General features: G+C 43.9%; 2 protein-coding genes across 4 annotated transcripts in view; both read left to right on the top strand.

Moving 5' to 3' along the window:
• The first annotated feature begins 13,137 nt into the window (after positions 1-13,137).
• On the top strand, positions 13,138-56,406 carry SLC41A1 (solute carrier family 41 member 1). 2 transcript variants are annotated; one of them, XM_033152851.1, is made up of 11 exons: positions 13,138-13,284; positions 15,520-16,855; positions 30,722-30,829; positions 40,893-40,964; positions 41,450-41,594; positions 41,691-41,837; positions 43,170-43,317; positions 45,160-45,239; positions 45,598-45,732; positions 47,281-47,429; positions 52,523-56,406. In XM_033152851.1, the coding sequence occupies exons 2-11, from the start codon at positions 16,469-16,471 to the stop codon at positions 52,706-52,708; spliced, it is 1,557 nt and encodes a 518-aa protein (XP_033008742.1). In that variant the 5' UTR covers positions 13,138-13,284; positions 15,520-16,468; the 3' UTR covers positions 52,709-56,406. The 2 variants fall into 2 exon arrangements, with proteins under 2 accessions (XP_033008742.1, XP_033008743.1); XM_033152852.1 differs by lacking the exon at positions 13,138-13,284 and adding an exon at positions 13,478-13,519.
• Positions 56,407-60,664: 4,258 nt separating this feature from the next.
• RAB29 (RAB29, member RAS oncogene family) overlaps positions 60,665-60,948 on the top strand; it is a 19,895-nt gene continuing 19,611 nt past the window's right edge. For both annotated transcript variants that reach the window (XM_033152849.1, XM_033152850.1), the window contains exon 1: positions 60,665-60,948. This exon is cut by the window's right edge. The gene's annotated coding sequence lies outside the window, so the exon portion shown is untranslated.

Raw genomic sequence — 60,948 nt, 5'->3', positions numbered from 1 at the left:
GAGCATGCTAAGTAGACACTGGTTGCTGGTTGTCTCTAGGGAGAGACAAAAACGGGAGGTAGGTGGAAATGTAATGGAGTGTCCTGGAAGAAGGCATGCCTAACTGGAACACTCCACACTTTAACATTTTGTTGCGGCTCCTACTTGGCTCAATGTATAAACAAGAAAATTATTGTTTTTCTTAGGGTCCTGTATTAGTTGCATACACACTATGAATTGGAGTGGAGTGGGCTAATTCACATTTCCTGCCATCTAGTTTAATTTCAGCCATTAGGTCATTGATCCTGCAGTGATACAGCAGCTATTTCAGCCGATTTTCTGAGAGGCAGAAAGTTTGGTTGGTGTAAAACAAGCTTCTAACTCCTGTAATAGAGCCAAAGTAATGACAAACCAAAGGGATAAATAATGCTTCTATATGCTTGAAAGCGGGGCATGGGTGGCAGGTTCTTCTGATAAATGCCGCAATGTTTGCTGTGCTCTGTAGCCTTTGGCTGCTCACACCCTGGGCATTTAGTGGGAAATCACCATGCTACATTCCCGCACATGGAGGAGGATGGGGGTTCCCATCCACTTGTAATCCTGTACTCTTGGCTCCTTTGACTCGCCCTAAAAATATATTTCTGGCAGGTTTTCTTAATCAGGTTGTGCTCTTTGAAAAATGAGTAGTACACTCTGAACTGAAAAGAGGATTTAGGCCCCTTTTTACGCAGGGGTGAGGAGAATTCCAGGAAATGGGGCAAACGCTCTCCTCTCTCTCCCCCCCCCCTTATCTGCTTTGCCTGACAGTGTTTGTCAAATGAATTTCACAGAGAAAGGGAAGAATGAAGGTCAGCAGAGCTTGATTTTTGGCAAGCATGCTCCTGCAGCTTTTAACTGTTAGGCCCCATCCCACTGCTTTTCTAACCAGAGCCAAGGGTGTGATCTTAGCACAGTAGCCCAATAAAGACTAGAGTTATAATGGAATACCAGTAGATTTAAGGGCATCATGCTCTGGTTAAGCAGGGGTGATTTACCCAGACCCAGGGGACTGGATTCCCCCCCCCTCATTTTTTCTTTACCCTACTCTCAGTCAAAACCCCACTGATTGTGGTAACAACAAAAATAGTGGGGAATTAAAGTAGACACAGGGCTGTAGTGGGTGGGAAAAGTTTGATCCTAGTGACCTGAAGTCTTGACCTTATTGTCACAGTGCACTACAGGGCGGCTTATGCCCATGTACTTATGTCACGGCAAATGATAGGGAACATGGGAAGGCTGCCTGGGCCACCTGCCTAATTGCTCTGCTGCCTTGCTCACTCATGCTGCTGGCCTGCCTATTTCACTCATTTGTTCTGCCTACCCACTGCTATCATGCTGCTCACATGGCCACCCACTGGCAGCCATACAAACTTCAGTGTGATGACTTTCTTACAAAAATATTAGGTAGATAGGTAGATGAGGATTTGTGAGTGGGTGTGGTTGTAGCCATCCATATTCTACTCAGAATAAACCCATGGGAAGTGGCAGATGCAAACTGGTCATGCTCATTAATTTCAGTGGGTCTACTCTGATTATAACTAACTGCCTACACAGGGGTCAGCAGACTTTTTCTGCAGGGGGCTGTTCCACTGTCCCTCAGACCTTGTGGGGGCTGGGGTATATTTTGGGGGGGGGGGGATGAATGAATTTCTATGCCCCACAAATAACCCAGAGATGTATTTTAAATACAGTCATACCTCAGGTTGCGCTCGCTGCGGGTTGCGCGTTTTTGGGTTACGGACGCACCGAACCTGGAAGTACCGGAACGGGTTACTTCTGGGTTTCGGCTCTTGTGCATGCACAGAGGTACTAAATCACACTTTGCACATGAGCAGAAGCGCCAAATCACAACCCGCGTGTGCGCAGACACGGCACTGTGTGTTGCGAACGTGCCTCCCACACGGATCACATTCGCAACCCAAGCGTCCACTGTAAAAGCACACATTCTACTCATGTAAAAACACGCTGATTCCCGTACCGTCCGAGTGCCGGATTTAGAAGGTGATTGGGCCAGATCCAGCCCCCAGGCCTTAGTTTGCCTACCCATGGCCTACAACCTGGAATTGCTTCGCTGTCTCACCTTTGTTTTTGTTTTTCTAAAAAGAAAACAAGCTCTGTATTTTTTAGCCCTGTGTTGTGTGAAAGGGTTAAATTGTGAGTTTTGTAATTAGACTGACGCAGGCACTCTGGGGCTGTATGTTATTTTCTTCCTGGTTCCTTGCTGCAGTTGCTGCATCTTCTACAGTGTTGTGGTATAAGAATAACAAGAAAGTTGTCTAATCTCCTGGCTGTATGCCAGGCACATACCACCCCACTGAGCAAGCACACTACAGAAGCATACAGAAAGCACTGCAACACATCTAAGGCAAGGTCAAATCCCACACCTGCCTTTTCAAAAGCAAACAGTCTTGCCAACTTCTATTTTTAAGGCCTAGATTTATTCCGAGCGTGTGACCACAGAGAGCTCGTGTCTGTCATGCCACAAGATGTCAGGAACTGTGTATTTAACGGAGGCACCTGGCGCCTTCAGAAAGTGGGGGGGTGGGAGAGGTGTGTTATAAGTCCCATCCACTTTTCAAAACACTTCAGCTTCACCCATTCAAGCCCCTTCTATCAATCATGATGGTCAAATGGAACCTCCATAGAAGCAGCATAACACTGATTATCAGGTGCTGGAGGCTAACAGTAGGGGATGCTGTTGCACCAACAGCGTGACTGAAAGCTTCCTGGAAGCTTTTGGTAGACCATTTTTGTTAGCAGGGTACTAGAAGGGCCATCTCAGTGGCAGAACATGTGCTTTGCCTGCACGAGGTTCCAGGTTGAATCCCTGGCCTCTGCAGGCAAGGATGGGACACTGAAGCCATATAAGGCCATCACTTTTCTGCAGCCAAGCAAGCCTGGGTCTGGTAAGTGCCCACATGAGAGACTTCCTGGAATGGGAAACTGCCTGGAAACTCCATTTGTTTCCATGAAGGAATAAAAGGTGGGGGGTATAAATGTAAGATAATAAATAAAATGTTGAGTATTAAATGGACCAATAGTATCATCTAGATAGCTAAATGGAGACAAATTATTTGGCCAAAGCCAGCTGTGAAGGAACAGGATTTTCAGCCAGTTTCTGTTTGCTTTCTTGGTTGTAAAGCTTGGATAATAAAATAGTTTTCGGTTTCAAGAGCACCCTCTTGCCCAGAAAGGTCAAAATGACTGTTTAAATTGATGGGACAAGTTTGGCTCAGACGGTTCTGTACAGGAGGGTCAAAAATTCAACCTAGGAACCTGACAATTAAGGGGAATAAGAAACTTAGCTAGGGATCTGTTCTTTTTCTGATACAGTGGTACCTCTAGTTAAGTCCTTAATTCGTTCCGGAGGTCCATTCTTAACCTGAAACTGTTTTTAACCTGAAGCACCACATTAGCTAATGGGGCCTCCCGCTGCCACTGCGCCACCAGAGCACAATTTCTGTTCTTAACCTGAAGCAAAGTTCTTAACCTGAAGCGTTATTTCTGGGTTAGCGGAGTATGTAACCTGAAGCGTATGTAACCTGAAGTGTATGTAACCCGAGGTACCACTGTACTTGAAAAGCTGAAGCATGGCAGCAGAAAGGAGCCAGGAGAAAACCAGAAAGGAGCCCAGAAGCTGAGCTGAGGGGTGTAAATGGATAAGTATTGGTTTGGCTACAAAAAATAGAAGAGTTATATAACTGGATGTATCTCTTCTTGTTTTAATTTGTTCTAATAGGTAATTACTGAACTGTAAAACTAGCTGTTGTTTTTCCTAAAATGATTTTCTCTATTTAACTTGTTGCCTTACTAAAACCTTACAGAAAAACAAAATTTATTTTTTTTTGGGGGGGGGGGAGAGACATGATCTGCAGGTTTGTTCTTTGCCTCATATTTTACCATACCCTCCAACATTTCTGTGATGAAAATAGGGACATCCCATTCCATAATGATAATTTTATTATTTATACCCCACACATGTTACTGGGTTACCCCAGCCACTCTTGAGTGGCTTCCAACATATAAAAACATAATAAAACATAAAATGGGGACACTTGGAGGGTTTGTTATACCACTCTAGCCTATGCTAAGTGTAGCTTGGGCCAGTTAGAGTCCAGGGCTTCTTTCGTAGAGGAAGTCAAATAAAAATAATTTGTTTGCAGCTGCCAAGTTAACAAGGAGGTCTGGCTGGTTTGCTGCCATTTCTGTAGGATATAGCCCATGTCATGTCACATGAGGCCAGCCTTCCTACTCACATGTATTACACTAACGTCAGTGTGGGGGTGCTATTTTACACTGCGAGAAGGGCTGCGCAGCTCTTCAAAGCTGTCACGTGGGGTAGTGACTTAGCAAAACAAAACCCCAAAGGAGATCCTAATCGCTGCAAATTCAGATAGTTCTATCAACATCGGTTACCCACGATTGCTCAATGGGCCTCCATGTTCTGTTTACCACTGAATATCGGGCGCTAGGGACAAATAACATGAAAAGACCATCACCAGTTTTGTGCCTTGTTTGTGAGCTTCTAGAAGCATTTGGATGGCCCAGAGCTCCCCTTCCATCCATACAAGTCGCCCACCAGAAAAGTAAGTCCTCGCTTCCCCCCACTCATTGCCAGCTGCCTCTCTTTTCTCCTGATCCCCTGAGCCTTCTTTAATCCATGCAGCCAGATCCTTATTTCCTCACTTCAGAATCAGCTGCCATGACAGGTTTTCCCTTCAGTCTTCTAAAATACAGGCATCCCAGGCCTAGGGTATCTTGTTATCCCATATCTCTATGTGAGAACAAAGAACAAAAATGAGCAGCAGTTGCCCAGTTAGGAGGCACCCACGAAAGTGTTTGCATGCTAATTGATGGGGACAGGCAGGGGGTGGGGGAATCCTGTGAACAATGTTTGTGCTTCTGTGCTGCTGGTGTGTGTGTGTGTGTGTGTGTGTGTGTGTGTGTGTGTGTGTGTGTAACCCTTTTCAAAAACCCCACTACACATTCTACACATTGATCTTTAAGGATTTGTTTCCATTTTCTTTCTTTGCCCTTTTTCAAAATGGCGGTGGGTTCGTGTACTGCACAGGTGGTGTTGACAGTCATTTCTTCCAGGCTCTGATAACTTGCTTTCTGAGCTTCACCTGGCTGTTTACCCTTGGTAAACTTCAGACTGCACAGGAGAGTTTTTGCTTGCAGCTGCTGAGAGACCTTTTTCAATCCCTTCTCAGTGCTGTTCTTTCTGCTTCTCAACCCTGTGGTACCTGTTGACTTTTCAGGCCTTTTCAGCTGCCCTTCGCTATTCAACCCCAGCACTGATAGGCAGCAGCCACTGCTACTGCATCCTTGCTGTGCAGCTACATCCGAGACGTCCAACGTGAGAAGTGCTCACAGAGTGAGATTGCTGTTCTTTTAGCTGCAGAGTGCTCAAGAGCAGGCATCATGGGAGATGCAGTTTTGCTAGTTGGTGCCTCTCAGAAACACTGCCGCGGGAACCTTTTCCCGACTGCACAGCACGATGTATCTTCAGAGCTGCCGTGCAAAGGAACTCGTGCTCAGTTTCCGGTCCCACTGGTTTCCCGGGACAGCAGGCGCTGCAGATAGAATGAGCTCAGTGTGATGGGGATGGGAGTGCCATGCATCAGCCACCCCAATTCCCCTCTTTGTGACTGATTTAGGAACAGCAGCTACCGGCACAAAAGGAAATGGTATGAAGCAGGAAGGAAAATGACCGAATCGAGGGGAGGGGAAATGATGGATTTAATGACCGCTCAGATGGTCAAGCCTGAGACAAAGCAATAGGATGGGCGACAAAGCCGGGGCATTAAGATATGGAGTCCTTTGTGTAATGCTCCATTATTGTGTACAATTCAGTTTGGCTTCATTACAACCAAGGAGGCCTAACTGCTGACATTGCTCCGCTTTGAAATTTCCTGAAATATAAGGCAATATACAAGTTAATTAATTAAGGGTAATGGATTGCACCATGTAGTGCAGAATCAGAACAGATGGCTCAAAATCATAAGCATCTTCCTATCACACAGAAGTTTCTCTTTGCTCTCTCTTTAAGGTTACTAATATTTTTTTTTTTACCTAAATATTCTCCTTCCTTTCTGCCTACTGTGTAGCAGCACATGCGAGATCATTTTCTTCCCTCCCAGAATCCAAGGGGCTCATGTGCTCCATTTCTCCAGGTCAGGAAAGCTGGATCTTGCAGCTGTAAGAGAGCTTCTCCTTCTCTCTGAGAAGACCTCAGATTCCAGGTCTGGGCAGAGCTGAATCCCGACATCATGCTGCTTCTCTACCATACGTAAAGTCACCTGGTAATCTAAAAAGGAGGGATGCACCAATTGGTGGGCAAGTGGCAACCAGAGTGATGTGAACTGCTCTTTTTAATGATATTATCAATGATGTAGTGAAGGTGGAACGTGGGATAGCTCAGCCTCTGCACTTTTTTTCAGAGCAGAACAATGATGCCATCTGCCAGAGCACTAGAGTTATTGATGGACCCTCCGTATTCTGGCTAGTGAATGCAATAAGAAGGCATTCACATGTTACTGCTGTTTCTGACAAATTAACATAGAAGATGTCAAATCATGAATAATCTGACCAATTCTGGATACATATTTCCTTTCCTTCAATGGAACTCCTGCTTCACACAATAGCCTTTTAAATTATAACACTTATTTGTGCAAGAATGTTTGTGTTTCTCATTTAAAAGGTTGCATTTCAATAGACTGAAGACCCTTTATTAAAGCTCAATGTGTTTTAAAAGCCGAATCTATGCACTCAGAAACAAACATTGTTCAGTTCAAGGAAGCAAAGCATAAGATTTGAGTTAGACAATCCTAGTCAACTATGCGTGAAATTACTTAATTGGATATCACAATATGTACTGCTGCTATTTGTGGGGTACATATGAGTCAACATTTTCAGACTCTCCTTTGGGATTATGCCTGGGAGGGAGGGGGTATCATGATGAGCTCCTGCACTTAAAAGTGTGTGCACTGTGGAGATGTTCAAGGAGGGAAATTATTCCATTAAATGGGATCAAAACAAAATGGATGAGATAATGATCTCTTTTCCAGGCTTATGTAACCTGTGGATCAGACAGGTGAATTTGTTTGTTATAAAGCCTTCTGCTGTCTCCCACCATCATGTTTTATGAAATCAAAATGTTCTCAATGAATAAATATGGATGGTAGTGGGGGGGATGGTGTGAGATGACCTAGATTTTTATTTGGCAGGTGGCTGCTTTGACACCAGATCAACAGCTGCTTGCAGAGGAATCTGGCTTAATGACACAGGATATGAGGATACTTTTATCTAAGCTATGTATAAAATCCAAGTAGAGGGGAAAAACTGAGTTCATAATGGTGCATTTTACATTATCTCTTGCATCTCGTGTAGCAGGTGACTAGCATGTGAGATCACCATGGCTGGGCAGCTGTGCGTTTGTAGATTACAATGTCGGAGGGAACTGTTGTTATTGCCATACTCTGACCTTTCAGATAAGGAAACCACATTCATTCACCCAGTAGTTCCTATATGAAGCTCACAGCATTTGACTGTGTCAGGGGGGTGGGTCAAAGTCCAAGAAGTATTTGTTCTCCTTGCCAAAAATGCATGCTAGAGAAATTATGGGTGTGTTTTGGTAGCAAGAGAAAGCATAAAGCAGGGGCTGCCAATGTGATACCCAACCACATGACTATAGTTTCCATCAGCCCTGGCCACTACGGCCAGTGGTCAGGGATGTTAAGAGTTGTGGCCCTCTAGATATTACTAGACTACAGATTCTTCACCCTGGCTGATACCTGCCAAGCAAAGTCAATAAAGGTTCGTTCAAAGTCATGTCCCAGTTGGCTATAGATCTTAGACCACATGTCATTAGTCATTCGAGCTATTTGGCTATCCAAAATGACAGTCGCCAAGGTGAATAGTGGCAGGAAAAATAGACTGGTAGATAGCTGATGACAAATAGACTTTAAATATACTGTAAATATATGATTGTCGCAAGATCCGTATAGGCATAGACCTCAGAGTGCAAAATTGGGCCATGGCATAACTGTCCACATCATAGCCTTAGCTTGAAATTGTCAGAGATGCTGGCCCTTTTTAGTAAGCATAAGGGATTTATTCCTTCCACTACAAGCAGGGAATAGAAGCCAGAAATCCTGTGTATTCACACAGAAGTGATATAGAACAGGCAGTGAAAATACTATCAGCTTAGACTTGGAAGCGGTATCTAATAGCCTGTGACAGTAGTTTTCTTGACCCAGAGCATTTGGGTCCTAATGACCCAGGTAAAAATCTAACAAAGATTCTTCAGAAATCCCTGGCACTCTGTTGTCTTATTGGATTGATCCCTGTGTATTTGTCCAACAAAGCTGGACAAATCAATATCCTTCTTGGGGAAGGAAGAAATTCCCCTTCCTTCACAAATTGTGACTGTTTGAGATCTTTCAAATCCAATACTACTTTTCCAGTTTGCTTTTTGAAAAATAAATAAATAAAAGCTATGGAATTTTTATTTTTATTTTTGCATTATTGAGCTTTTGAATCTTTTCCACCTGGAATAATTAGGAATGTTTCTTCCCCGGAATAAAAGTGTTGATGCAGTTCTGACTTTCCTTTCAAACCCAAAGATTTGAATATGTCAACATTTACCGTATCTTCATTGCTTCCTCACAAACCTGAGTCCTTGGCCTCTGTTAAGCTTGTCAATCAGCATCAACCATGGTGTTTCCCTCCCTCTGCTGAACCATGACACAAGATCAGTAACTTAATTGGTGGTTAGCTTTCTAATGTTCTAATATTTCAATTGCATATAGGGTGGTATTCAGCTCCTAGGGGGGATTCATCAACAGAAGCCCCGAGTAATGACTTTCACTTGCACAGTAGAGCTTTCCCTTCTCTCCTACCCCCATGTCACCTCCCTGCCAAGAGGGGGAAATCCTTCCATCTGACAAACTGAAATCCTTGCCCTGATAGAAAGATCAACTTAGAACGACATTGAATTTCCCCCATTGTGTTTTTGTTTCTTTGCAAAACCTGGACTGCTGGGAGTAAATGAGTTAATAGTTCAGCTGTGGCAATTTATTGAGTAAAGCAGTCATGGGGGACTGTGTGGCTCCCCAGATGTTGCAGGACTACAATTCCCAACATCCCAGAGCACTGGCTATGTTGACTGGAGCTGATGGGAACTGGGGTCCAACAGTCTCTGAAGGGCTATAGGTTTACCAACCCAAGCCTAAGCACTTCAGAAAACAGGCCACCAGTTCCCTTTCCATCTCAGGCAAGCTCATAGAATATGGTGCCTGGCTCCGGATCACTATGAGACTCTTGGTGCCTTGTGGGACCAGATCTAGGAAGATGCTAAAAGACTCATGGGAATACAGGCACAAATGGAGACACAGCTGATAAAATGTCAAGATAAACAGCTAAGCAGATATGCAAAGCAAGAAGGCCTACGTGTGAGGAGAAGGTAAGGTCTTTGTGAATGTGGCCTTTGGGGAACACTCACAGCATGACAGCTCCTCTGGTATGGGGAAAGAGGGTCTTGGAAGGAGGGCATAATTCAGAGGAAGAGAGAAACAATACCCTATTCCTTGGGGGACAAACAGGATATGCCTGTGAGGGTGTGGGCTCAATTTGATAATGAGAAATACAGGTGTGGGTTTGTTACGGGTGTATAGACTGCCTAGTGGTTTGTCCGCCTAGTGTGAAAGCAGCAGATGTCACACTTATCTAGATCTGGATAGACTGACAGATAATGCTGGAAAGGAACTGGTGGCTACCAATGACATGGGGAACTGCAGAAAGCTGAAACCCAGGATCTCCAAGACAACTGTCACTGAAATGCTACCTGTTTCGTATGTAGGGCTAATTAGATAGGCAGAGCTGATTCATGGATGAAATGGTGATGTCAGAAGGAAGGGTTTCAATATGGAAGTCACTGGGGATGCTTTGGGACACGCTAGTCCTGTACAAAAAGGACTGAACTAAATGGAGTGATGGAGCTTAACATCAAAAAGCTGGCAAAGCAGCATTAAACTTAACCCTCGGAGAAAGCGGGCACATTTCTAATGATCCAAATGGATAAAGCTAGCCCATAGGCATATAAGCTGGTCACGAAACCTAAGCAAAGAGGCCAAAGGGCTATAGACAGATAGATGTTTATATGCTTAGTAGCCTCCAAGCCAAGATGGGGATAGAGTGCTTGGTTTGAAGGATGCTATAGGCACAATGGAAAAGTGATGTGGAATGGCAAGAACCAGTGGGATAGTAGTGCCAGTGTTGCGCTGTGCATCAAATAGGGCAAAGGTGAATTTAAGTTTCTAAAACAGTGTCAAGAAGGGGTGGGGGAAAATTAAGAGGATGTGGCGCTGTGGGTTAAACCACTGAGCCTAGGGCTTGCTGATCAGAAGGTCGGCGGTTCAAATCCCTGCAACAGGGTGAGCTCCAGTTACTCGGTCCCAGCTCCTGCCCACCTAGCAGTTTGAAACCACGTCAAAGTGCAAGCAGATAAATAGGTACCATTGTGGCGGGAAGGTAAACAACGTTTGCGTGTGCTGCTCTGGTTCGCCAGAAGCGGCTTTGTCATGTTGGCCACATGACCCGGAAGCTGTACGCCGGCTCCCTCGGCCAGTAACGCGAGATGAGCGCCGCAACCCCAGAGTTGGACACAACTGGACCTAATGATCAGGGGTCCCTTTAACTTTACCTTACCATTTGTAACCTGATTTGAAGCATGCTCACTTTGACATAAATTCCAACACTCAATAGGACTTCATAGAAAATGCAAGTTTTATATAATCAACAAAATTTATACATTGCTTAATTGTAAAAAGCTTTTAATCCACTTACAACAATATAAAATAAAACATTAAAATTATATTAAAAAGCTAGATTGTAGATTAAAATCAACACTTACTAAAAATAAAACACATTTAATTTCTATGTTTGAATAGGCTTGTCTAAAAATGTTTCAAGCAGAGAAGATGTCAATCAGTAGGGAATTCCAAAGTGTAGGTGCTGCTAAACTAAAAGATCATTTTCTTACAAATTCAGCTGTAACAAAACCAGTTCCACAGATCAAAGTGGCTGAGTGAGCATATTTGGGGTGAATCAATCCTACAACTAGTCCCAGGGGTTTTATATACAGTACTAATAGTAACATCTTGAACTTGGCTTGGTAGCAAATAGGCAACCGTTATCAAGTGCAAGGAAAGCCCAACATAGACTATATTGCAGTGAGCAAATTTCTCAAACTTGAAAATGTGGTTGGTTGTAAAGGGGGTGGGGAATCAGGTAGCATTTTTTCCCTACTTAGCATGACTATCATGCCTATTAGGCAACTTCCTGCTTATATCTCTCTGCCTATTTCCCACTCACCACATATTTGTGCATTAGTCCCAAACTTTGAAAAGTCAAGTCCAAGCTCTAAATTCAACACAAAAACCTTTGGGGGGGATTGGGGTACTCTGCAGTGATGCATACTATAAGATAAATGCAAATTTAAATAATTTAATCAGGTGATTTTGCAATTGCATCTAGTTTTGCTTACATATTCAGTGCCAGATATTCTGAGTAAATATGCTTCCCTCTCTAAGCACACTGATTTCGGAGTAACCCTCATTGTACTGAATGGGCCTTTCTTCTAAGTACCGGTATGCATATGTAGAGGAAGGCTACATACCTCCTTGTTGTTGAGATATATGAGTCGGAGAAATTGGCTTTGCCAGAATCATAATATAAGGCCTTGAGCCTTCACATTCATTTCCACTGATAAGGAAACGTAATCAAAAATCTAGCTCCATGTTGCAACATTGCTTTGTTGGTGTCTCAGAAGACCTTGAATGAAAGTAGCTGTGCAGAGAGGCAGTTTCAATTGAGATGGAAAGGCATCACTTGCCTTCTAAATTTCAATTTCCCTATTCTTGACAGCTTCAGAACGATCTCAGTTCTACTAAATAAAGATGGTGCTAATTTATTTATCTACTAATTTTTGCAAACTAGGGATGACTTAGCTCATTAGGTTCAGTCCCAGAACTATTTCTAAAGCCTAGAATGAAGCCTTTGAATGGTATTCCTTTGTCCTCTGTCTTGCCACTGAGAGGCTCCTCATACACCTGGGACTGGAATAAGTACTTCAAGACTAGAGGAAATGCCTATGTCTCTGCACCCCTTATTTACAGAGCAATGCTATGCATGTTTTCTCAGAAGTGTGTCCCACAGTGTGCAGTGGGTCTTACTTCATATTAAGTGTAGTGTGATTAGGGCTGCAACCTCAGAAATCGAGCTGTGGTTTTCAACTGAGAACTAAATTACATATGGAGCTGGATAACCACCATAAGGTTATCCCGTATCTTTAAAAATATATTAAGCCGACTGAAAAATAAAATAGCAATCCATCGCATGACCCAGCCTAACCCCTGCTGCAGAATGAGATAGTAGAGCCCTGAAGTGGTAGAACAGACTGCACCACTTCCAAGTGCAGACAGGTCGTGCTATTTTTGGTGGCTCCCTTATGTAAACAAGAGCCTCCCTGCAGCAGAAAACAACCATGTGGAGGGTGCTGATATCTCTTTCCTAGGCTAGATTTCTGCTTGCAGGGAGCTAGCTCGTTGCGCTTAGGACAGCAACGGAAAATGTTGCCGCCCACCAACAGCCTGAGATGGTACAGCCCATTCTACCACTTTCACTCTGCTGCCTTGGGGCGGGGGGGACTCCAATATTGCTTAGGCGCCAGATAACATCCTGACTCGCTCGCAGCACGCAGTTTGGAAAGAAGAACCTCCGCCCACCTCTGAGCAGCTGCCGCAACTAACTGGCCAGGAATGCCACGGCTTTTGCAGCGAGCACGTGATTGGCTCCCACCCTGCCAAGCCTGCAGCCTGTCTTGCCCACACAGCAAAGACTTCCCCCCTCCCGCCGAGTCCGCCTCCTTCCCTGCTGCGGTTGGCCGGCGCTGCTACCAATCCGCCGGGGCCGCTCGCACCTGTCATTCGCGTCGACGGCGGCGAGCCAATCGGCGTGAAGCGAGCGGGCGGACGCCGCGCTCCCATTGGACGTCGCGGCTGTCAACTCCTCGAGCGAGGGGAGGGGGCTTATATGCAAGCTCCGCCTCTTGCCGTGCTCTTCTGGCAAAGCAGCGCTTTCTCCATCCCCAGTCCAATTGCAATGTAAGCAGTGGCAGCGAGAGGTCGCCGTCGGGGGGCGCAGGGAGCAAGAGAAGGGGCTGGATCCCAGAAGAGGCAAGAAGCCGGGTTCAGGAGGCGGCAGGTAGGCTCCCCTAGCCCCTCTCGTGGGAGTGGATTCCTTGGGCTCAAGATCCCTTGGGCTCCTAAGGGAGGCTTTAAAGGGACAGGGCTTGGTTTATGACGGAGCCTCCTAATCAGTCGTCTTCCTTGCAACGAGGACTTGTGCTTTGGTGGGAGGACCAGCAAGGAGGAAGAATAGCTTGTTTAGGATAATTGCTGTAGGATGGAGATAGCTAAGAAGCAGAGTCCCCATTAGGGTAGGTGGCTGCTCCCTTGTACCATTTTCTGGGCATCTGGTTTCTCTTTGGGGTGGGGAGTGTGTGTAAAGATAGTGGGGTTTTAATGTGGCTTTATGGTTCAATTCTGGTGTTCTGGCAAATAGCTTTGTTTCCGTTCATGGTAAGATGCTGGGGCGATGGAATAGATTGGTAGTATGGATCGGTGGGAAGAGCAAAAAAACCAACAACATAAAATGTGTCTTATTAAATTATGGCTGGCTTGGACTTGACTTTCTGACTGAGCAGGCAGTGTAGAGTATTGGAGGATTGATCTAAGGATGTGGTGTATTAATAGAATGGATGAGGCTACAGCGTGTGAAGAGATACTCCAATTGTAACTTGCTGTCAGAAAGGGCTCGTGTCTATGTGTGGATTATGAAACTAGATGGGTTACTCAGAACCCTGAATTGCATTGTAGGTGATGTGTGTCATGCAATTTCATGGTAAATGAGCTGCTGCTGACTAACTCATATCTTAAACATCACTTCCTTTCCAAATTTATTCTAATATACAAAGTTGGTTTGCTTATCTAAGAATGAGTGTCTTGTATTATGCTTCCTTCACACGTGAGAGTCTTCAAACTGTAACAGGGAGCTCCATGATGCTCTCCTCTAATAAACATTAGATGAAATTATAGATTTTAGGCAATGTGGCTGTCTGATGTCTCCTGAGTAAAATTGTTTGGAACATACTTCAAAGGTTTAAACCTCTGTATTCAAAATTGCATTGGCTTCTAAGTCTATGCAGTTACCCATGCAACACTGTCTCTCACTAATGTGACTGACCTATGTGTTGCTAGCAACAACTAGTGCATGGCCCTTAATAATACTTTCTTTTGGTAACTGCTGTAGTGTGTTGAGATGGCTTGCTATACATGTGGCTCTACGTGTAAATACAATACATAGGTTGCTAATGCACCTTCCACTCTCCCAGGACATATGTTAGCAATTGTTTGGGAAGAAAAGGAACTAGATCAGGGGTCAGCAACCTTTTTTCAGCCATGGGCCTGTCCACCGTCCTTCAGACCATGTGGTGGGCCAGACTATTTTTTTGGGGGGGGGGAATGAATGAATTCCTATGCCCCACAAATAACGCAGAGATGCATTTTAAATAAAAGCACACATTCTACTCATGTAAAAACACGCTGTTTCCTGGACTGTCCACGAGCCGGATTGAGAAGGCAATTGGGCTGCATCTGGCCCATGGGCCTTAGGTTGCCTACTCCTGAACTAGATGGTGGGATGTGTCTGGCTTTCTTTACCCTAAAGACAGTGAAATTATATCTTTAAAGACTGACAAACTGGTAGGTTTGAGACTGCTTTGTAATGCAAGGAGAATGGAACTTGGAACCTTGCTGCTCCACTCTGCTGCTTGCGTTCTTGTGAGCTAGCTGGTGAATTAAAGCATCCTGCACACAGCAGAGGGCAGTAGTGCACATACATACACATTCATGCCGCTGCCGTGGATTTTATGGGTTTCCTACTTGTTGCAGGCAGAAGCTGTCAGGTTTCTGGCTTTGGGACTCAGAAATGCCATGCGTGTCCATCCTGATTGAGGAATGGCCCTGATGGTACGGCATGCTTGCCTGACTCTGTCTCAAGGGTGTTCATTGGTTGCAGTTGCATTGGCTCACCAGCAATGAACAATGGTGTTTGTCCTCTGCATAGAACACATCTGTGTGTTATGTCCTGTGACTGTCGGGTGTGAAAATGTCAGATGGAGTTTAATGTCGGAAGGGGAAATTGGATAGACATGGTGGTAACAGAGGAAACATACGGGCCTCTTCCTTTGCAGCTGTTTTTATATTGATGTGTGTTTAGGGTTTTTTTAAAATAATAAGCCAGCGTATAGAAGAACAGAAAAGCTATTGATGTATGCATTAATAGATGGGAGGGAGGGAGGGACTTTATGAATGAAAGAGTTATTCTTTAGTTGCCTAAAAATTGTATCATGCATTTTCCACTCTTCTGTGTTTTAAGGTGAGAGCAGTGTGTTCCCTGAAGAGTCTGTAGAAGAATTTTCCGTTGCTAGCATTGGACAAGCTCACAGCATAAGCCTGTCTGGGATCTTCATGTTGCTTTAAATAAAAGCCTTCATTGCCGCATGTTGTAAGGTGAGACATTTCCTTTCTGAGAAAAAGGGTAGTCCCTTCTCACAGCTCACTGATAGCCAGGCTGTCTTTGGAAGAGTGTGAAGAGACAGTTGGAGAGGGTGAGAAGGCCAGCCTGGAGACCTGAACCAAGCCCTTCATAATTGGCTGGAATCTCATGAAATCAAGGCAACCCTGGTCTTCATTCCGGAAAAGAGGAGGAAGAATTTTTCAAGCCTTCCAACTTTCTGGGTAGCAGGAACTGCCTAGGAAACTAAACTCGGCACTTACTTTATTTTTTTTTGTTTTGTTTTAAAGCTAGAATCCAAATTTATCTCAGACTGTTTTTAAAGACTCTAATCTACAAAGTGGTTTTGCTGAAAAATCTCTTTTCCCCATCCACTTTAAAGAGCAGCTGAATTAGTTGAGCTTGATATCAGGATTTGAGAAGCTGATGCTCTGGAAACTTACAAACCAAAGAAACTAACAATTGCAGGCACTTTACATTTTGCACTGAGTGTGCCCCAAAGACTCTTGCCTTGAGAGAGAACTCCAGGGAAGGTTGAAGCAGAGCGGATTTGATCTCACCAAAATCTACTGCAGTGTCTCTGCTGGCTCTGTGGCTGGCGTCTCCCATTCTGGATTGTGCTTGATGGGGGTTTTTGCTAGGGGAGCAGACCTTGCGGCTAAGGACAGAATTGTTGAACTGGAGGACTTGGAATATATATGTCGAAAGGCATATTGGCTTAACCCCCAAGGAAAAGACTTTTTCTCTGCTGGGTCCCTTCTGTAGTATATTGAGGGTTGAAGGCTGGAGACAGCCTGCATAATCTTGCAACATGACTTCCAAGCTGGAACAAAAGGAAGCTCATCACACCAATGGCGTGGTGCTACCCATTGTTGCTGGCCCTATAGACTGTCTCTCCAGTCCTGACCGAGAACATCTCGTCGAATCTTCCGAGTTATTAGGGCCTGAAGAAGGAGGAGGTGTCGAGGTGGTAGTGATAGAATCCCGAGCCAATGCCAAAGGGGTGCGTGAGGAAGATGCCCTGCTAGAGAATGGCAGTCAAACGACGGAGAGTGATGATACCAGCACAGACCGCGGCCCAGAACCAACCTCTCCTCTAAAAGAGACCTCCTTTTCCATTGGGCTGCAAGTCCTCTTTCCTTTCCTGCTGGCAGGGTTTGGGACAGTAGCAGCTGGGATGGTCCTGGACATTGTGCAGGTAAGACTAAAAGCATGGAATGGGCTCAAAATTCTGTATCTGGACTTGTAACTTACTTTATTGTTAGTGGCTTTTAAATCCCATGAGAGTGATTTGCTGCTCAGTACTTTAGAAGCGATTATATATTTATTCCTCTCTTTTTTCAGGCACATCCTCCTTAGATTCCACATGCAAGAGGTAGAATAAGCCTCCCTCTTCTGGAAGCAATTAAAGTCTAGGTGGTCAATAGCAGTGTGACCCACTCTTTCTGTTCCTGAAACTGAATGCTTTTTAATAACACAAGACCCATCTTTTTCTTAAATCTCAGCTTTAAAGGAACATAAACTCTAAAACCCAGCCTCTGAATTGAAAATAAACTTCTACTTCTTAGAGATGGAGTGTCAGGAATGTAAAGACATCTAGAGTTCTCCCCAAAGTTCAGGTCCTAGAAAGTAAATACAGTAGTGCCAAACCCAACACACACACCCAAAAATGTGAAGTGAACTTTAAAAAACTGCACTTTTGGTGGTGTTTACAGAACTGATGATCATATGTGTGCCTGAAGAGTTGCCAGTCTGGGGAAAACTCAAAGAGCTGCAGTAAATGTTTTTAACGGGGGGCCGAGACCTGTGATATCAATTGCTGGCAAATCAGATCGGCTGTTATCCAGTTAAAAGACTTGTTTAGCTGAGGGATGAAGATGTCAGCTTTTGCATGTGGTCTGGCTTTGCCCAAATGCAGAATCTCCTTAATACATTTCTAAATAAATATTAGAAATGTAAGGCACAGTGGAGATATCCAATAGTCCTGGAACACCAGCTGTCATGTGGAGCTTGCCTCCTCGCTCTCAAATGACATTGCTGAGTTACTGGGATTACGGTGTCACTGGCCTCTGTGCCTGCAGTGCAGCTATCTGGCAAGTCATGTTAATGTTAAAGGCCGAGGCTCTGTCTCAATAGTCTTATCTGCCTCATTTATGCAAGCCAGGTAGCACTTTGGACAGAATCCGACCCTACAGTTTCAAATTGCGGCTGCCTCCTGAAGTGACTGGGTTACCTACTATGTTGTTGTTCAGTTGTTCAGTCGTGTCTGACTCTTCGTGACCCCATGGACCAGAGCACGCCAGGCACGCCTATCCTTCACTGCCTCTCGCAGTTTGGCCAAACTCATGTTAGTAGCTTCGAGAACACTGTCCAACCATCTCATCCTCTGTCGTCCCCTTCTCCTTGTGCCCTCCATCTTTCCCAACATCAGGGTCTTTTCTAGGGAGTCTTCTCTTCTCATGAGGTGGCCAAAGTACTGGAGCCTCAACTTCAGGATCTGTCCTTCAAGTGAGCACTCAGGGCTGATTTCTTTGAGAATGGATAGGTTTGATCTTCTTGCTTAACATTAAACATTCAGCTAAAGAGCTTCTACTGAAGCGCCTTGGTTTTAAACACTTCGTGAAATTTCAGTTTCATACCATTTCTATGCTTTCAGGAGCTTAGAGGAAGTTGTCATTGCTAGATATTGAAATAAGAAAGCCAATGTGGTATAGTTGGACCTGGAAGAGCAGGGTTCAATTCCCCACTCAGCCAGGAAACTCACTGGTAAACTTGGCCCAGTCACCTACCTCGCTGGGTTGTTGTGAGGGGGGAAAATGAGGAGGGTTAGTGTTCTGTATGCCTCCTTGATGGAAAGATGGGATATTTTAAAAATTAACAGAGCATGGTGTAGCTTTGTAGCCAAATGTTCTTGCTCATCTTTTTGTGTGACAAATTAGAACTGCACCGGTAATTAAACCTAATGAGTGTCATGGGTGTGTGTTAATGTTTTGTTTTATGTTGATAACTTAAAAGTCCTGCTGGAGCAGGCCAGAGGCCCCTCTAGTTTAACATCCTTTCCTCACAGCGGCCACAAGCAGACCAGAATGCAACAGCAGTTAACCCGCATGATTTTCAGCAGCTGATACTCATGAGCTTACTGCCTCTGACATTAGAAGGAGAGCAGTAGCCATCGTGGCTAGTTGCTGTTCTTTCTTAGAATCATAGAATTGTAGCATTGGAAGAGACCCTGAGGACCATCTCGTCCAACCCCCTGCAATACAGGAATAAGCAGCTGTCCCATACAGGGATCGAACCTGCAATCTTGGTTATCAGCACCACACTCTTTGTTGATAGCCGTTTATGTACTGCCTAAGTGTAGCTGGGGTGTACTTCTCAAGATGGGGCTGTGTAAATCTAAAATTCAGACCTGATCATTATTATACAATACCCTGGGTGTTTGGTTTCATTAGCAGCAGATGCAGTTTGGGTTGGGGAGGGGCTCAGTCATGGTATAAATGCACAAACTAATTGGGATTTCATTTTTTTTTCTCATGCAGCAGCAATATACACCTTCTAGTTTTTCAGTGTGTAGGGTGTTAGGCCTGTCTTTTGCCATCTATATGATAACAACTTCACATGATATATTTTTACGCAAGTTTTCATGCTGCTTGGATCATCATGAAATTATAATTCATAAGTGAGTGTATACATGAAATTAATACCCTACCAGCCTGAGCTTGGAGGACTTCCAGATCCAGTTGATGGAATCTTTGGAAGAGTCCCAATACTGAGCCCAGATTGAGAAATCATATCCCTACCAAAGTGAATGTTAAAATTAATCTTAGGTCAATTTTGTTGGAATACCGTAGGTGCTAACTGATAATATACAAGCTAGTGGGCATCTTACCTGTTAGCAAGTCAGCATTGTACTAGTTACCTTTTCTTCCAGAGTGATTTCTTGGGAAAACTTTCTATATTGGACATGATTCAGTCTTTTTCGGTGCTATCTAAGCTTCTCATTAGGAGTGGAGTAGTATATAGTGTGAAGTTGTCTTGCTCAGAAATAAGTATCTCTAAATGACTCATGCTTTAGAAAGTTGCATGCATCTGTGTTACATGGGAACTAGTACAACACCAATATTCCAGCCTTCCTGCTCACAATGGAATTATACAAAAGCAAAATCTAAAACCATCAGACAATGTCCTAAGAAATTTTTTAAAAAGAGACTAATCTGCTTGTATTGGCCACCTTTCTTTGAAAGTCAAAGCTGTTGTTAATACCTTCATGCTTGGTTCATTCCCGCTGGTATTTGGAAAGCACTCCCAGATTGTTCATAGCTCAGTGGGAAATCTGAACAACCACCAACTTTTTTTTTTTTTTTTTGCAGAAATAAGTAGGTCTTGAAAGTTAACAGCAGGAGCCTGTTGGCATCTCCCTAAATGCCAGTGTTGTCAAGTTATGGAACCAGTCAATGCAATTTGTTTTTCCTTTGGGTGGTTCTTTTTGCTTGTGGTCTTTTTGAGCCTCTTGGTTCCCCAGCAGTTTGACACCCACACTTTTATTTCTCACCCCCACCTGCAGAAACACAACTTCTTCTCTGGAGCACTGAGATGCAGCTCCGTGGGGCTGGCTTGCCACCTCTTCCTTTGCTTTCATGAATGTTGAGCCATGAAGACTTTTTTTCTGGACAAAATAAAAAATAAAAAAAAATTCCTTCCAGTAGCACCTTAGAGACCAACTAAGTTTGTTCTTGGTATGAGCTTTCTTGTTCATACCAAGAACAAACTTAGTTGGTCTCTAAGGTGCTACTGGAAGGATTTTTTTTATTTTTTATTTTGTTTTGACTATGGCAGACCAACACGGCTACCTACCTGTAACTGAACCCTTTTCTGGGTTAGGGATGAAATAGTTTGCTGTCTGTTGCCTTGCTCCCAGAATCGTTCCCTGCTGTGAGCAAATATCTAGCCCAGGAGTAGCCCCAGTTAGCATGGCCAACGGTGTGGGGTGATGGGAGTTGCCGTTGAACATCATTTGGAGGTTGGCCACCCTGTTCTTGGAGCAAGCTGTTCATTCTTTCTCTTTGAGGCTTTCAAGGAACAATTAGATAAGTCTATATCCTGGTGCAGCACTGTGTGCACTTGTTTCTTGAAACCACAGTTCCCGGAGTTATGTCATGAAACTATTGTACACACAGTTTGCCTAGGGGTGGATTGTCACTGGTAGAACATAGCAGTTCGGACTCTTTGGAGCCAGTGAGCAACTGTCTTTCTGCAAGTGATCAATTTCCCCCTTGACCTTTTTAAAGGCCTCCAGGCATGCCTTGATACTGAACAAAGGACTGGGCTGCTGATGAGGTGAGGGGAAAGTGAGAGTTAAGATAAATGTGTGTTTATACCCCATGCTTGATCTTCAGTCTTAACAAGGGAGGACAAGAATAGTCACTATTCTACAGTAAAATGGTACACAGTGAGACGTGAAGGTGCAGAGGGCCAGGACTGAAAAATGGGGGTGGGTGTTTTGTCCCCATTTTCCATTTGCTTTTGTTTTGCTTTTTTCATCCCCCCCCCCCCCCGCCCCAGCTTTCACATTTCCTTGTCTGCTAGCAAATGGCACAATAGCCAAACAACTTTCCAAGGTAACAAGTGGCAGTTGTAAAGTGCCGAGCTGTCTGTCAAATATACTCACTTCCCCCCCACTTCCCCCCCCATTCCAGTTTAACATACCTTTTATACAGAGGCCATGTGCTGAGACATGTATGTGGTATTTGCGGCATGGGGTTTGAGTTAGCTGCTTTGATCCCTAAACAGGACCAACTTTTTACCAGCTGGGATAGCTCAGTTGGCAGAGCATGAGACTTTTCATCTCAGGGTTGCAGGTTCTAGCCCCACATTGGGCAAAAGATTCCTCCATTGCAGGGGGTTGAACTAGATGATCCTTGGGGTCCCTTCCAACTCTACAATTCCAGTTTAGTTGATACCTATCATGCATGTGCAAAATGACCTTTTTCAAAAAAAAAAGATTGGACAGGGGAAAGGGTCACTGAAAAGCTTTTTAGGTTCGTATGGGAGAAGATGGTATTCTACATACTCAGGTCATTTAAACATCACTTTGATTTGGACATAGAAGGCAGTGAAGATGTTTTAATGCTGGGGAATATGGCCATGGTGTTGTCTTGGTGAACAATCTGTCAAATTCTGCACCACTTTCTGATATTTTCCAAAGGCACTCTTCACATACAGTGTCTTAGAGCAGTTTAACCTAAATATAGTAGCCATCAATAGTTGTCGCCCATCCATCTGTCTCAGAAGAGATTCAGCTGGCATGCTATTCATAACTGGTGAAAGGTATTGTGATCTCCAGGTGCCCTTGATAAAATACTTCAGCAATGTTGGATCTGAAAGCAACCCTCTAGTGAACCTGATCTTTGTGAGGGGAATGCAGGCTTATCCAGAACATGTCAGATACCAATTCCATAGTCTGATAAAACGTCTAGAGCTGTGTGCGATGACGGAAGGTGTTGAGGGTGCTGTCATCTGCTTATTCTACCATTTGGCAGCATGTTGGCGCTTGGAGGCATCCACCCTTCCATGTCTGGAATAAATGAACACTGTCATTTGTTTATCAGATGTGTGATGCTAATGAAAGACTAAACATGTGAAGGCTTCAGGCACAGCTGCTGTTCTTTTGAACCTGACCCTGTCCTCTTAAACTGCAAATGTGCCCTCTAATAATCTGAGTCAGGCGGCTCATTGCTTGCATTTAACATGGTTTCTCCTGGACATGAGTTTGACACCTCTAGTAGAAATCATGTAGGGTTCCCCCCTTCCCCCTGCCATTCATGGTACCTTGATAAAGATGAGATAAGCATCTAATCTGTGCTTTGTTACATCCTTCTTCCCAACCTTATCATCCATGTGTGGTCAGGCATTTAAAAAGCAAACAAACACCTGACCACCTCCCCCCAAAAAAGCTCAGGAAGATTACACTTCAAAATTAAAGCTTAAATAGCTTTCTTATCCCTTGCCCAAATATAAAGGTCTTGCATTGTTTCCAGAAAACACTCTGGCTAAATCCTCTGGAAGAGGAATGGCATTCCAGAATGTGTGAGTTTCCACCAAGGATGCTTGTTTATATTAATTATCCACTCTCCACTCGTTCAGCCTGATCCTATGAATGGTTACTGACTCCTACTGAACTCCTCACTTGTTTGTGCATAGGATTTCAGTGTTAGGGTGTTATTTGGAAGCTGATCTTGCCTAACTAACAGGGATGTTCTTCTGAGAAGCTTTCATAGCGCACTCCCATACCGAGCCTGTGTTTGACACATAGCCCATGCTTCTTTTATTTGCATCCCAACCTTCTTTCAAGGAACTCAGAATGGTGCGCTTGGTGGACCCGCATGGTGTTTCCAAGCATATCCTCTCTCCCCCCCCCCTCCGGTCAAAACTCACCAGACTCTGACCTGCTTTGCAGATCTCCTTTCTCTGTGGCCTGATCCCAGCTGTTTACATCAAGATTCTACTTATCTAATTGGCAAGGGCTACAAAGTTGAACTGCCATCCAATGACTGTAATTTTCTTCCTGCACTGCTTATAAATGATCACTCGTGGGAACTCGGCTGTAATAATGTGTTGCCTGAAGCAGAATAAATGCCACTCGATTTTCCTCCCCCCCCCCCTTTCATCCAGATATCAGTGCTTAAGGACAGGAGTGAAACCTTCCATTCTTGGACTTCAAAAGGTGGCGTTAGTAGTATGCCAGAAGACAATCTGGAAGACAGCGTAGAACTTCATTTGATCTTTAGATACTGAAGTTGCCGGGTGTTGTTGCATCTTAGGGGGTGGAACTTGAACTTCTGTGAATGGAAAGTGTTGAGAGCCAACCTGTGACTATACTCTGGGTGGTAACAGGGTAGTGAGAAGGTATTTGGCAAGTATGTATTGGAGAGCAGCAGTAGACCCATTCCCATTCACAGCTTAATATGACTCTGATGCGACACTACGGCCTTTTGAATTTCAGTTTGCTTTAACTTCCCAAGCAGATAGTTTCAGGACAGGCAGCTGCAACCTCTTAAGCCCTACTGCTCTATTAGAACCCCCACACCCAGTCTGTAACAAACCCTGGCTACAACTTGTGGTGAAGGAGGAGAGACCTTAACCACAGTTCTGGGTTCAAATGACTTGAGAAGCCAAACCTTGGTTTAGTAGCTGTGCTGTGCATAGGAACTAAAAGGGTAATCTCTAAATTTAGCTCTCTCTCTCTCTCTATATATATATTCGGATCTGTGGAATGTGTTCCAGAGTTCTAACGGAAAAAGATAAAGGCAGAGTTGTTCAGAAAGTGGATCTTTTGAAGCCTGCAGCTTTTAAATGCTGCGTAGAAACCCATCTGGCGCAGGATATGCTTGGATGGGTAAGAGATTCTAGGCTAGCAGGGGGGATGCTTTCACAGTAATGGATGTGGGATAATTGCAAACTTTTTCATCTGGCTAGCAACAAGAAAGTACCAGCAAAGCAAACTCTTTTTTTTCTTTTGGCTATGCAGGGATTTATACAGGATGTCTTGGACTTCCATTGCAATGCAAGGGAAACATCTTGCATGTAATTTTTGTTTGAGGGGGGACATTAATTGTGTTATCTATCATATGCCTGCTGGCTGAGATGTCTTCACATTGGAAATTTTAGGAGATCTCTTCCCCTTACATAAGAAGCTTAATGTTGTAGGCTCCCTTTTTAGCGCTTTGATATCTTTTACCGAAGGACACTCTCTACTTGCAGCAATATTTACCCTCTGCAGGAGCCGGTAATATCCTGATCATGGTTCTAAATAAGCCAGTAGGTTTGGCCTTGCATGTATTTGGGAGTTGGCGTAAGTGAAGGCTCTTGTTTCCCTTCCTTGGAAAGAGCTTTTTCTCCCTTAGGGAACATCCCTACTTGGATTGTATTCCCGCTGGATCCAGTTACAACTCATAGCGGATCCTCTGCCTGCTCCAGCTTGAAGTGCAGGCACCAAGGAACTAGTCAGGAATATTAGAGAAAAATAAGTGGATATTGTGAGCCCAAAAAGTCTCTGCTCCGATGCCTAATTCATCATTTTACTTAGTTTGACATGTTTTGAAAATGCTTCCTGCCTAAATTGCTTGTTCTTAAGCTTCGCTTCATGGTTGAACTGTAGCCTACGAGCTGTGGAAAAATCGAGAGAATGAAAATGAGTTACATTCACTCTCATATTAAGTTTCATACAGCTAACTTTTTCTGCCTGGAAAGAAACTCTCTGCATTATTATTTTTATCTCTGAACTCTTAGCTCGTTGTTTTCTAATCAGTGTCTGCCAGTGTCTATCATGGAATCACGGAACTATAAAGTTGGAAAGGGGCCAGAGGGTCATCTAGTCCAACCCCCTGCAATGCAGGACCCTAACACAATTTGATATTAGTTCACTTACTTTATTCCAATCTCCAAAAAAGTAAAGCAAGACCTTTAAAGGGTTTATGAGTAAGGAATTTGGTTAGACTTGCATTGTTAGTGCCACTTAACGTGATGCAATGAACATACAGTGAAACTATCTTTGGTGCATCAAAGCAGTTACCTTGGGGGTTATGGGTAGAGAACTCAAACATAACCTAAAGTCATAGGATTGTAGAGTCTGAAGGGATCCCAAGGGTCATCTAGTCCAACCCCCTGCACTGCAGGAATCTTGCCCAGCTTTTGAAAAGCACTTGTACTTAAACACATGGAATAGTGGTATTGGTATATGCTCTCTTACCATACGTTGCTGTTTGTTTAACAATGTATTCTTAGAATGACTTTAATTCTTATAAAGATCTTTCTCCCAAATAACTTGAGTAATATTTTAATATCCATATAATAGTGGGCAGGACCCACAGTTGTGTGTTCCTTTATGGATAATTCTCAATTCCAACTCATTTTATTTCGGCTTTAAGCCCATAAACATAACAACCAAAAACAGAAACAGAACATCACAGACTGGTTTACAATTACTAACAATAAAATAGCTTTAAAAATACTCAGCTGAGTAGAATATGATAAAAGTTAAATTAAAATTTCAAACTGTATATAGCAAACCATTGCACTTAAGTGTCAGGACTGAGGTCAGAAATTTTGCCATATGTAAAGTTACAATCGGGTCTGTATCTTGCAACAGAAGAGCGAGATAAGTCTCTTCCCAATACCCCGGTAATTTTTGAATTAATGGAAGTAGTAAAGTCTTTCAGGCATCAGAATACAAGGGGCAGACAACCACTCTATGGTGGCAAGGATTCAATCGAGTGGTTATCACAGGCACATAAGACTGAAACTTGGCCCCCAGAAAATCTGTGATGGATAATTCTCACATTTAGCTGAATGGTTAAGATGCTGCTTATTTGCAATGTCTTTTATATTAGACTGGTTCTCTATCTACCGTGTCAAATGTGTATATGAAACCCCGTTGGCACCACTGGTGAGTTCTCCCAGTGCGAATAGCACCTGTATAGGAAAGAGTTCCCTAAAGACTGTAGAAGGGGAAGAAAGCATTGCATTCTCTGTGCCTCCTGTGAATCTCAATCATTAGCAGCCCATCACAGCAGCTGATGCGGGTTTTGAAAACCTGTACATCAAATTAATTTAATGCTTCACCTACTTTGACCCTGAGAGCAAAGAAGCTGTTAAGAAATGGGTCTAGGATGTTTTGCAAAGGAGAGGCACTTTCTTTTAAAGGCTGCCAAATACTGCCTTTTCTTCCTCTTTCCGAACACTTGTGGACATCCAACGTTGGAAGATTCCTAACAGGTAAAAGAAAGTACTTTTCACACAGCACATAGTTAAAACTGTGAAACTGCTCCCACAGGAGACCATCTTGGATGACTTAAAAAGTCTACTAGACAATTTCAGAGGGCTCAGAGAGGTCTACCAATGGCTACTAGCCATGATGGCAATGCTCAGGCTCTGCTTCCGCAGTCAGGGGCCCCCAGTAATGCTTCTGAATACCAGCTACTAGAAACCACAGGAGGGAAGTGGACTCTCGTGCTCAGTTCCTGTGTGTGATTTCCCACAGACATATATGAGAACAGGATGCTGAGCTAGATGGGCCATTGGCCTGATCTGACACGGTTCTTCTCATGTTCTTAAGTTTTCCTCAGCCTCAAATCCACCCTCACTCCTAAAAGTGAATATTGATAATTAGTGACTGGTTTCATGTACACAGAGTTTGGGGAACATCCAGTGAAGGAGCAGGCGCTCGCTATAGCCGTCTTGCACAGCTGCCTGCCAGTCACTCCTAAAAATAATCATTGAGGAAAATGGAGCTGCTTGGCTTCTGCCCACGACCTTAAAGGCGAAAAGCACCCTGAAGCACTATTGTGGTTAAAGGAACATTTTTAGAGGCCATTACTTTAGGCTGCAATCCTAGTCACACTTATTCGGGAGTAAGCCCCTTTGAATTCAATAGGGTTTACTTCTGCAGTTAACCACTACTTTCTGTAAGTACCCCAGTTTTTCCTCCCCATATTCATGTAGGATTTATGCTTAATATGTTACATTCTGAGAGCACAGCCAAGGCAGTTCCCACGTCTTACTGTATTTTCAGTTGTCCCTTCAGGCTAGGATTTATGTGCACCACATAACCATTACTGTGCAGCTTTTGTGAGACAAACCAATTGTAATGTTAGGTGTCTCTACCTTTTCAGGGGTATTTTGGGCAGGCTGTGTCATGTTTATAGGGAGGGACTGTAGCTCAGTGGTTCAAGTCCTTAGCATCACCAGTTCAAAAGGCACTGCCTGACACCTCGATTTGGACAGTTGCTGCCAGTCAGAGTAGACAAGGCTGAGCTAAATAAAACCAAAGGTTTGTACAAGGTGTAAGGCAGCTGCCTATGCCTAAGCAGGCAGTAGGGTGCGCCCACTCTTGAAGGTGCCTACCCTAGATCGTATGAGCTATAACAACTACTGCTCATTTGCAAATGTCCCAATCTTGGGTATGGTGGTGTCCAAGCAGTTGCAGGAATTCCTAGATTATTAAGCTGTCTTAATACAAAGAAATTTCAGAAATAGACTGGAAAGAGAAGTGGCTGAATTGCAACTAATCACCAAACTTAAGTTACAGGTGGGTAGCCGTGTTGGTCTGCCATAGTCAAAACAAAATAAAAAATTCTTTCCAGTAGCACCTTAGAGACCAACTAAGTTTGTTCTTGGTATGAGCTTTAGTGTGCATGCAAACTTAAAACCATGGAGAAACCTGGTCTGAACAAAGACATTGGATTCTTATCTCATTATACATAACAAAGCTATCTTTAGCCATCTCACCCCTTGCCTTTCCCTGCAAGACTAAGAGTCGTCAACAGGTTTTCCACACCTATCAGCTGATCACCCATTCCCACCACCCTTCTGAGTAATACCCCTCCCCACTCCCTCGTTATATTTAAGGATCTGGTGACTTCTGTTTCAGTGTATCTGAAGAAGTGTGCATGCACACGAAAGCTCATACCAAGAAGAAGAAGAAGAAGAAGAAGAAGAAGAGTTTGGATTTGATATCCCGCTTTTTACTACCCGAAGGAGTCTCAAAGCGGCTAACATTCTCCTTTCCCTTCCTCCCCCACAACAAACACTCTGTGAGGTGAGTGGGGCTGAGAGACTTCAGAGAAGTGTGACTAGCCCAAGGTCACCCAGCAGCTGCATGTGGAGGAGTGCAGACACGAACCCGGTTCCCCAGATTACGAGTCTGCCGCTCCTAACCACTACACCAAACTGGCTCTCCTTGGGCTCAGTTGGTCTCTAAGGTGCTACTGGAAAGAATTTTCTATTTTGTTTGGATTATATAAATTCTTGGATCTGTTTCAATCTGGATTCAGGTGTGGTTATGGACTGAATCAGCCTTGGTTGCCCTGATGGATGATCTGTATCAAGAGTGGAGCAGGTAGAGAGCAACTTGGCTTCTTGATAATCAGCAACTTTGGATACCATTGTCCCTAATGCTAATAAACATCTATATCTACCAGGATCTGTGCATTTAGTGGTAGGGGTCCAATTCTATGGAACTCCCTTCCAGTTAAGAACAGATAAGCCCCTTCCCTGTTGAATTTTCAGCATCTACTGAAGACCAGCAGGCATTTTAACTGAAGTCTGATTTTTTAGTTTTAACTGATTTTCCGTATTGCATTTCTTGTACGCAGCTTAGAGGCCTTTATAGTTAAGCTATATAAAAATTGATTAAATAAATATTGTTGTTGTTGTTCAGTCGTTCAGTCGTGTCCGACTCTTCGTGACCCCATGGACCAGAGCACGCCAGGCACGCCTATCCTTCACTGCCTCTCGTAGTTTGGCCAAACTCATGTTAGGAGCTTCGAGAACACTGTCCAACCATCTCATCCTCTGTCGTCCCCTTCTCCTTGTGCCCTCCATCTTTCCCAACATCAGGGTCTTTTCTAGGGAGTCTTCTCTTCTCATGAGGTGGCCAAAGTACTGGAGCCTCAACTTCAGGATCTGTCCTTCTAGTGAGCACTCAGGGCTGATTTCTTTGAGAATGGATAGGTTTGATCTTCTTGCAGTCCATGGGACTCTCAAGAATCTCCTCCAGCACCATAATTCAAAAGCATCAATTCTTCGGCGATCAGACTTCTTTATGGTCCAGCTCTCACTTCCGTACATTACTACTGGGAAAACCATGGCTTTAACTATACGGACCTTTGTCGGCAAGGTGATGTCTTTGCTTTTTAAGATGCTGTCTAGGTTTGTCATTGCTTTTCTCCCAAGAAGCAGGCGTCTTCTAATTTCGTGACTGCTGTCACCATCTGCCGTGATCATGGAACCCAAGAAAGTGAAATCTCTCACTGCCTGCTTATATACCTTTGGCACAATATGGCCAAACTGTAATACTAGGGCTCTATTTTCACTACAGCCTTAAGAAGAATCTTGCTGGAGGAAAGTAAAAGGTCATTTTAAGATTCCCCCCCCCCCACAAACCTTTATTTCTTCCCTGTGGTCTGTTTTCCTTCCCCAAGCATCCCAAGTGCTGCATATAGAGTCTGCGCTCTGTAATTAGCACTGCCTAAGAAACCCATGTTTGCCCTTTATGCAGAGTGTTCAGGTTTATACTGGAAGGGACAGGATATTTACAGCTTTGAGGATGGGAAGAGAGCAGACTTGTTTTTGTTGCCTCCTCTTTACCTCCGCCTCTGTTTCTGTTTTGCGTGTTTTAATCGGGAAGGGAAGTGGTAATCCAGGGACTTGAAGGAGATGGCCTTGTGACAGACACTCGTCTGGGAATCTGAACCAAGAGTCTGATCCCCAGCTGTACCAGGCACATCCCGAGTCCTGAATGCCCTCAGATTCTGTGATCCAGACTACGGAGGCAAATAGGTGATTGTTCACCACTAAGCAAAAACAGCATCCTGCTGTCCTCGGCCTTTGTTGCATTTAGCAAGGCTTGCCATCTGTCTTTTATCAGTCACAAAATTCCTGTGCATGGCAAAGGAGAGGCTACAGGGTGCTCAGTCTGTGTACACAGCTCCTGTTTACTCTGCATTCATCGCACGTCAACCACTGGTTTGTGAAGACGTGTACATATGACGCTTGCCACAAGCTACATCTATCCTGTAGTTCCTTGAGAAATGCTGCATTTGGGTGTGCCCCCCCAACTTGCTTCAGTTCCAATTTTAAAATGTATGACATGACTACATCAGCGCCCCCTCTCTGGCCACTGGTGCAGAGTAACAAAGGAAAACCCAGAAACACATGCAACTGTACAACAACCTACAAAGGTGCTTTGAAAAACATGGGGGGGCCTTGTGTTTTAAGCCACTCATGTACACAAGCTTAGTTTCTGCCTTTATCGCCTAGCTGTTGCCCTGTGCATTTAAATAATATTACATTTTCCTCCCCTCCTGAGCTGAAACCACCCTTATGGCAGGAAGAGAACAGTAACAGCCAGGTTAGTAGCTAGTCTGCTGCTGCTTGAACTCTGAAGACATCCTGATACACTGTCGGAGAATCGTAAGGTTCCTAATAACGCGTCTCATAAATAACTGCTCCTTTTTAAACAATCGCCTCTTCCTAGATTCTGAACTGATTTCCTTGATTTTTGCAGCACTGGGATGTCTTCAAGTATGTGACCGAAGTATTCATCCTGGTTCCAGCACTCCTGGGACTGAAGGGAAACTTGGAGATGACACTAGCATCTCGACTCTCTACAGCTGTGAGTATTTTGGTCTTATGCCTGTCAGGCAGGTAGCCTTATATCTGCCCCCACCCCGGCTGCCCTACATATACAACCTTGAAGAGGTGTTGACTTAAAGGGGCTCCCCCCCCTTGAGTCCTTGAAATGAACTCTAGCCAGTGTATACCTTTCAAGCAAACAATGAGGACTAGGAACATGCTTAATCTCTTCAGGTGGAGATATTTCTGACAGAGAGCTGGATGTTTCTGAACTTAGAGATGGCACAAAGGCTGCTTTCATGTGCCTATAGAAAAACAACGAAGTCTGTAAATGTAGCCAACCTCTATTCCAGGCATGCGCTGTCTCTAGGTGTGAATGAATGAAAGTGCATCTCTCCCATTCCTCTGTGCCTCCTGAAAATCTGTTTTGGGGGCTTGGGACCTTGGGAGTGGTGTGGGCTATGACCACACGTAGAGGAGTGAGTTGTTTGGAAATCACCGCCCTTGTCTGAACAGAAGAATGACTTTGATCCATGCCTCTGCTCATTTTCCTCTCTTCTTCCTCCGCCAACAACAAGCTGCCCCAAGCAAGTTGCATTTTGATGGATTCATGAGGGTTGCTGGAAAGCAACCAAGGAACAGCCAGTCTTATCCTTTACAGAGGGAAAGCTGGAAGGCCTTTCCCTAATCAGGCCGCTATGATCCTCCTAAATTTAGATCAGGCACCCCCAACCTTCGCCCTCCAGATGTTTTGGACTACAGTTCCCATCATCCCTGACCACTGGTCCTGTTAGCTAGGGATCATGGGAGATGTAGGCCAAAACATCTGGAGGGCCGCAGGTTGGGGATGCCTGATTTAGATTCTGAGACCACTGTTATGCTCACTTGGTTGTTTGTTGAGCATAGCGCAGTTCATTGTTTGGTTGCAGAGTGTGACCTAGACAGCTCCTAGCTCCTGACTCTCAGTTCGTATTTCTAGAATGTTCTGAGACACATGGAAAACATGTGCTTAAGAGGAAGTACCCCTGCGCTCCAGTATAAGTGCAGAGATGCAAAGAAATAAACAAGTTCATTGGTATCTCAAATTGTACAGCCTTAGTGTTCAGAAATAGTGGCCTTCTCTCTCTTCTGAGATACGGCTGGTGCCTATTCCTTTTAAGCTTCTGACACCAACTGAAGACCTAGATATTTGCCCAGGCTTTTGGCGAGTGCCAGTGTTGATGTTTGTCTTTAGTTCTGGTTGTAAATTATTTGCCTTGTTTTTATGTATTTGAAACTGTTTTAGTTGTAACCCCACTCTGGAACTGCATTTGTAAGGAAAAAAAGAAAAGTAAGTTTTAAGTAAAAAAAAATTTTTTTAGTCCTCTTACTGTGCTTGAACTGGGGTGCTTAAATGTCACAGTTTGTTGTGGGCTCAGGGTGCTGCTCATGTTACAAGTTTTGCACAACATCCATACAATGCCATCCTCATCAGAATGTCATCCTTTGATCCTTTGTTTTCCCATTTAATCTATTTTTACAGTTTCCGTGAAAACAACAATGCAGAAATGGTAAATTGGGATTAAATTGGAAATATGGGATAGCATTTTGATACCGGAGATGTTGTGTGAATATTGTGGGGAAAAGATTGCATGCATGAACACCACCAAGTCCACAATAAATTGTCATTTTGAAGCACTCTTGATCTTGCAGTCATTGAAATCCTACTTACTTTTCTGATTGATATCAAAATCCATTGGTATTAGATATCGCATCTCAGGCAAAGAGGCCAAAATAGTTGTTGACTCCGTGTTTGATATTTCTTTGACTTTCTGGGCCCTCCCCCTCATGGAAGTACATAAACCGTGTTTATGGAAGACAATCTTACTCGTCTACGAGTGATCGCCAAAGAAGAAGGAAGTACAGAAGCAATTATTTCAGTACAAAAAAGCAGCCACTGTCCTTGGCTTAATATTTCAATATATCTGCTTCATTAGTACAATAAGGATGCATCCTCGGCATAAACATCCTGCTCCTGGCCTTCATGATGCAAAGGAACACAAAAGCTAGTCTGATTTGCACAGAAATGTTGCCAAAAACCTAACCTTTGGGAATAGATTCTGGGGCAAGAAGCTGCATGGCTGGGTGTGTGTCTTGGTTTGTGGATTAAATCTGTTTTCTTACATTCAGATACCCTTGAAAATTCCTTTGTTGAACAAGTGTGCTTGAAATATAGGCTAGGGAGATACCAAGAGGGGAAACAATGAGTTCCCGTATTCGTGCAACTCATGGTGGGGTCCTTGCAGCAGGGGAGCATTTGTTGAGAGGGATTTGTACTGGAGAACTGGCAGGAGTGAAACACTCTTTCCCTGCGCACCTGCTTATTCTCTCCCCCAGCATCCCACCCTGCCAACAGTTCTCCCTATTAGCAAATACCAAACACTTGCCCTACTAGTCCTGTTTGGCTCTTGGAAAAGAAGCCTGTGATTGAGGATGCAGTGCCTAAAATTATGTGGGTTCTGCAGTATTTTCTTGAATCTCCATGTCTCCATGCTATTGGAGATCCAAGTGGTAGCGTACCCCCATGTAATGTAGAGAGAAGTACAAGATTGTTGTGAGAGGTCAGGGCAATGCTTTGTGAGCCTAACAACCATCTGGCCCATTTCTGCCACCATTTCTGTTGGGTATTGGAACATCTAAACATTGATGCAGCATTTGCTTAGCTACAGTCTTTCTGTATATTTTTTGCCAGCTAAAACAGTTAAGTTGCACGCTGACATTCTGTTCCCGTTCGATGATTTTGAATGATGACCGACGTCTGCTTGGCACTTCTCCACCCGGTTCTTCGTGAAAGTAGGCAAGCTGATTGTTCCCACTGTACGGAAAGGGCAAAAAGAGGCAAAGGCATACTTTGTCCAGAGTTGGAATGGATCCCATATCTTGGCATAGGCATGCTGTCCATTTGTCAGTGGGAGGTGTTCTTCTCCCCACACCCCAAAGAATGTGAGCAAGACAAAAGGCTTTTTCATCCTAGCTGTGTTGCTGCATGGAGACTCCTTGAAACGATGCTTGTTGCACTCTGGTGCTTGGACACCTTCGTGGTGCAAGCTCAGCATTGGACAGGCTGCCATTTGCTTCATTCCCTTGCCAACACTGAAGTAGGCAGCAAGACCATGAAGCGAGAGTGCTTAGCATAACGGTATCCTGCCCTGCCAATATGGAAGAGGCATGAGTCTGCTGTGCCATGACTTATGCCAGGCACCTCATGCAAGCATCCTCCTCTGTTTCTTGGCTTTTCCTAATCAATCTTGGATTCACTGATTTCAACTTGCACCAAGCACCCACCTCTTGATCAGCTGGATGGTGGTGGAACAAACTCCCTTTCAGCCTTTTCTGCACAGTTGTAAGGAACAATGCAAAGACCAATGTCTGCTATTGCTTCCCTGAGTTACCTGACCCCTGCTCCATTCATTCTTGTATAAGTGGCTTGGTCAGATTGTCCTGTGAACCTTGAAATCCCTAAAACCTTGGGCATAGTCGCATGCTGCTTTGATGGTGTCACTTGAAGTGACATCAGTGTGTTTACAGAATTCCAACCAAATGCAGGGGGCTTGATCCACACTGGGACCACAATTTGTGGAGAGAGGAGGCTTAACACTGGCCTATTTCTGCCCCCCCCCCCGACATAATGGTAATAGCAAAGCAATGGAAGTATTATTAATTTACTATTCCATTTTGCTGCACAGGTCACCCCACTGTGCTACTGATACTTCTACTAACTACTGTAGTAGTTTTTTGAAGGGTCAGGGTGAGAGATAGTAGAAACAAACTTCCCTCTCCCTATTCACACTGATCCTGATCTGCCTTGGGGGCCCTGTGCTTGGTTTTTAATTTAAAACAATGGCACTGGTATATCACTTAGAACAGTGCAATTATAGCAACATGTACAGTGGTGCCTCGCAAGACGAAATTAATTCGTTCCGCAAGACTCTTCGTCTTGCGGAAATTTCGTCTTGCGAGGCACCTTTTCCCATAGGAACGCATTAAAATTTAATTAATGCGTTCCTATGGGGAAAAAAGTCCGGGGGCCCCTCCCGACCGGCACCGGAGCCAAGCCAAGCCGCGTTTTAAGACTGCAGTGAGCGAACAGCAGCGCTGCTGTTCGCTCGCTTCAGTCTTAAAACACGGCGCCGCGGCTCCGGGAGGGAGGGAGGGGGCCGTGGGATCATGCCCCCTCCCGACCGGCAGCGGAGCTCCGCGGTGCTGTGTTTTAAGACTGCAGTGATCGCTGCAGTCTTAAAACGCAGCTCCGCGGCTCTGGGAGGGAGGGAGGGGGCGGTGGGATCGTGCCCGACATCGGGCACGATCCCACGGCCCCCTCCCGACCGGCAGCGGAGCTCCGCACCGCCGAGTTTTAAGACTGCAACGATCGTTGCAGTCTTAAAACGCAGCGGCGGGGCTCCGGGAAGGAGGGAAAGGGCCGTGGGATCACGCCCGACATCGGGCACGATCCCACGGCCCCCTCCCGACCGGCAACGCGGCGCCCCGCGGCTCCAGGAGGGCTTACCTTTTCGCTGCGGTCGGGAGGGATGTTGCGCATGCACAGTCGATCCAAAATGGCGGACGCGGACATCACCCCTCCCGACCAGAGCGAAAAGGTAAGCTGGCTTACAGTGGTACCTCGCCAGACGAATTCGTCTTGCGAAAAACAGGCATAGACGAATTCGTCTTGCGAGTCAACTAAAAACTCGCAAAACCCTTTCGTTTTGCGAGTTTTTCGTCTAGCGAGGCATTCGTCTTGCGGGGTACCACTGTACTTCGACCCCTATCTGTCTTCCAGTGATGGAGAGAACTGCCATATTGCTGGGGCAAGAGTAGAGATGCAGTAAGGTTTTGCCTTCAGTGTGTAGCTCTCCTTCCTAGGAGCTGTTGATTTTCAGTGTATCTATTTCTATGGGTGCCTTGGAATATCTCCTTAATGCCATAGTCCAGATGTGAAGTAAGGCTGCATAACCTATCGCCTCATGAGGCTGAAGGTACTCCAATCACTCACTTGGGGACCATTCTCAAAATCTGAGGGTGTGAGGGGAGCAAAGGAACTTGACAGAAAGTACGTCTCCCAGAATAGCGCAGTAAGTAAACAGCTGCTGGAAAGTGCTTATTCTACGGTCTCCATCCTGTTGCCACCGCCTTCCTCGGTCTCCCCACCCACCCTGAAAAAGTATCTGAATTGGTTACCCTGAATCCTCCACAAATGCAGGTTTGGGCTTGAGTTTGACACATCTCCCATAAACTCGCCAACACACTCTGTCATGACCTTGACTTGGGCACTGTTTCCTTTCTCTAAATAGTTCTTGCTCTGAGCTGTGCTTCCTAGGACTTGAGCCGCAGTCATACCACTTAAGCTTCTGCTACATTCCAGCAGAGCTTAGTGGCACTGGCAGCAAGAGAGTCTTGGCAGGGAAATGAGACTCCCTCTTGCTGGGTAGAAAGCTTTTTACTGTTTCCCACCCTCCTCTTGTCACTCTGGCAAGTCCTTGGATGTAGGGAGCAGAGTTGCTTAATAGCATCTGCCGCCGGTCATGTGGTCTGCAGAACCTCAGTGTTCCTGGGGCAAAGCAAGGTATTGGGGCCAGTGTGGTGTAGTGGTTAAGAGCGGTTCCCCTTGTAATCTGGGGAACCGGGTTCCCGTCTCCGCTCCTCCACATGCAGCTGCTGGGTGACCTTGGGCTAGTCACACTTCTCTGAAGTCTCTCAGCCCCACTCACCTCACAGAGTGTCTGTTGTGGGGGAGGAAGGGAAAGGAGAATGTTAGCCGCTTTGAGACTCTTTCAGGTAGTGATAAAGCGGGATATCAAATCCAAACTCTTCTTCTTCTTTCTGCACACACTTTGAATGCTATCAGTATATTATATTTATAGTATATTATATTTAACAGTATAATATTGACATGGCTTAGTCTGCAGTTTGATTGTGAATGCCAGTTCACTAAATAGGCAAAGCTTGCTGTGAGTGGAGTTAATGCGTCTCCTTCACATTCATAGCTGCTGTTTGTCCTAGTTCGACATTACTTCTTTAAGGGAGCATTCCAGCTTACCTTCAGTGAGTTTTGGAAATAGAAGGGACCCCAAGGCAATCTTTTCCAATCCTCTTCAATGTGGGAATCACAGCTAAAGAATCCTGACAGATGGCCAGCCAACCTCTGTTTAAAAACCTCCAATGAAGGGGAGCCCTCCTTTGAGGTAGGTCTGTTCCACTGTCAAGCAGTTCTTACTAGAGAGTTCTTCCTTATGTTTGGTTGAAATTTCCTACCTTGTAATTTGAATCCAATCGTTTGGGTCTGACCCTCTGGATCAGCAGAAAACAAGCTTGCTCCATCCTTTTAATGTCTGCAGCCCCTCAGACATTTGAGGATGGCTATTCTATCGCCACTCAGTCTCCTCTTCTCCGTTCTAAACATGCCTAACTCACTCATAAGGCTTGATTTCCAATAGGCTTCTTATTTGACAAAAGAACCATAAGAGAAGCCTATTGTGACAGGTCAATGGCCCTCTATCTCTCCATCCTATTATCACAGTGGCCAATGGGATGCCCATGGGAAATCAGCAAGCGGCTCCTCCATGCAAAGATGCAAAGAGGTGGGGGAACGTTCTTTCATATGTGGTGGACTTGTAAAAGGGTAAAAGAGTATTGAGAAAATGATCCATAATAAATTTGGGGGGGGTGTTTAAAAGTACTCCCCCCTCAAAAACCAGAGTCCTTTCTGTTGGGGATAATTCAGACTGAAATTCCCAGGTATCAAAAAATGGTTATTTATGTGTGCTACTTCTGCGGCCCATGTTTTGTTAGCCCAAAAATGGAAAACGAACGAGGTCCCAACCAAAAAAGAATGTCAGCTTAAGCTGACAGAATATGCACAATTTGCAGACTTAACATATACAGGTAGAATAAGAGGACAAGAAGAACATAGTTTTAAAGAAGATTGGAAAAGGTTTATTGAATATATGGGAAATAACTGTGTACAGCTGAAAACGCTGGCAGCATTAAGATAAATTCAACAGTGTAAATAAGTTTTGATGGATGCAATAATAATGGAATACTGAATGGTATAGTTTTTGTAAAATATGCAGGGATTTATGATGTGTAAAATAAACCATGGAAAGAGAAGAAGGGAAGTCATTGACATCTTAAGGATGTAAAATAAGTATTCTAAATTGTAAAACAGAAAATTTAATAAAAATAGATAGATAGATAGATAGATAGAGATGAAATCAGTATATTGATAGATAGTGGGAAGGCCAGTGACATTGTTGCATGTTCCAGTAAACATCTGGATATGGCTTTTCCCCACGCTGAAAACCTGGCATGTGTAGCAGCCTGAGAACATCTATGTGAAGAGGAGTTGGTGCTTGCACAGAGATCCCTAGATGCCTCTTTGCAAACCATTCCCTGAGCAGAATTGCATTGAGGGGGATGAGATGCAAACCTTTCTAAAACAAGGTTGCAGGACAGTGCTAGAGGTAGAAAATAGCTCCGCTTCAGTACTTGTTGGGCTGTTTGTTAAAGATAAACTTTGCTTTCTTGAAGGCTGCAGTTGAGTTCATATGTGTTGAAATCACATGGACTCCTTTCTCAAGGAAAAGGATCCATGGGGGGCCCACCTGCAGTGGGAAGAAATCAGAAGAGGCTTCTTGAAGGAGGTCTTCCGGGGGCTTGGTCATTAGGCTTGCTGTGTGGGAAGGAAGCTTAGTACAGCTTCTCATTAGCTGCGCATTAAGACTCCCAAAATAGGGTGTTGTTTTTTTTGCCATTTAATTTGTTTTTCTTTCTCTCCCGCATAGGGGATTAAAAATTTGTGTTTGCCTACAGCCAGGTTATGCTGATACCCTAACCTAATTGCACGAGAACATTGAGTCTCTGGGTCAAATTCACAGCAAAAGTAGCAGCAATTTTAGCACTGCACGACTTGGATCCCACTCTTCTTGGTGGAATGTGTCTAATTTAGCGCTGCTTTAAGCCTCTTTTGTTTGCTGGACATTCCATTGCCGATGGGAGTTTTTCTTTTTGCGTGTGCTGGTGAAAGGGGGCTTGAAGGGAAAATAAGGCCACGCGATTTATGGACTGAATGTAAGGTTGTGGAAATGGCAGGCAATGATTTCCACGACAGTGATGAGCCTTTGGCCAGCTGCCAGAAGTATTTAGTTCTGCTGGCCACATTCATAATTTCGTAGTTCGTGTGTTACACTTTTCTCACCACAAATATTTAATCATTTAGGGCAGTGGGACCCCACTCTTCAGCCAAAAGGCTTCCAGCGCAGCTTACATGGAATCAAAACAAGACACTCCCCACCCGCAGGCTTACATTCAAATAAATAAGTAAACAACACACAAGGGAAAAGGGAGAAGGAGGGAAGAGGAAAATAAAACTGTAAGCTTATGCACCAATTTCTAGACAGTTGTTCCTATATTGACTAGTTAGCACCTGCCTGATGGAGCTAAGTCTTTGGCAAAGCAGATGCAATGAACCCTGATTCCTATCTCTCCTACTGAAGCAGCCTGAGAAAATCATAGAGTTGGAAGAGACCACAAGGGCCATCCAGTCCAACCCCCTGCCAAGCAGGAAACACCATCAAAGCATTCCTGACAGATGGCTGTCAAGCTTCTGCTTAAAGACCTCCAAAGGAGGAGACTCTTTGGCTGCCCCCAGGTGACAGCAGAGAGAGAGTAGGCCTGGTGGAGCTGGCCTGTCACAGCTGAGCCGGTGACATATCGTCACCCTAGTGCCACATTACAGATTCCTCTCAGTAGTTTATGGCTTCTGATGGTGCAGTAAGGAGCAGCAGTATCTCCTGGGCTGCTCAGAAATTGTCAAAAAGGATAATTGATCTAAAACCTGGCCCAGACTGGAAAAGCAGCCAAAATGGTCTCTGGCCTCATTAGCACTCTCAGCTTTTGTAGCTGCAGTCAGTCAGGCCTGCAATGCAGGGAGCAGGTCTTCCAAGACCAAAACCATGGTGGTGTCTGAGGTAGATTTGACACAATTTATTTTATGAGTCACCCCTTCCAACGGACTTTCACTGTTTAAGCAGGCTGTGGAGTGGGTAGAGTGTTTGTATTCTGGATAAGCTTTATTCATTCTCTGAAGTTACTTCTTGGGTATCTGCCAGCGGTGTGTTTCTTCTTTGAGTCCATTTGACATGAGCGTTTAATTCCATTACTTGATCCCACAGGGACCCTTTCAGTTTTCAAGATTCCAATAAATGAAATTAAGCATAAGTCGAAGGGGAGCATGCCCATGATCTGCTCAACTGAGCACAGTGGTGTTGGGTCCTGGGACCCAAAAAATCATGAAAAGTTGCACAATATATTTTTACAGTAACTGTTAGCAACCTCCTTAAGGTATCATGTATCTAAGGCTACCCATGATTTCAGATCCATGGCTCTGCTGTGTTAACTTGGCTCTTTTTAAGTCTCTTGTGACTTGGTGAAAAGCATGTTTCTAGTCCTTGTGATAACTGATGATGTGAGCAGTAATGGAAATCATTCTTGGACTGAGCCGTGGGGGTGGAGTGGGAGTCTGTGTCTTAAACAGGAAGTGGTTCTTTGCTTGTACCACTTCACATAATGTAAATCATTATCTTCCCTTCCTTACAGTATCTTCAGTTGGAATAAAAGGCAACTGGTTTTTTTTTCTGAACAAAGAATTTTTCTCAGTTTTTCTGAGAATTTCTGAGTTTTCTCTGTACAGTTTGCCTATTGCACTGCCATGCATAACTCCATAAAACATTGATATGCTGTGGAATTTCACTTCCAGTTCTTTTAACCTTGAGTTGCACCTTTTTGCTGACCCCGAGTAACACAGCTTATCTTTGGCTGTGGAACCAGGGCAACTAAACTTATATATTCAAGGTATATGAATGAATGTAATAATAATAATAATAACTACTTCAACTGATCCACATGCCAAAATGTTCCCCAAGCCTAATCTCATAATAGGCTACCAGCTCCCTACACATTAAAATCTGTGGTTTAGCTGTAAGCATCGTTTGAAAACCAGTTCAGAATGCATTGTTCCATTTGCTTTATGTTGAAATATATTGTTTAATCTCTGTTTTATCTTGCAGGCTAATATTGGGCAAATGGACACTCCCAAAGAGCTTTGGAAGATGATAACAGGGAACATGGCTCTGATTCAGGTGAATTTTTGGGCAAGAGTATGATGTCTTTAAACATGAAGGGCAGCCTGTAAGGAGACTAGAGTCCTAGCTGTCAGTTTCTCTACAATTTCTGAATCAATTTTCTGATTTCATCATGTGATCACCAGCTCTAAAGAATGAGCAGCATAGTACCAGACACCCCTGATATCAGATTTGTTTGCAATATTTAGGGTTTATTTGCAAAAAAAAATGTTTCTCCATGCCCCACCCTCCCCTCCTGCCATAGCCTGGAAGAAGATGTGTATCCTTTGTGTTTGACCCAACGAATAGGAAGCCTGTGTCTTCAGAGCAGAAGAGTTGGTTTGGCTGGCTCCAGCAACAGTGAGAATGCAGTGTTGGTCAGGACACCCAGTAACCTGTATGACTGCTGTTAAATTGCAGTAGCTTCCTGAATGATTCTGCACAAATGGGAATAGGAGCTTCAAGTTCTTTTTCTCCAACTAATGCCTGACCGCTTCTTCTAGGTTCAAGCAACGGTGGTTGGCTTTCTGGCTTCAATTGCTGCAGTGATATTTGGCTGGATCCCAGATGGGCACTTCAGCATTGGCCATGCCATTCTCCTCTGTGCCAGTAGTGTGGCCACAGCCTTCATAGCCTCCCTTGTGCTGGGTAAGGAGCAAATGCTATATAAGGAGGGAAGAAGAGGTGCTCTGCCTGCAGTACCTTTGCAGCAAGACTGAAACATTTCCTTTCTCTGGTGTCTAGGCATGATCATGATTGGCGTAATCATTGGCTCCAGAAAGATGGGCATCAACCCTGATAATGTGGCTACGCCTATAGCTGCCAGTCTCGGTGACCTCATCACACTTGCTCTGCTCTCTGGAATCAGCTGGGGTCTCTACATCGAACTAGGTAAGCTGAAGGTGATTGCATGACTGTGTTCTGTATGAATCATTCTGTTCATTCCCTATAAAATTCCCAGCAGTCTCATTTATAAGGTGAATTCACATTTGTACTGGAGTCTGATGCACACCTGATGCTGACACCCTGCAAGCATGGCTTGCAAATCGGAAGCTGATCTCGGATGTGTGCTACCTCTCCTCTGTCCTCATTCCCATTCCACTTGTCCTATTACATGTGCTAACCATGGTTAATGCCAACCAGGTTCCCTCGTAACCATGGTTTTGACTTCTTTGCCTTTCCAGGGGAGCCATTGTTTGACATTGGTGCACTTGTCACTTTAAACCACGAGTAGTTCTGACAATGGAGTGGAGAGGGAAGGGAAGGTTGCTGATTCTCTGTTCCCAAATCATGTTTTACAGTGAGCCGTCTTTACATCTGCTCAAACATCTGTAGTTTATTACTGCAGAGATTATGAGAAAAAAAAGTTCTTCTGTCCTGTTTTTGAATGGCTGTTTTGGTGGGGATTCAACTACATTCCTCTGCTTTGCCTGTATATTAAGAAGAATAGTAACAGCTGCCACAGATGTCTGTGCATATGGGAGATGGTACTACTTGAAAAGTATCCAAGTATTTTTGACCTGGAGGACAGATGATAATATACTACTCCAGAAATATCTAAACTCCCTATTTCAAGGCAGTTTCAAGGGAAGAGAGTGCATTACTGCTGAATCTCCCACTAGCAGGCTCCAGTGCCTAACTCTAGCTTCGCCATGCCCATTGTCCATGCCAGCTGGGAGTCATAAGTGCGAAAGGCTGCATCCATGTGAAGATCTAATAAAGTATCACTGCAAATGCATTTTTTTAGGTCATAAGGTTTGGGTTGTTGTGCTACGGTTCTCCTTAGCAAGACCATTATGCCCTCTACAGTGAAGGTTAGGACATACTGAACTCATGGGAAACTTGTGGCCCAAAGGCACTCTCTGCACATAAACTGATACTAGTCCTGCAATGATCTCAGTCAGCCATGTGGACTGAGAGGTAGCCCAACATGGACTGTAGCATCCTGCCCATGTGTAGTGCAGGGAACAGTGCATTTGAACTTCTAAAATAAATATGAGTTGTTGTGACCTTAGAATACTACATTCATTGGAATGGTGTGTTGCGTTAGCAGACATCAAAGATTCCCTTTGGCCTTGTGTAGAATTTAAATCCTAAGCGGGGCAAAACAGGCCACCTTCTTCAATGAGTGAAACTGCAATATGGTGATTGTCTTGCCACTAACAGCTGTCTTTCACCCTGCGATGGTGGTTCTTTGACCTCTGGTTTCTTTCTCCCACTCAGAGGAGAAAGCCTATGTGAATCCACTGGTGTGTGCTTTCTTTGTTGCCCTGCTGCCCCTTTGGATCATCATTGCCAAGAAGAATCCAGCAACCCGGGAGGTGCTGTACTCTGGCTGGGAACCAGTCATCATTGCCATGGCTATTAGCAGGTAGGAAGGTGGCAAGGGGCCGTTCTCTAAGAAGGATGTCTTGGCCTCAGACTCTGAGCCACATGGTCTGACTGCTGCTTAAGAAGCAGATCAAATTGTTGTGGGGAGGGAAGCAGGCATTATTGCTCTAAATTGGGTCTACCTTTTAATTGGGCAAACTATTCAGAGTAAGACTGAGAGTACCTCTTTTACCACATCATTTAGTCACATGAAACTAGTTTTGTGAAATCCATCTTTAAATTCATTTTTATTAAATTTTCCACTTTAACAATCCAATCAAATCACATTAAATATTCCAAATTATACGTATACATATCAAATTATCTGAATATTCTGTCAAATTACAAATTTTTAACAGGACTTCCCATGCTTCAAGTTCGGAGGGTTCCGATCATCTCATACGTCTACTGCTTTTCATAGTCACTTCCAATGATTCCTCTAATTCTTCCTGTTGTTAACTTTTCTTCTTTTACAGCCTCTGAGTTGTTCCCACAAGCGGGTTAAAACAAGCAATGGTGTGTTTCTGTGTGGATTTTATGTCTATGATTCCCCTCTGTAAGTTCACAGCATCTCCTCACACACTGGTATTTCTGCCAAATCAATCCAAAGGTCTTTTCGCTGCTGGCAGCTGCCATCTTCACTCAGTTCTGATGAAATCAAGTCTTAAGCGTCTGCTCAGTAACTTTCCCAGACCAGTTGCATCAAACATTAGCCTTTCCAGGGGAGATTTGCCAAATCAAACTGGAAATGCAAATATAATTACGGTACATATTAAAGGCTCACCTCCCCCTATGACTATTTGTAATTCTGCAGCCCAGTCTTGACTTCCGATCATGGCAGATTTCCAAATTAAATGTGTGACACAGCTAGGAAACCGTCCAAGGTTTTTAACGTCTCTCCAATGGCTAATGAGATCCTGCTTCTGTCTGATGTCAACAAATTAGAGAATCTTTTATCTTCTTCCAAGCAAATCAAAGATCTAAAGCCTTAATTATATAGTATTATTATTTCCACATAGTTTATAGTTTTAGAGCCATATTATATCAACAAATACAAAGCTTTCCACTCTCGCTTGCTATAGATAATATAAACGGTTCCGGGGGGGGGGGGGGTTGCCAAATAATATAATAGAGCAAAGTACAATAATAAAAGAGGCTTAACCCCCCCCCTTTCCGTTACGTTCCAACATACCAACTTAGATGTTAATCCTTCTTCCATTCAGTCTTTTCTTGGCACCTCAGTGGCTGAGTTAATTAGCAAAGTAATTTCTCCCTCCTCACTCGAAGCATGTCCAAAACTTAAATCCAATTTTTCATCTTAAGAAATGGAACTTGATTCGCTCACGGAGACAGCATCCAGGAGAGCCAGACTCTCTCGGGAGCTTTCCATCCAGTGCCCCCAGCCCCTCCTTCCTTCCGAATTTGGGGCTGGTTTGTTGGGCATTCGCGGATGAGACTGTGTCTTCCCGTATCCCCAGGAAGATTTTGTGAGGCTGATTACTCCCATCTCAGCCTCTAATTACCCTGTGGGTGCCGGAGTGATGGAATTTTCAACCATCTTCCATGGCGCCTCAAGAGGAAGTATGAAATCCGTCTTTAAAATGGCCTGCTTCTGACTATTTTCTTGTCCTCAGTGAAGACAGACTGCATATGACTGGATGTCGGTTGATTCAAAAGCACTTTATACACTTCAAAGAAACCTTTCAAATAAAGTTTTTTTTAGGAATCATAGTAATTCACTGAGTGATTTCATTGCATCATTGAAAACCAGAATGTTGCTAAGTTGGCAGTAACTTTTGTGCAGATAGCTATACTGCCCTTTTCTTCCATTTTGTTGTTACAGTGTTGGAGGACTGATATTGGATAAAACTGTGTCAGATCCAAATTTTGCAGGGATGGCAGTCTTTACGCCGGTTATAAATGGTGAGTTTCTTTTCACTTGCACCGATTGCACATTCACACACGTCCCAGTCCTCTCTACCACCAAATGCCTACTGGGAACAACTTTCATGATTTATTTAATCATGGATTGATTCGTTGTGTATTTTTAAAATGTAATTTAATGTTACTTGTTTCACCAACATTGGAAGGATTTGTATTCTGAAAGGTGGGGTATAATTTGTAGTAAGAAATTTATTTTTTTTAAGTGACACCTTAGGAAGGACAGCTGTGTAAAAAGGATTGGGGGATGTATTGAAGTGGTCCAGGAATTGGTTCTGGATGCTTCAGGGAAGCTATTTCAATGGTTCTCTCTCTCTTTCTTTCTCCTCGTTCTTTCTAGGTGTTGGTGGCAATCTGGTGGCTGTCCAAGCCAGCCGCATCTCCACTTACCTCCACATGAGTGGGATGCCTGGAGAGAGCTCTGAGGCGGCCCCTCGAAAGTGTCCAAGTCCTTGCAGCACTTTCTTCAGTTCAGGTAGCCAATGTGTGTAGTGTACTGCCTCCCCCTTTTAATATGTCCTTTTAAAGTCACAGCATCTCAAAAGCGAAGCTAAGATTGATTGCTTCATAGAGAGGAAGACCAACTGAAGATTTGTTGGTTGACTCTTGACTTAAATATTCACCATTCTAGCCCTGTAGGAAGTCAGCCAATCTAAGCACATCTCCTCCTGTCTTGCTCCTGTATCCTAGAGAATTTTAGGAGTTCTCTGTAGCTAGTTCTAAACGCAGTTTGGCCTTGTGTCTTTGGAAACCCTTGTTCTTCCATTTCCTTGTTCTCCATAGCAAATCTTCATGTAAATTAAAAGCAATTTAGTTGTTTGTGGGATTACAAACTGCATCTGTGGAACTGTTTTGAAGCTCTTGCTAGTATTACAAAATGCTTGAGTGAGCCTGCAAATTTTCTAGCAGTACAATTCCTACCAGATTCTGTAGTGATGTTTTGCCTTCTTATATCATAAAGCTGGCTCTGGGTCAGCCCATACAGCTCTCCTTCAGTGAGATGGCCTAGGACAGGGAAGAGGAACCTGTGGCCCTCCAAATGTTGCAACAGCTACCATCGTTCTTGACCATTAGCCATGCTGTCTGCAGTTGATGGGACTTGCAGTCAGACAACTTCTGAAATGCCACACTTTCCCTATCCCTGGTCTAGAACTTTGTATGACTACAGTTCTCAGAATAGGGCTTGTAGTGCAGAATCCAGTGTCTCCTAATGATTTTTTGTCACCTTGGCTAGAAATGTGCTCAGAGAAAGCTATTACAGATGTAGAGAAAATCCCGGAAATTAATTGCAACTCATTGCAAAGATGCACTAGATTTTTTGGGGGGGTGGGGCTTCGTTCACATTCATTTGCTGAAGGTTCATTGATCCCTGTTGCTTGCTGTTACACCCAGACTTTCTACAAGTCCTGACAAAGGTGAACTAATTTCATATCCCGCTTGGTGACAGATAAGTCTCAATTATGCGACTGAATGGAACATGCAAAATAAAAATACACTATCCTTATTTTCATATTTCAGTTGCAGGAATTCAGATTGTTTATCATATAATTCTAATCACGGAACATAGATTTCTGTCTAATGGGTAGAACAAGTTGAGGCTACTTCTCCTAATTATTTTGTGGGATAACCTAGCTTCTGTTGTCTAAGCTGTGGTAACATCTAATTGAGATTATTGCAATGCATTCTACGTGGGGCTGCCTTTGAAGATGGCTGGGAAACTGCAGCTGGTGCGGAGTTCAGCAGCTTGATTGCTGATCGGGACAAGATGATCTGAGCACATCACACTATGTTTCTAGGCCCAATTCAGAGTGCGGGTTTTGACCTATCAAGCCTCGTGGTTCAGGACCACCTCTCCCCACGTGACCCAACCTGGACCCTGCTCTTTTATACATATTACTTGTATTTTTTTGGTTGTTTTACACTTGATTTTAATGCTTGTATTTCGACTTTCTGAAATGAAGCGACTAATAAATATGAAGTTGGTGGTGCTAACTCCAGGTGCCTCGTTCCCTCTGTTCTGCAGATGTGAATTCCCGGTCTGCCCGCGTTCTCTTCCTCCTGGTGGTTCCTGGCCATCTTGTTTTCCTCTACACCATCAGCTCCATGCAAGGCGGCCACACAACACTCACCTTGATCTTTATCATTTTCTACATGACTGCAGCACTTCTCCAGGTAAGCACTGGTTTCGGTTGCCTGACTTACCTTGTCGGTGGTGAGACTGGAATTTGATTAGAATGGTGAACATGGGTCTTTTATCAGCCACCTACACATAGTTAGGCGTAGGATGCTGACGGCATTTGGAGTTGAAGCGCATCAGCAGAAATTGACCTTGACACTGAATCACTGCTGGAAGAACATACCTTATGCTGCATGTAATCACACTGAGGCTCTGAGTTTAGGAAAATAAGAAAGCTAAGTTTATTGCAGGAAACACATGCTTGATAGGAAAGTTCTAATGTAACTGAGTGCAGAATGCAATGACCCATGCTTCCTCTTGCGTCTCAGCAGGAGAGACACAAAAGATGTCTCCTCTTCCAAGCTGAGGAGGAAGGAGGAAGAATGAGGTCAGCAACCCTAGGAGTTTATCCGTACTTAACTTCTAAAGAGATCTGAAGTAAGTTCTAGTGTAATTCAGTGGAAGTTGCCCTAGATAAAGGAATACAGTCGTACCTTAGGAGTCAAACGGAATCCATTCCAGAAGTCCATTTGACTTCTGAAACATTCGGAAACCAAAGAGCCGCTTCTGATTGGCTGCAGGAAGCTCCTGCAGCCACTTGGAAGCCGCGGAAGCCCTGTCGGACGTTCGGGTTCCAAAGAACGTTCGCAAACTGAAACAATCACTTCCGGGTTTGCGGCGTTCAGGAGCCAAAACATCTGAGTACCAAGGTATTTGGGATCCAAGGTACAACTGTATATAGAATTGCAGCCAATGCTCCTTTGGCGTAATGAGACACATTTTACAGAATACAGTATTGTTTTCAAAGATACAATTGAATATATTGTTAATACTTTTTTAACATCAGTAGCTTTTAAAAAAAGAATTCCTTTTTGTTTGCTTAACAGAGCTGACATCTTCAAATATGATTTCTCTCAATCATATGCAGCTTCCATGATGACATGCATACCACTGTTATGAACTTAAAACAGTTTTTTCCCTGACACTTAATGTTCTGGAAAATGTTGAACCTCTGATAACTAGTGCCAGGCTCAATTTAAAATCCTGCTATGTTTCTGCACATTATAAAACAAAAAGTTATTTAGTATTTTATGCCATGTACAAGCACAGTCAATATCTGCACTTGGGATTTTTTTAAAACAAATGTTTATACTAACAATTCAGTCCTTTTTAGTTGTCATAATAAAGTTATCTAAATGACTGTCCAAATGCCTAACCTACTAATTTGGATAATAGACTAATTGGTGAACCAATACAGTGGTACCTTGGTTCTCAAACTTACGGTAATTTGTTCTGTAAGTCCATTCCAAAACCAAAGCATTCCAAAACCAAGGCACACTTTCTCATAGAAAGTAATGCAAAACAGTTTAATCTGTTCCAGACTTTTAAAAACAACCCCTAAAACAGCAATTTAACATGAATTTTACTATCTAACACTGCACTGATTATAGTCATTGTTTGGATGGGGGGCTTTTATCCATTTCCACAGTCACTCACTCACTCAATCAGTCAATCAGTAGCTGAACTGGGTTCCACACAGTCACAAAAACAAATTAACTGAAAAAGCCTCAAAAACAAAAACGCAAAATAAATAGTAAAAACAAAAGCACCAAACTTAATCCATTCCAGAAGTCCGTTTGACTTCCGAAATGTTCGAAAACCAAGGTGCAGCTTCTGATTGGTGCAGGTGCTCTGGAAACAATAGCCGACAGCCACATCGGATGTTCGGCTTCTGAAAATTGTACGAAAACCAGAGCACTTCCAGGTTTTCAGCATTTGAGTACCAAGGCACCACTGTATAGGATAGGGATGGAGCTGACAAAACCTTAGACAGGTGGGGGGGGGAGAATATTTTTTCTCTGGAAATATTTTTAAACAGGTTTCTAGCCCTCTGGAGACCTAAGGATTTTTTTGCAGCCAGATAAGTAGATAAAATAGATTTCTAGAGTTACAGGTTAGGATGCTCAGTCTTGTGTGAGTGGAGAAAGATCAACTTCCCATGATTTTATTTTATTTTTAAGGGTGACAATTCTGAGGTACTGTACTTCAGGTCCTAATCATTTTAGATAACTGCATTGAGCATATATCCTCTAAGATTAGCCTAGATTTTGAGTAGCTTTTATCTGAAAGTAGTTTCTGACAGAGGAATTTACAACCCTTTCTCCTCCCGCATAGACTCTTGTATGGCCACAGAACGGTAGAAATTAGATTTCATGCTGAGAAAAGGAGATGTGGAGTGTGCCCTTTCCTCCTTCCCTTGTTCAAGCCTTTATTTACCCAGTAGTAAGTTGTCAAGTGGACGCGGGTGGCGCTGAGCCTCTTGGGCTTGCCAATCAGAAAGATGGCGGTTCGAATCCCCGCAATGGGGTGAGCTCCCGTTGCTCAGTCCCAGCTCCTGCCAACCTAGCAGTTCAAAAGCATGTCAAAGTGCAAGTAGATAAATAGGTACCGCTCTGGTGGGAAGGTAAACAGCGTTTCTGTGTGCTGCTCTGGTTTCGCCAGAAGTGGCTTAGTCATGCTGGCCACATGACCCGGAAAAACTGTCTGCGGACAAACGCCGGCTCCCTCGGCCTGTAAAGCGAGATGAGCGTAACAACCCCAGAGTTGTTTGCAACTGGACTTAACTGTCAGGGGTCCTTTACCTTTACCTTTTTTAAGTTGTCAAGTCAGCCAGAATGAATGATGGAAGGGGGTGGGAGTGGGGCAGTGAAATGGATGCTGATTAGTCGCAGCTGTCCTTGCAGCAGATTTTGGCTTCCCATAATTCTTGGGCACACACTGCAAAGTGCAGGAGGAAAAAGAGGCTGTGGCCAGGGAACTTTCTGCCAAAACTGACCACTTCCTTGACGCTTGCGGAAGTTGCTGCAGAGTCAAATCAGCAGCTGAACGGAACCTCAGGGAAGTGACTTGCAGTTCTCCTGGGAAGAAAGGAGACATCCTGCCAGATACAGCTCATGGACCTCCGCTGTGCTTGCAGGCGCTTGGAAAGTTTAGAAGGGAATTTTGGTGAACTTATCATTCCAGGGACATTGTGTAGTACAGGTTGCTTCATTTCCAAAGGTCTGGAGGGAGACCTTTGCATAAGATAGTATTTCTCTTACTACGTATAGTGATTTGCAGTAACGGTAATTGTGGCAGGAAATGTTATAGCACGTATTAGCTGGTGCCTGCAGCATTGCTAATGACCAGCTGAACAGTTCCTGTCATCGCCTCTAGCCCCTGCTTTTAAAATGTTTATATGCCTAACATTGCCCCTCTCCAACATCGAGGCACAAGGGCATCTGGGATCTAAACATCTTGGGACCTAAATATCTGAAGAAGTATCTCTTCCCATATTGACTTGCCTTTGTGCTAAAATCAGCTGTGGAGGCTCCATTGGTGGTTGCAGAGCCAGTGGAAATCCACTGGGCTGCAATCAGGGAAAACAGGAGTGGAGCGTCTCCACCAGCATTGTTCAGCCCAGTCTTGCTCCGAAGGCCTTCTGGCGGTTCCCTCACTGTAAGAAGTGAGGTTACAGGGAACCAGGCAGAGCGCCTGCCCCTGTGGAACGCCCTCCCATCAGATGTCAAGGAAATAAACAACTATCTGGCTTTTAGAAGACATCTGAAAGCAACCCTGTTTAGGGAAGTTTTTTTATGTTTGAAGTTTTATCATATTTTTATTATTCTGTTGGGAGCTGCCTAGAGTGGGGTATAAATAAATTATTATTATTATGGCTCCTTGTGGAAGGCCAACATTTGATGGCCCCAAATGGATCTTCTCAATTTTGTGCCCACTTGGCTCAGCACCCTGTGAGATGGAACTGCCCGCACCGCCCTAAATCTGGCACTGTGGGAAAGGGCATCCTCTGTTATGGTGCCCCTTGAGATAACAGTTGGCGTTGACTCTTGTGAGGTTTTGGGCACCAGCTGAAGGCCCATCCAGCTGAGCAGGCCTGTTGTTTGTTCAGGTCCTGTTCTTCTTTTGCTGCTGCGTTCTCTATTTGTAATTTTCGTTCTCTTGAACCCAGTCCTGTTATCTTGTTTATGACAAAGAGCAGGCTAATTCTTAATTTATTTTGGGAGTGGGAAGAAAAGCTTTTCAAAACAGTAAGAGGCAGAGGCAACATTTCCCCCTCTTTTAAATTGCTTTCATTTACACCTCCACCAGGCTGAGGAGCATCAGCAAGCGAGGTGGGCAGTCAGTTGTTTCTCATGAGTAACCATGTGCAGAGCATCACTTGCCCTGCCAGCTGGCTATAGGTCCTGGGGCTGTAGAGAGAGGAGACCAGAGTATTTCAGACTATAGAATCTTCTCTCTTCCAGTCAGCTCACTGCTGCTGCTCGCCCCACTATAGTGGTGCCATCAGGGCAGGACTTTGGGATGGAGGTCCTGGGCTCCATTCAGCAGAATGAACAGGAGGGTTCCAAATACAGCAGGGCTGGCTGACCACATTTCGAAGACAACACTTGAGCACAGGGGTTTGAGGGAGCTCAGCCCTGAGGGCCAAAAGTCTCTCCATCTGGCCCTTGGGAATCTCTCTAGGCTGCACAAGCTCACTAGCCCTGCTTTGCAACCTTCTTGAGGGCTTTTGCCTGTCTGGAATGTGTCCTTCAACTCTGACCATGCCTCTTCCTTCCTTGGACTGAAGAACAGAGAGGGGGCTCTTTATGTAGAAATGCGCTGTACAAATGGAAAATCTGCTTTTGTTGCTATGCCTGCTTTTCCCTCTGACCCCATCCCCTGTTGGCATGTGCCTCCTAGAAGAGAATGTGGACCTGGGACTGGAAAATATGTAGATGCTTAGCATCTGAAGAAGAAGGCCCTATAAATCTACTGGGTGGCTTTAGAATCGGAAACTTAACTACATTACTAGAAGTGGGGAGTCTTTCCTGAAAGAGCTGTGTCCCCGTTAATCCCCGTTAATCTACCACATTTGCGCAGGAGTGGCTGTTGTGCCATTATTACTGAATTGGGGCTTGCATTATCATAAAATATTGGATAATGCTGTGTATACTAGGCTTTAGTGCTTCAGTTCAAGACCAAACCTGCAATTCAAGTGGCCTTGGCATCAGTGGCTAATGTGACGCATTGTGCTTCTGTCTCCTAGGTTCTCATTCTTCTCTACATTGCTGACTGGATGGTCCACTGGATGTGGGGCAGAGGCATGGACCCAGACAACTTTTCTATACCTTACCTGACAGCGCTGGGCGACTTGCTTGGGACAGGTCTGCTGGCCCTCAGCTTCCATATTCTCTGGCTCATTGGGGACCGAGACACAGATGTAGGGGACTGAAGCTACCCTTCCTCAGCATCTCCACTCCCCGGCTCTTTTCCTTCAGTGACATTCCCCACCCATCACCCCTTCTACAAAGCCTTGCTTGCCACCCACTGTCTCTCTTTGGGACTTTAACTTTGATACTGGATTCTCATTATTTTCAATGGGAATTTTATGTGGTTTATATTTCAAGCCAAGTTTGTACAGGAAAAAAAATGTTTTAGGAAGGATAAAAGAAGAAGAAAAATATGTAAAGACAATCACCAAGTGCAATTTCATAATGGTTAATATCTGAACTAAAGGATATTACAGAACAATTGATCAGATTTTTAAGAAATCCCACCTTCCCCAGTTTGCACCCACTCAAGACACTAAATGTGAAGGGCCTGTGTGTGTGTGTGTGTGTGTGTGTGTGTTTATGTTTAAGAGAGATGCAATTCATATTTGCTTTGTTATTTAAACTAGGTACAAGAGTTCTTTGCCTATTGTCACAACTGGATTCTGAATCAGATTTAGTAGTTTGGATTCTGTGCATGCTTCCTTCAATTTCTCAACACTAGTACTGCATCTGATTTGACCACAAACAAGGCCTTCATGGCTCAGAAAATTGACCACTTGCCATTAGTAGACTGCCCTATAACTCAAATTTGAATGTGTTGCATCCTACCCTAGGCTGAATGTTCTTTAAAGGAGGTTGAGCTACTCGGAATAACAGAATGATTGGTGGGAATAGACCAAATTCATTCTCTGCTGAGGAGACCACAAAAGCCTGACTCAAGAAGAGATGTTTATGGTGGACTTCTGCTATTTTATACTATAGTCTTAAAAGTGATACGGTTAAGATCCACGTTGTTCCTGTTAGTTGCCACTTAGTTCCAGTTCCCTTGCAAAAACATGGTCATCCATTTTTTTTAAAAGGCTGAGACAAAGTACAGCTTATATCCAACTGCCTATCGCTGTTAAGGAGAGTTGGATTTTTCACTTCTTTACACAGAACCTGGATGCTTGCTCTCACCTAATGCCTTTTTAAACCTATTGCCTCTTCTATGCTGCTTCGTTTATGAATGGTCCATCTTGATCTGAAAAACGATGAACTAACTGGTTTCATATTCTCATTGCCTCCAAATTTTAAATGCCGGTGTTGAGATGAGTCATGGTGCTGCACTTTGACGTCAGCTGTGGGTGCTTTGAAGCTCCTGAGTTCTCAACACAAGTTATCTGAGGGCATCTGCAACAGCACAGATGCTGGATATTTCCCAGTCAACCTAGCGATGTCTCACATATGTATCCTTTTATTTAGATAACAAAGCAGTTGGTTCATATCAAAAGTCTTCACGTAGTCAGGGATGGAAGCTCTTCACTTGTATGTTTTAAGTGTTTGTCTGGAAGATCAGCTTAGTGTACCCCACCCCACTCTGTCAAATAAATTCCTAGAGGTTACCCTCTGTATTATTAAGCATGGCACGTCCTGGGTTTGTTTGTGGGTGCATTGCATTGCAGCAAGTAAGACCCATCTCTCACTTTCAACACTAGCAGGTTCTGGCTAAGGTTGGTACTATTAAAAATAAATGGTTCTATTTTATGACTGTGGATCTGAAGAAATGTCATCCAATCTGACAGAGTAACTGTCCGGAAAGTGACACAGCATTTAAAAAAATTATCTTGGAAGCATGACATTTATTTTTAGTCTCAAATGTTCTGTAGAAGACTCCAAGTGCTGGGAAACCTAGAGCCTGAGCACTCCGGATTTTACTGCATTCTGAGCTCCACTGGCCAGGGAACATTGGTGGAAAATACAAATTAGCTTCTGTGAGCGCAATGCATTTCCTCTTTTGAAGTGCACCATGCTCACCACAAGTTCTGCAAGCCCCATGCTCTGGCCCTCATGGAGCTGGAACCCTTCGAATGAGTAGATCAAGAATAACGTAAGTGAAAACAGCCACATTGCTTACCTAAAACAAGATGTGACAAGGGGACCATTTCATTCATCCTAGGAATGAAAGTGAAGACTGCAGATTGTCCTTGGATGGGGGCCTCTTGTGCTGGTATTTACTTGCATGTAGGTCATGTCTACCTATTCTTCTTAGGCACTCTAATCAAATACATTTCTTCAATGCAAACTCTACTTAAGCCAGGCATGGCCAAACTTGGCCTTCCAGATGTTTTGGGACTACAATTCCCATCATCCCTGACCACTGGTCCTGTTAGCTAAGGATGATGGGAGTTGTAGTCCCAAAACATATGGAGGGCCAGGTTTGGCCATGCCTGGCTTAAGCTCTCTTTACTTACTTCTCCATTAGCTTCTCCGCAGTGGGGCATCATTTCATAATGTGCTTTCTCCTTTTGGCTTTAATTCCTAAATGAAACTAAAGCGCAGAGAGGAAATTAGTATGGATGTGTCTGGAATACGCAGTGGTCTTCTGAAGAAGATTGGGGTACTTGATTTAACTTGCTATGCGTAACAGGCCCGAGATTAGATAGAATACCTGTTGCCTTCAGAAAGGTGTGTTGCCTTTTTATATATTTTTTTAAAAAAAACCACTAAGCATAACAGGGCAGCTTTTGCTAGCAACAATTATGCTTGCTGGGCTAGAGCATAAATGAGTTTCCTATAAAATTTGGATTTGGGACCCTGGCCTTCTAAATAACACTTGGAGGCAGCTTTGCTCCAGTTCAGAAGGCTTGAACTGTGATCAAAATGAAAGATCTGGATGGAAATTTGTGCCAAAGTAGTGCATAAAGGGCTCAATTGGACCACTGTACTCTTGAGGCTGTTAATCTTAAACAGGGGCTGTTTTAGCATAGTCCTGTGGCTTCAGGAGGCCTATTTCAGACTGCCTTGAGCATTGGCGCCCTCATACCAAGCCATCAAGAACAAAGCTTTGGGACCACAGTGCAAAAGTGTATCTAAGGCCATCTTTTCAATCTACCGTACACTGCAGGGTAGCCTTAATTATGTGGCACAGTAGATGTTGGATAAAGATGTCAAACCTCTGTGAATAACAGTTCTTGCACGGCTGAAAGCGATACCCTTATGACTTCCAGCTGGGAGTACTTGTAAATAACTTGCTTTCTGCTTAAGAATGGGCTTTGTCAACATAACTCAGTGTTATCTAAAGGGCCTGGGACTTTCATCTTGCCTTCCCATAGCTGTTAAATGTTAAACTTCTATAATGACCTTCATCTGCCTCCCCTCTGTATGTGTTGTACTGTTGGATGCATCTTAAGTTTTCAGCTTTGTAACATTTGAGCAATCCGTTTCTTTATACATGGAATCCCCTTTGAACATCTTTTCTTCCTCATTACAACTGTTTCTCTAGTCGAAGTCTGTGTCTGTGCATCCCTTGAAAGAGTGTAACTCTCCTGGTCTTGGCTGCAAGACTTAGCCCCAGGCCCAGGAGCTGGAGTGTATGCATGTCACTTGGGTGGAATCCCTGGATTTTATTATGTATGCAGTGGGGTGAGATGGGGGAACTAAGTGGGTGTGTATGAACAGAATTTAATCTCAAAGCATTGAGGAATAATTTTATTCTCACTGGTTGCACTCAAATGCATGTATATTTAAACCTGGCTGCAAATGACGATGAAGCTATTGGTTTACACCTTTATTAAAAGAAAAAAAAGAAACTCATTATTTATAGTTGCTGTAACTGAATTGACAGATGCCAATTTAACTGATAAATTATATTTGGTAAAATAAAGATTACATTTCTTTATACGGCTCTTGGTGGTTTTTTCTGTTGGTTAAAAATGGTCTGCAGTTGTAAAACACAACCCCCACTTCCAAGCCCCATAGGTGCTCTAATCCACAGTCCCTAAATTTCCCTTGTCTGCCTGTCCTGCCCAGACCTCACAGCTTTCTCCTGTTACAAGGCCATGTGATATTCTCCCTTTAACACCACTCATTCTGCCCACATTGCATAATTTCTGGTCATGTGCTCACCTTCTCTAAAAGACAAAGTGAGTCACACATGAAATAGTGCAGTTTGTAGAGCATGAAAGCACGGGACTCTTAATCTCAGGGTTGTGGGTTCAAGCCCCGCGTTGAGCAAAAGATTCCTGCATTGCAAGGAGTTGGACTAGATTACCCTCATGGTTCCTTCCAACTCTATAGTTCTGTGATTCTATTTAAAAATCAGTCCCAGCTCTCCAGAATATGTAATTGCCAGGGAATACAAACCTGAGATCTGCTTCCACCAGTAGTTCAATGCTGCTTTAAATTACTGGTTAAAGGTAGCATAAATAAGTAAATAAAGCTAGACAAAGTGAAAGTTTGATGACATTAAACAATCAGTGAATAATCTGTGGATTTGGAGGGAGAAGACAGCACAAGCTTTCGTGGGCGCAAGCCCACTTACTCAAATGAATAAAGCGAAACCTTAGCTGGCAAGTATATAAAGTAGAATTTAATCATCACCAATATCAGGGCCCAGGAGATTCATTATCTGCTCATCTTCCATGTGGTTTATGCTGACAACTCACTGGTGGCCTTCTGCATTCTACACAGAACAGGCAGGTCAGTATACAAACACATGAATTGACACAAATCCCTCATCGGAAATGGCAATATCCATAAATGATTCCAGGACTCAAGTGTGCATGCACACAAAAGCTCATACCAATAACAAACTTAGTTGGTCTCTAAGGTGCTACTGGAAGGATTTTTTTAAATTTTGTTTCAGCTGCAAATAAAATGTTTAAGTGTCTTTTAAGTGCAATATACAATGTGACACAAGATGGCAATGGCGAGCCTTATGGAAAATTCAATGTAGTTTTTTAAACACTTTTTAAAAAGCATTTTCAGAACATTTTTTATTTGGGTGTTGATTCCAACTCTAAGTGATCTTAAAGGTAAAGGGACCCCTGACCATTAGGTCCAGTCATGGATGACTCTGGGGTTGCGGTGCTCATCTTGCTCTATAGGCTGAGGGAGCCGGCGTTGGTCCGCAGACAGCTTCTGGGTCATGTGGCCAGCATGCCTAAGCCGCTTCTAGTGAACCAGAGCAGCGCATGGAAACGCTGTTTACCTTCCTGCCGGAGCGGTACCTATTTATCTACTTGCACTTTGATGTGCTTTCGAACTGCTAGGTTGGCAGGAGCAGGGACCGAGCAACGGGAGCTCACCCCGTCATAGGGATTCAAACTGCCAACCTTCTGATTGGCAAGCCCTAGGCTCAGTGGTTTAACCCACAGCACCACCCGTGTCCCCTCTAAGTGATCTTAGTGAACTTCAAAGGGAGAATGCAACCTTGAACAACTGAATTACAATTCATCAAAAAGTTTATGGGTTGTATCCAAAGCAGATCCAGGGGAGTTCTGTTTCCTATACTCCAGCGTGCCCCCAAAAATATTTTCTAGAGAGTCCCCCACACCCTCCATAGCTGGGGGGGGGGGGTTGCAGGGGAGAGCAGGGGAAAGTTCTGTCCTATGAGCTCATGCCCCTTGCAATAGTGGAGTAGGAATGTTGGACACAACCCTATTTATTTTATGTATAGTATATAACACGGTGGTGTACAGCAGTTTATGCAATAGAAAATAAAACACCATAAAGTACAAAATTATTACAATGAATGGCTGAACAACAACAAAAAATTAAACCATTGCATAGTCTAAATACAAAAGTCTTCAAGGGGCACCTCTTAACGTTCAGTGAGATCACTTGTGAGTTCATTTGAGACAAAGGATTTTTATTTTATTCATTAGCACAGATATCCTGTCATTTATAAGCTCTGACTGTTTCTTGTGAATGGCTCCCTGCCACACTACAGGTGTCTGCAATGCAATCATCTCAATTATTATCAATCTGTCAAAGGTTAAAGGTGTGCCTATTTAACACATAAAAGGTAAAGGTACCCCTGACCATTAGGTCCAGTTGCAGACAACTCTGGGGTTGCGGCGCTCATCTCGCTCTATAGGCTGAGGGAGCTGGCGTTTGTCCACAGACAGTTTTTCCGGGTCATGTGGCCAGCATGACTAAGCTGCTTCTGGTGAAACCAGAGCAGCGCACGGAAACGCCGTTAACACATATCTAAGCTCTAATTATCTCTGACTGTGGTGTTTGCATTTCATTTCCCTTGAACTCCCATCTTGCTATTATCTCCCGCCAGCTAAGATGTCACTTCATGCATGTACCGGCATGAAGTTTATTTCATAATAAATGTGTTGGTCTTCAAGGTGTCAAAATACCCTGTTGATTGATGTGCTGCAACAGACTAACATGACTACCTCTCTGGAAATCCATACCTACCAGCAATGGTAAATTATAGATTTGCCTTTAACAGGTTTATTTATGAGAGGAAGAAATGTAGCGCTCATAGCAGCTTTTTCCTTTTTTGTTCTTTATAATATTTTATTTGATTTTTCAAAAATAAAGAAAGAAAAGATAGAAAAAGAAAAGAAATAAAAAGAATAAACTTACATCAAAAGATCATACATATTCCACATACCGAGATTACTATGAATCTCCTGACTTCCCCCCATCCCATCCATGGGTCCTCTTAATTCTATTTCCAACTGCATATCAATACTTCTCCAATTTCTCATCTTCCTAAGTTATCTATACTTTCTGTTACATTACAGGTGTATTTAGAATCCTGCTAATGTTTTGACCTGTTTGCAATCATTTTGTAAATACATTATAAACATTTTCCATTCTTTTTTAAATTTATTGTCTTCTTGGTTCCTGAGCTTCCCAGGTAATTTTGCCATTTCGGCATAGTCCATCAACTTGATTTGCCATTCTTCTTTGGTTGGCTTTTTTTCCCAGACACAGAATGATGGGGACCACATTTGAATACTATATTCAGTTCTGGTCCCCTCGCTTCAAAAATGATATGGTAGAGTTGAGAAAGGTTCAGGAAAGGGCAACCAAAAAGATCAAAGGGATGCAGCTCACCTAGGAAGATTATAAAATGGTGCATGGCACAGAGAAAGAGGATAGAGGAAATTGTTTCTTTTAAGCACTTGCATACTCCAAGGACCTCCTCCCTCCATAGGAAGCTACCCAGACCCTGAGAGCATCATCTGAGGTCCTCGTTCATGTACTTCCTCCATGAGCTGTCCGGATGATAGCAACATGAGAACGGGCCTTTTCTGCAGTGGCTCCCCTTTTGTTGAATGCTCTTCCCAGAGGGGTTCACCTGGTACCTTCACTAAACACCTTTAGGCACCAGACGCAAACATTCCTCTTTAACCAGGTCTTTGGCTGATTGGCATCTTATACCCCTTTTAAATGTGTTTATAGGAGAGGGGTTATTGGTTTGTGCTTTTTTTCATTCTTGTTTCTATCATGCATTTTGTGCCTTTATCTTGTATTTTTATGTTGTGAACTGCCCTGAGATCTGTGGGTGAAGGGCGGTATACAGATTTAATAAATAATAATAGTGCAAAATTCAACAGCCGGCATTGGAGGAGATTTTATACACCAACACTCAGTGCCGGATTTACGTATAAGCTAAACAAGCTATAGTTTAGGGCCCCGCTCTTTTGGGGGGCCCAAAAAAATTCATTAATAATATACTTCTTAATTGTACTTCAGTTCAACAATTACTTTGATAAAATACATATTTTGTTATATGCAAATGGCTTTAGATACCTACAGTATTAGGTCCATAAATTACCATATCGCATATATTCAACACAAATAACAGCGACAATTTGTTGTTGACAAAGGACAGCTGGACATACAAACGGGCCCATTACCTTCAGTAGCTTAGGGCCTTATCAAACATAAATCCGGCCCTGCCAACACTGCACTATCAATATATAGAAAATCTATACTGTACATCGCACGAGCCGCGGTGCCTGCCTCCTGAAGGACAGACCGCGGCTACACTTTTCCTTCCCTAAAATACTACATTTCCCATGACGCAGCCGCTCGGGCATACGGATTTAATAGGGGGCGCTTCGCCCTATGCATGCTGGGTACTGTAGTTCCTCCGTCGGGGCGAGGCAGCCGCCCCGCCCTCTCTCACATGACGGCCAGGAGAATGCGGAAAAGGCTCGGCAGCGCAGAAGCCGCGGCAAGAGGCGCGCTAGTTGAGGGATGTGGATCCTATCAAGAGCTTAAGCCTCTTTCTAAGCAAACGGCAATGCAAATGCTTTCCCTGCAAAGACTTTTTTGTTTCTGTGGTGCAACGGCGTGTACAGATTTGGTTTCCTCCCCAGCGAGCGCCCGGCAGCTGCTGACAGTGTGTTTGGTTTCGCTATTCTTCGGGTGGAGAATTCCTCTTTGGGATCCGCTTGGTGCGTTTTAAACG

This window comes from Lacerta agilis, chromosome 6 (assembly GCF_009819535.1).
Source record: "Lacerta agilis isolate rLacAgi1 chromosome 6, rLacAgi1.pri, whole genome shotgun sequence".
Taxonomy (NCBI): Eukaryota; Metazoa; Chordata; class Lepidosauria; order Squamata; family Lacertidae; genus Lacerta; species Lacerta agilis.
This window is presented reverse-complemented; position numbering and strand designations above follow the sequence as displayed.

Excerpts from the sequence above, each read along its gene's own strand:
- SLC41A1 (XM_033152851.1), top strand. The coding sequence starts at position 16,469 with ATGACTTCCAAGCTGGAACAAAAGGAAGCTCATCACACCAATGGCGTG. Across the intron at positions 30,830-40,892 it reads CATCTCGACTCTCTACAGCT|GCTAATATTGGGCAAATGGA; the intron begins GTGAGTATTTTG and ends TTTATCTTGCAG. Across the intron at positions 45,240-45,597 it reads CTTTACGCCGGTTATAAATG|GTGTTGGTGGCAATCTGGTG; the intron begins GTGAGTTTCTTT and ends CGTTCTTTCTAG.